Raw genomic sequence first — 72,089 nt, forward strand, 5'->3', positions numbered from 1 at the left:
ATAAAATAAACTTAAACAGCCGCTCTAATGGGGCAAAAACCAAAAGTGGTCTGGTGAATAAAAAATAAACAAACTCCTTTAGTATTATAAAATTATGCAAATAGTCATTGTTGATTCCCCTTTCTGTTGGCAGATCTGCTGCTGCTGTTTATAGCGGAACAGAACACGTCAGGCTTTAGGGCCCCGCGCGGTGATGCTCGAGTGAAGTCACTGGAGAGGAATGGATGCGCAGACACAATGCGGCTGGAGGAAGTGATGGTCCGCTGCTGAGAGCGAGAGTACAGCCTTGGCATTCATACAATTAATAGCTACTTAATATGTTAGCAACTGCATTTATAAAGAATATCCCCTTTTTTATATTGGCGACCGCATTTATGCTTATTTAACATGGCAAAAAAGGATACATAGGCTACACCCTGCTAAGGGTTGGTGTGTTAGTGAGATGTGTCCGCATGGCGTCATAGGCCTAGCATTGTTATGAACCCATCATTTTTGTAGCACCTCAGTCCAGACCTCGCTGCGAATGATGTATGAGAGCGCGAGTTGTGGATGCTTATTATTAAGTAGGCCTCTGGAAACACGGAATTGGCAGGTAAAAACAAGTGTACCTCATGCTTACTCAGATGTCCTATCACCATTATGCCCTTGAACAAGTTTCTGAAGCCAGGTCGCCTGAGGGAGGAGTCTTTACAATAAGGTCCCATCTGTTTACATGAAAAACACTCCTAAAGCATCTTAGTTAATGCTCAAATCAACATGAACTAATGTTATTTACATCTAAAGTTGTGTTAAAGTAACATAATATATAATAATAAAATCTGTCAAAGTAATAATTTCACTGAAAATATACTCACTCTCAGGCCATCCAAGGTGTAAATGAGTTTGTTTGTCCATGTGACCAGATTTGGAGAAATGTAGCTTTACATCACTTGCTCATCAATGGAAGCTCAGCAGTGAATGGGTGCCGTCAATATGATAATCATTTAAAACATCACGATAATACACAACTGGACTCCGGTCCATCAACGATGGATTTGTTTATTACAAAGACACTTTTCACAGCACTGGAGTCCTGTTGTGATGTTTTCCTCAGCTGTTTGTACTCTTATGACGGCACCCATTCACTGTAGAGCATCCATTGGTGAGCAAGGGATGTAATGCTACATTTGTCCAAATCTGTTCTGATGTAGAAACAAACTCATCTACATCTCGGAAAGGTCACCTAAAATGTATCTTGTGTCATCATCTATTACCCTCAAAATAATTCAGACCTGTTTGCTTTTTTTCTATGAAACGCAATATATATATATTTCAGTATAATATATATATTTTACCCGTTTAGATTGAAACTATACTAAATGCTGGCCATTTTCATTATTGGGTGAACAGTCAATTTAACTGTTCAGGAGAGAAAATGAAAAGGTAAGCCTTGAGTAGTTTATTAGAAATATGTAGACAAAACCAAAAGCATTTTTTTCTTTCTTTTGAAAGCATTGATAGGAGCCTAGCAATATGCACAAACAGCCCTGTCCAGCACCTAATTTTGATAGTGCAAACTTATTTGGTCTTTTTGTTTTAGATTTGATTGGAAACATACAATACCTTTCGGTTTCCCCATCTTTTACATTTGAAGACATCAAATATCATACTGCAGTCACAATATGCAAGACATTAATGGTCCAATACCAAATACAGAGCTAATATAGACTTGTAGAGTCAGAAAACATCAACATCCAACAAATCTGGTACCACCTCAAGAGACATATGAAAAGAAATACTGTATATTAGGGCAGTGTGAACTTACAATTTCCAAAATCCATAATCATTTTTATGCTTTAACCACAAGATTTGCGAGACACAAACTCTCTCCACCTCTGCAAAGTTTCACTTTAATTTCAATGCCTTACAATGAAAAAAAGTTACTTTCCATCACATCTATTGCTTTTTGGTTGAAAAAAATACGAATACAGTGCAGTTTTTCCAAACAGTTTAAGTATACATGTTTTTAGTACTGATTTAAAAAACAAAACAAAAAAAGCCAGGACTGGTCATAAGGAGAGGGACAACGAAGCTCTGTACAACAATATGCATATTATCTCCCAACAGAGGTTTATGACGAACTTCTGGAGTGCAGCCACTGAGACAGAGGTGATGCTCATGAACTCAATCATTGAATTCAGCTTTGCTCTCGTTCAGATCATGTATTATTTAGGTGACGGCGTTCCTCATTTTATTATGTCATCCCCCTCTCCTCTCCTCCTCTGTCTGTCCACAGCGTGCCAGTCGCTTATTCAAGATCTGGCATTTCTGGAGAAAAACACAGACATGTTAATCTATAAAAACTTCTGTTGTTCCAGCTTATATAAAAGTTTCTTCAGTAAAACACAAATGGTGAAAATCTATTATGCACTGGTTGCTTTTCTTGCAGTTCCAATGAATGAGGACTAGAGGTTAAGCTTTCAATAGGGCTTTTGTTTCTTTTTGGAGTTTAGGACATTATAAATAATTAATAAATTCACCTCTGTATTCAAATGGAAACAGTCATACAACTTCGGAAAATCAAGAAGGACAGTAAATCATTTTCAAAAAAATTTTTTTAGAGATATTACAAAAACACTTAAAGGGACAGTGCACTCAAAAATGGAAATTCTCTCAATTTATTCAACCTCACAGCCTTTCAAAACCATGAGGCTTTCAGAACACAAGAAAGAACAAATACATACATTTGTGTGTCCATCCGTTGGATGTCTAGGTAAACAATATTTACACTTCAAAAAAAAATACATAATGACATCGTAAAATTAATCTACAGCTCAAACATGCTTATTTGACATGCATGAACAAGTGAGGTCTGTTCTCAAGCATCAAGCACAAATAAATTTCAGTTTTACCATATTTAAAGTGCTCTTTGCATACGTGTTGATCAGTGTTTAGAAGTGAATGGATATATTCATATAAACTGGTTTCTTTAAAAGACTTCAAACCCTCCGATTCATATGGATTGTTTTTTGTCTGCAAGTACTTTTTGGCTTGAAAATGTTGATTTCATTGACAACTGATTAAATGATTTCAAAGGATGGCCAAAAAATATGAGAATATTAAAAGTAAAGAATTTAAAGAATTTTTTGGGTGGAACCATCCCTTTAAAACAGTAATGGTTTTAAGTGTACAAGCTAGAAAAAAAAGAGGGAAACTTACTTTCATCATCACTATCAGCTGATTCCTGAAAAAAAAAAATAAAAAAAATCAACCGAGTCATTAAATAGCAGGAAAATGACGGCACATGTATTAAGGCAGGAACAGGCCACTATAGTCAATTAGTGATCAGTTTTGATTATCGAGATACTTTTTGTTTTAGTTTTAATATTTACTGCACTTTGAAGAGGATCGTTTTAGAGATGCAAGTGTTTTAGCCTGATGTCAGCATTTTAGGCTGTTAGCGCAGTAAATTTGTTTTTTAAATTCATCTCCTTTAAGGCACTTTCCAGTTAAAACAATCTCCTGTCAAAAGCGTGCTGAGACCTCTGTGATCTGTTCCAGTCTGTTACGCTCTGTCTCTTATAAGAAATGCATCTGATTGGACGTGACCCACCCTAAATTAACCTAATTATACTGGGATCCCTCAAAGTGATGACTAATCATTCAGACAACCCAACTAGTAAAACAACTAGTTAACTAAAAATAAGTGGTTTTACACATCACTAGTTTCAGCTGAAACTTTTGTCATTTTAAACCTGTATTATTTATTTATTGATTTATTTATTTTTTCAGAAAAGATATTCTAAAGAATGTTTTTGTCCATACAATGTTGTTTTGGATAGTATGGACAAATTTATTAAAAAAAAAAAATACATATGAAAGTCAAAAGAAAAACATTGGACCACCTTAACTTTTATTGTATGAAAAAAAAAACACCAAAAAAAAAAAAAAAAACATGTTGGGTTGGAATGACAAGATTTGGATGAACTATCCTATTAACTTTATAATACACATGAAAATCTTACATCATCTGCTCCATCGAGGTCAGGTAAATCATCTTCTCCTCCCATGTTGCCCATCATCTAAAACCAACAAATCAAGTAAGTACATCACATTAACTACAGACATATTCTTCACAAAACTCCCATAATAACTGGGAGGGTGAATTATAGTCATTTTTTTCAACTAAAAAGTACTAACCTCTGAAAAGCGATCATAGTTGGACAAATCTTCATCTGAATCATCCTCCCAGTCTTTCCAGTTGTTGAAGTCAACACTAAGCCAGTTGAGCTGTAGACAACATTTAAGTGAGACAAACCAAATACACGTATATCAAGTTTGATCAGTCAACAATGAAAGTACAGATGCACTCACTGACTGATATGAGCTGATAGACACACTGCCAAACAACTAACAATTCCACAAACTACAAATAGCTTTACCATTTAATTTTAAAACCCAGAAAAATATATATATTTATACACAGGTGCTGGTCATATAATTAAAATATCATCAAAAAGTTGTTTTATTTGACTAATTCCATTCAAAAAGTGAAACTTGTATATTAGATTCATTCATTACAAACCAGACATGGGGACTTGTGACTTGGTGACTTGGACTCGAGTCAACTCGAGTCGCTATTTTTATGACTTGTGACTTGACTTGACAAAAAATAAAATACTTGAGACTTGACTCGGACTTGGAAGTTAAAGACTCGGGACTTGACTTGAGACACGATGACTTGAATGACTTGAGTGTTAATCACATTATGTTTTCAGTTTGAATATAAAATATATAAATTATTATTTTTTTAAATACAATTGATTACTCAGCTGGAGCGCAGGCTGAGAATCGCGTTGTCATGACTGGACCAGGACACTATCATCAGTCATGCCCTCTCTACCTTACGCAGACCACGCCCACTTAGATCAGATATCACATCACATCAACATCTCAGCTTGAGGGGTACCGAGGGTCATCGCTTTTGTCGTCAATAATTCGCGCCTAAAAACGCGTGGAAATCGCTAGTTGCGCCGTTTTCTCCTTGTTTGCAAAGCGCTCGGACAGTTGCGCCCCTGAGGCGTCGAGCGTGTCTCACCGCGTGCGCGTCGCGACCGCGTTGCTTCCATTATGAGCGCGCATACCGGTGGCGCATACATGGTGGGATAGGCCACATCGTGCTTGGCTTGCAGACAAGACTCTCGAATCTTATATTTTGCAAGTGCAATACCTTGTAATAGAGGTAATGACTTACGGATATACTCAGAGAGAGAGAGAGAGAGTGTGTGTGTGTGTGTGTGTGTGTGTGTGTGTGTGTGTGTGTGTGTGTGAGAGAGAGAGAGAGAGAGAGAGAGAGAGAGAGAGAGAAACACACTCGTGCTTCACCTGATGAAGGAAACCCAAACTGAGTCTGACTCCAATCACAACCCCAACATTCAGAAACTAATTGACAAAAATCTGAAGTATAATTATGATGAAAAATGAAAAAATGAATTTGAGCTCCAAACCAAACTCCAGTGTTATTCGGCCCTAAACAGAACCACAAAACTGGCAAATTACTTATCACTCAAGCAATTAAAAGAAAGACAAATCCTTTCAAAATATCGACTCCGTGATCATGATTTGGAAATAGAGATTGGTAGACATAAAAGATCCTGGCTACCGAGAGAAGAGAGACTGTGCAAACACTGTGAGCTGAATCAAACAGAGGATGAGAAACACTTCCTTCTTGTCTGTCCCAAATACAGCACTACAAGAGAAAACATTCTTCCCACAGTTTGAAGCTTTGAATCGTTCATTCTTGTCTCTAAATGACTCGGAGAAACTACCTTATATACTTGGAGAGAATGAGACGGCAGTCACAATAGCTGCTAAATATTTATACACCATACGAAAGGGATAATTTATTATATTCAACTGTTTTATTTGATATTCTTAATTGCATATAATTACTATTATTAATATTAGAAATATTATCTGCTGCTGCTATTTTTATTGTATTGTATTTTATTGTAATCATATTGTATTCTGTATCTAAATGCTAAATTTGGCAATACTGTAACTCAAATGTCATGCCAATAAAGCAACTTGAACTTGAGAGAGAGAGAGAGAGAGAGAGAGAGAGAGAGAGAGAGAGGAGAAATGTAAGAAAGTTTAATGTTGTATGTAAACTGTGTTTGAGGGGAAGTCGTGGCCTAATGGTTAGAGAGTCGGACTTGCAATCGAAGGGTTGTGAGTTCGAGTCTCGGGCCGGCAGGAATTGTGGGTTCGTGCATGTAAAGTTCTCTCTCCACCTTCAATACCATGACTTAGGTGCCCTTGAGCAAGGCATCGAACCCCCAACTGCTCCCCGGGCACCGCAGCATAAATGGTTGCCCACTGCTCTGGGTGTGTGTATATAGTGTGTGTGTGTGTGTGTTCACTGCTCTGTGTGTGTGCACTTCGGATGGGTTAAATGCAGAGCACGAATTCTGAGTATGGGTCACCATACTTGGACGAATGTCATGTCACGTCACGTCGTTTGAGAGAGAGAGAGAGAGAGGGGGGTGTTCAGAGAGGAGTCTGTTGGATGTTTAGCTGTTATTTGTTTTATGGACTCAATGTTGAAAATGTAAAACATTTCTGTTGGCAGAAGTGAAAAATAAATAATTTTATGAAGTTACAATTTTGTTTGATTCCATGATGTTTTTTACTGAACATGAGTATTTACAATGCAAATCCAAATTATTTTAATTTACTGTTACTTATATCTTGTCTTTTAACTTTATTAAGATCAGATTCTGCAGGTAAAATTACAATAATAAGGCGACTTGACTTGGACTTGACTTACTACAGGACTTGACTTGACATAACTTGTGACTTGACTTGCCCAAAAAAAAAGTACTTGGGACTTACTTGAGACTTGAAGGTTAAGACTTGAGACTTACTTGAGACTTGCACATGTGTGACTTGGTCCCATCTCTGTTACAAACGGATTAATATATTTCAAATGTTTATTTCTTTTAATTTTGATGTTTATAACAGACAACTAAGGAAAATCCCAAATTCAGTATCTCAGAAAATTTGAATATTGTGAAAAGGTTCAATATTGAAGACACCTGGTGCCAGACTCTAATCCGCTAAAAACAACTGCAAAGGCCTTTAAATGGTCTCTCAGTCTAGTTCTGTAGGCTACACAATCATGGGGAAGACTGCTGACTTGACAGTTGTCCAAAAACGACCACTGACACCTTGCACAAGGAGGGCAAGACACAAAAGAGGCTGGCTGTTCAGAGAGCTCTGTGTCCAAGCACATTAATAGAGAGGTGAAGGGAAGGAAAAGATGTGGTAGAAAAAAAAGTGTACAAGCAATAGGTATAACCGCACCCTGGAGAGGATTGTGAAACAAAACCCATTCAAAAATGTGGGGGAGATTCACAAAGAGTGGACTGCAGCTGGAGTCAGTGCTTCAAGAACCACTACACAAAGACGTATATAACAGACAGCGTCAGAAGCGTCTCGCTTCAAAAAGGACTGGACTGCTGCTGTGTGGTCCAAAGTTATGTTCTTTGATGAAAGTCAATTTTGCATTTCCTTTGGAAATCAGGGTCCCAGAGTCTGGAGGAAGAGAGGAGAGGCACACAATCCACGTTGCTTGAGGTCCAGTGTAAAGTTTCCACAGTCAGTGATGGTTTGGGGTGCCATGTCATTTGCTGGAGTTGGTCCACTGTGTTTTCTGAGGTCTAAGGTCAACACAACCGAATACCAGGAAGTTTTAGAGCACTTAATGCTTCCTGCTGCTGACCAACTTTATGGAGATACAAATTTCATTTTCTAACAGGACTTTGCACCTGCACACAGTACCAAAGCTTCCAGTACCTGGTTTAAGGACCATGGTATCCCCGTTCTTAGTTGGCCAGCAAACTCGCCTGACCTTAATCCCATAGAAAATCTATGGGGTATTGTGAAGAGGAAGATGCGATATGCCAGACCCAACAATGCAGAAGAGCTGAAGGCCACTATCAGAGCAACCTGGGGTGCCACAGACTGATCGACTCCATGCCACGCCGCACTGCTGCAGTAATTCTGGCAAAAGGAGCCCCAACTCAGAATTGAGTGATGTACATGTCCACACTTTTAATTTTTATACTTTTTAGTTGGCCAAGATTTCTAAAAATCCTTTCTTTGCATTGGTCTTCAGTTATATTCAAATTTTCTGAGATACTGAATTTGGGATTTTCCTTAGTTGTCAGTTATAAACATTAAAATTAAAAGAATTAAACATTTGAAATATATCAGTCTGTGTGTAATGAACGAATATAATATATAATAGTGCTGCAGCGATGTGTCGACGTCATCGATTACGTCGACTACAAAAATACGTCGACGTGTGAAATTCGTCGACGCATCACACTGTTTATATCTCGCTTAATGGCATACTGGGAATGGAGAAAGTTGCATTCTATCACAAAAACAGAGACCACTGTTATCAAAAGTATGGGAATACTTTAAACATAGGCCAAATAAAATGGCCCTTTGTTCCCTTTGTAAAACCGATATGGTGTACCACGGCAGCACAACTGCGATGCACGAGCACCTCAGAGGAAAACATCCTGGCGCTCTCCGGTGTTACGGTTTAACTGGTTACTGTGTGATCTGGCGACCAACTTCCTGGTTCAGGTCTCTGCTGCAGATGTGATGGAACAAACTGATGTGATATTATTAAGTGTCTAATAAACGCAGACTTGCTCATTGCATGATTCTGATATTCTTGTTAAGATTACAAGTTATTAGTATGATCACCCGTAGTGTCTGAAGTAAGGATAAAATAAAAAAAGTCTGTGTTGGCGCGAGTTTCGAACACGCGTTAGGGGCTGTTCACATACCGCGCCTAAAAACGCGTGGAAAACGCTAGTCGCGCCGCTTTCTCCTTTCCAAAGCGCGCGGGCAGTTGCGCCCCTGGGGCGTCTGCCGTTGCTAAGCAACCATGACGTGCTCTCTCCATGAAGACGCAGAAATTTCAGCAAAGGATAAATGGATTTGCACCGCGTGCCTACATTGGAAATAATGAACTTGAGCGTGCAAAAGTCGCGATATGTGAACGGCCCCTTAAAAGACAGCGCGCCGCGAGACAACAGTCACAAACCACCGAGTTACCCCGAATCAGCTCCAGATCTCTGGAAACCATGCTAAACCATAGCAGAACCCCGACTACATTTTATGGGTTGTGATGCTAAAGAACATTTCATGACGTCTCAGACAACTGTAAATTTGTGGCTACTGTGGTTTAATTATAAATGCTATCGTAAACTCATATTTACCATAGTAAAATAATTTTCTTTGCCTCTATTTTTGTATACTGTAAAAACTTCAACCACATTGGTTGAAAATGAATAAAGGTTGAAATATTATATTAGAAGTTGTACTTATATTGTTTTGTAAAGTTATCCAAAGGATTCATTAGCTAATCAAAAAAAGAACATTAGATTAATTATTTATTGGAATAAAAATAATCGTTAGAGTAGTCGACAGAAAAAATAATCGTTTGTTGCAGCTCTAATATATAAGTTTCTCTTTTTGAATAGAATTAGTGAAATAAATCAACTTTTTGATGATATTCTAATTATGACGAGCACCTGTATATACATATGTATATGTATGTGTATATATATATATATATATATATATATATATATATATATATATATATATATATATATATATATATATATATATATATACACATATACATATATATATATATATTAGGGGTGTAACGGTTCACAAAATTCACCGTTCGGTTCGATACAATACACTGGTGTCACGGTTCGGTTCGTTTTAGATACAGCAAAAAGAAAAAATTGGCAGATAAATTTCCTTGATTTTTAAAAAATGTTTTATTTATTAAAACTAACAAAGTATGTTTTTTTTTTTTTTTACATTGAACAATGATGGAGCTATTCTTTACCCATCTTCTATGGTGTTTTCTTAGCAGCATACTGTATAAAACAAAAACAGCTCCTTATAAAAAAAAAATGAAAATGTTATATTAGTTATGAACAAATACAAAGATGTAACTTTTTATATGGAACTCTATAACTCTTTGTATTGAGTGTGTTTTTACTCAATTGGTTCTCTATAGGTCTTATGTTTTTTGGAACAAAGCAGGAATTACGGTCTGTCTGAAATGGGCTCGTGAAGGAATATTGTAACGGGGCTCAATTACATTAAGCATGTTCTTAAAACCTACGTTTTCCACTACAGAGTAAGGCGCTCGCTTCTCAGTACGCGCTGAAGGCTCGTTGCAAAATGGCTAATGCGTTTAACAGACCAAAAATAGAAGATCTTCCAATAACCAACTGGTGTTTGGGTGCACTTTGGATTCCCTGTAAGCTATAATGGTGATGATAGAATCAATGGTAAATAGTAAGGTCTCATATCCGCGGCTATAATGTAAATGTAGCCTACCAATCGCCGTGGTGATGTCTTTTGCTCTGTTTGAATCCGTTGGAAATGTCTGTCTAAATGCTGCGGGGATAGTTTGTTGCGTGTATGTTTCTCCTTTTTTTCGTCTTTTCCCAGATACTGACAAACTAAGGTGATGTCGGCGTAAATGAGTTGACATGTTTCAAGTATTCCCGCTGGTGTTTGTTTTTTTTTGTATTCCCGCTGGTGTACCCTAGATGCGACATATCGTTGTTTTTTTATCCACCACTCTCTTGCCATCACCATTATAGCTTACAGGGAATCCAAAGTGCACCCAAACACCAGACCTGTTGGTTATTGGAGGATCTTCTATTTCTGGTCTGTTAAACACATTGGCCATTTTGCAACGAGCCTTCAGCGTGTATTACTGAGTGAGCGAGCGCCTGACTGAGTAGCCTAACACAAACATATTAGTTGGTGTTTTTTTCTTCTTCGGGGGTGTCAGGGGCGTTGCCTGTTACGTCGTTTGGGCTATTGGGCTACCTTGTTGAACGCACATCATTATATTTCAAATTTTTTTTTTATTTTCCAAATATAATTAATTAGTCCAACGAACCGTTCGGTCCATAATGCGTACCGCGTACCGAACCGAAAGCCTCGTACCGAACGGTTCAATAAGAAATACGCGTATCGTTACACCCCTAATATTATATATATATATATATATATATATATATATATATGTATATATATACACATATACATACATACATACATATATATATATATATATATTAGGGGTGTAACGGTACGTGTATTCGTACCGGACCGTTTCGGTACAGGACTTTCGGTACGGTACACCGAATGACCGAATGCAATATTTTGTGTGCAGAACATATACTTTTTCGTGTTTCCAAGCGAACATATTAAGTGGCGGAAGTCTCCGCGTTTAGCGCAAATCCTGCCCTGCAGCTGATTCTAAGGCCGGTGACACACTGGCTGCGTGGCGCGAGCATGGCGTTTCTGCTGCGTGACGGCTGCTTCGCGTTTTCTGTGTCTTTACACACCAGAATCGTGCGTGATGCGGCGCTGGCGCGCTGCTGCTGCTGTAGGTGACATAGAGGGAGGCCGCCGACAGACCAGGATCTTGTCTTCACTACAACAATATCTATACTTCATGTCGAGCATAAATATAAAGCCTACTGATAAAGGACACCGTCAACAGTATTGACGGCAAAATAGACTATGTTTGAAAGGTGCAATATGCCAGAGTGTCACCGGCCTAAGGGTTTTCAAAAGGCATCACGCGAGTGTGAACATCACTACAACTAGGAAAAAAACGACCGTAATTCAAACGCAGCTCCCGTCGGCATTTAAACAGACCTTTGTTCATAATTCCGATTGGGGCAACGTTATAACGAAATCTGAGCAGGTCACTTTGGAAAAGTTATATATATTTTTAAAATATGAGCAGGCCTACAAGCTGGGATTGGTAATGCTGCACTGTAATCATAGTTATTCATTATGATTTTATTATATGATATTGGTTTGAGACTGAAAGTATTTTATTTAGTGGAGAACTTTGCAGCAATATTTTATTTCCTATTCTTTTTTTATTTTATATATATTTTATTAAAAAGTATTTTTTTAAAAAGTGTAAACAAATTGTTTAAAAAAAAGTTTATAGTAATAAACAACCTGCAGTTTAATGTTTGCATTTCTTTCCCTTACTGTACCGAAAATGAACCAGACCGTGACTTTAAAACCGAGGAACTTACCGAACCGTGATTTTTGCGTACTGTTACACCCCTAATATATATATATATATATATATATATATATATATATATATACACACACACACACACACACACATACATATTTAGCAACAAGGCATAACATTCATTGCATTTGCATAGTTAGAAGCATTTGGATTAATATACTTATCTAGAGGCATATTTTTGGTGATAAAGAAAATACAAAGTAGAAGATAATTGTTAAAACCAACACTTAATACAGTTTGAGCTCAACCTGTCAAGATATCGGACATATTCCTTAATCAAATAATGACAGTGTTAATTATAATTACTGCAGTGACAATAAATAAGGAACCAAACCTGCCTTTGCTTTGTCCTTTGTTAACCTGGGCCAGGATTTCCCAGACTCCGCTTTCTGTAAACAGCACAAGATCGACCGGTCTGTACGCCTGTGTTTGGACCCCTGAGAATAGAAAGTAAAACATTACACAAAATGTGCTAATCCTGAGGTGTGCATCCCACTCAAGGGGTGGGGGGGGGGGGGTCATCTGTAACGGGATCTCTCAACTGTGTGCTGGACTCACATCTTGATCAATGGATTCAAAGAGGTCAATTTCATTTGAGTACTTCATGTTATCTGTCCCGCTGAGACAGCTGAAGGAGAGCAGAGGACAGCATTAGGTGAGCCACAAAACACTCAGAACAGCACAGAATCAAAGACAACGACTATAAAAAAGCCTTTCGTGTTTTACATGATGATTAAAGTTACAGAAACATACCTGAAACCAAATTTGGACTTTTCAAAATTGACATTCACATCCTTGCTGTCCTCCACCAAGAACTCAATGAAGACACAGTCCCGTCTGTCGTACCACTTCGCAGTTGCTGGATGCCTGATCAAGGACATTTGTATTTGAATTAAAGCTATAATGTGGATGATAGGATCACTTAAACACTGGTGAGAATATGATGATCAATCTATGTTGACCAATCAGCTGATGTTTGTTCGTTTAAGGTTATATCATGCTCTTTCCACATTTACTGTTTTTCCCATATATACAATATTGTGCTAATTTAAGTTGCCATTTGTGCATCTCTTATTTGCCGTCACTACACTGTATAATATATTCTAACATTTGGCGTAAGATTTTTTAGTATTATTATTACAGAAATTCATAATTTTATTCAGCAATAACACAATAAATTGATCAAAAGTGACAGCAAAGAGATTTATAATGTTAAAAAGAAGGATTTATTTCTCAAACTAATGCTGTGCTTGCTTTTGAACTTTCTATTTGAATCCTGAAGAAAAAAAAAATATGGTTTCCACTTTCCAAAAAAAAGTATATATATATATATATATATATATATATATATATATATATATATATATATATATATATATATACACACACACATATACATATATACATACACACACACACACACACACACATATGTATATATAATTAAAAAAAAATACATCCTTGGTGAAAGACTTACTGACTTGCAACATTTGATTGGCACTGTCATAGATTAAATATATATATATATATATATATATATATATATATATATTTTTTTTTTTTTTTAAGTGTGTTCTATAAAGATAGCCGAAAATAACTGGGTAGACATCTGTTGTGCAAAATATTGTTTTTAATTGTATTTTTGATCTAATAAATGTCTTAGAAATGGCTTTTTTGTGAGCATAACAAACTCCTTTAAAAACCATTACGGATTACAAATATTTTATTAATGGGCCTAATCTTTCCATTAATATGTTCCATGTGGTTACCATTATTATTCAAATCAAATACAAAAATATTAATCATTAAAAACTGCACTGTCCACCTAGCCCTCTAGTATCAGCACGGTCCGATAAAATGAAGTCAGCCACTAATCTGAATATTGGGTGTCAAACACACAAATAATAAAGTGTGTGGAGAGCATCTGTGTGCCTCCACTTCACCCTCCTTCACTGAGAGATGAGGATCCAGTCCATGCTGAACCCAGTAAACACTCAACAGTGGAGTTATAATGAATACATTGATTAAATTCCATCCTCATAATAAATTAAATCCTCATACTGACCATAGGACCAAATTAATTAACTGATGTGAAATACCTTCAAGGCACAACCCTTTTTTATCAAGATAATATGATCACATGACTTCTTGATATGATCTAAATCCTAGTTATCTCTGCCATTAAACAAAAATAGCACCTTTGTTTGAAATCCCTTATTTTTCTTCTTAAAGGGATGTGTGTGTTATAGTTGTAAGTTATTGACGGATTCATTCATTCTGGCCCTGAAGCACGTGCAAGAGGCGCGCTCATTCTCGCGATTCATTCAACCATAAAACAAACCAATAAACTCCGTCACATTAACAACGCTTTGAGCGAGTTTGTCGATATTTAATTTTTTTTTTTTTTTTTTTTTAAAGATTTGCGCGTTTATGAACCGATCTGGGTGGTAAAGAAGGTAAGCTAACATGCTAACACCGGTGAGCTAAGACAGGCTAACTGTAACGAGCTAGCTTACTTTTACATTACACACATTTCAACAAATAAAGTTAGCACGGATTTCTGAACGTAATGCTCTTAGATATAGTGTTTAATAAATCGAATAGTTTAACGACTAACGTTAGGATTGGAGTGCATGAGTCGTGTAGAAGTAACTTAGCTAATACTGGCTAGCGATAACAAGCTTCACAGTCTACACAGTTATTAAATACTGGTTTCAGTGGCGAGCTGCATTTCACAAACATCAGAAGAGATATGTTGCGCAGACTTACATGGCTCTGGCGGCTGTGTGTGTGTGAGTGTGATCGGGGGTTCTGGTATGTTCTCCCGGGGTTTGACTGTGTGCTGGTCTCTGACTGGAGCGCGATGGGCGGAGCCTCAAACCACGCCCCTCCCGTAGATGGACTGCTGGAGCGGGATGGGCGGAGCCTCAAACCACGCCCCTCCCACCGCTGGACATTTCTAGAGCTTCCATGAACCCTTGATGCAAAATAATCCAAAATTCTCAATGGGACGACTTCACTTTACCTACATTTTTTTTTTACATTTTGTATGTTTTGTTTGATACATTTTTATCACAAACAAAAGTTTTGGTTTAACTTGTCATAAGAAATGTGAAGAATTCTTAAAACATAAAAATATTAGATGTATGTATTTATTTATGATGACGTTGGTGATTCTATTGATGAGGTTTAGCCTGTTTTTATACAGTCTTTGGGTTTAGCTCGCTATCTTCTACTTATCAGTGATTTGTGTATTTATAAATGTATTGTTTTTCATTATCTTTCACATTCACAAAAAAATCACATTTTTGATTTAATTTATTTAATTTAAATTAGCTTATTAATTCGTTTGTTTATTTTTCTAATGTTTAGCTTTTTGCTTGTTTATGTTCTTGCACTTGTATGCACCATACAAACATGCATTATGTATGTATGAACTTGTATCATAAACTGAAAAAAAAAATGGTGTTCGATTTACTTTAAAATAACTTTCACTCAGAAAACCCTAAATAATTTCACAAATATTTACAAAGAAATGGGAAGTATGGTTTAAAATGGTATTTTCATGTAAAACGTGCTCCAACAATTAAGAAAAAAATAAATATATGTATATTTAGTGCGGGATTGAGTTCATCCGAAATAAAGGTTTTTGTTTGCAAAATACATGTGTGCGTACTGTGTATATTTATGATGTATACATTTAAGAAAAATATGTTGTTTATATATGTAATGTATTTATATATGATATAATTTATGTGAATATATATATATTAAAGCAAATATTTTCAAAGTATATGCTGTATGTGTGTCTTTATATATACATAATAGATATACACAGTAAACACACATATATCATTTAAAAAAAAATAATTTTGGATGGGATTAATTACGATTAATCATTTGACAACACTAGTATGTGTGTGTGTGTGTGTGTGTGTGTGTGTGTGTGTGTGTGTGTGTATATACTTACTGTATTTATTACATAGGCTATACTATACTCTCATCAGCATTTTAATAAATAGTTAAAGTAAGTAATTATAAGTATTTATATATAATAAAAATGTCGCAAATTGTAGCGATTTAAGGTTATTTAAGGTTATTTCAACAACAACAACAACAACAAAAAAACCTAACACAACCCGCACAGCTTTTATTTTGAAATGACCCGGTATTTCTAGCTCAGCGTCTGTTCTGTTGCTTCGTGTTGCTGGTAGAGTAGAGCAAATAACAGAATAATATAAACTCTGTTCTAATTTTCTTTCTTCGTTTATAAACGAATCGTGAGTTTTCCCCGCTTTTATTGATATAATTAATCTGTCATGTGTATGACAGGTCATATTTGATCGCCCACCGCTTTATACGAGCGCAGTGAATGAGCTAACATCCTAAATCTGAAGTCATTCCTGCACATCACCAGAGGTGGGTAGAGTACCCAAAAACTGTACTCAAGTAAAAGTAAAAGTACTTCTAGAAATATTTACTCAAGTAAAAGTAAAAGTACTAGTCTGAATAGTTACTTGAGTAAGAATAAAAAAGTATCAGATAAAAAATCTACTCAAGTAGTTAGTCACTAGTTACTTTGGGTCATATATACTGAGCCTATTTTTATTTAGATATATAGATAAAATGTATGTAATGTATGTATGTGTGTGTGTGTATAAATATATATATTTAATCAGACTTTACTCCAGTCTTCAGTGGCACATAATCCTTCAGATTTCATTCCAATATGTTGATTTACTATCAATGATCTTCTTTTTATCTTTCTATACATCAAATAATCCTAAACAAAATGTCACAGGTTCCAAAAAAATATTAAGCAGCAAAACTGTTTCCAGCACTGGTAATAAATCAATATATTGGATTTATATTTTGAAGGATCATAACTCTGAAAACTGGAGTAACAGTTGATGAAAATTCTGATTTGCATCACAAAGTAAATTATATTTTAAAGTATGTATTATATATGTATAAATAACCTCTGACACAGAGAAGAGAGAAAACTCCTCACATGACCGCTTAGTTACTGAACATAATAAACCAAATGCACATGACAAATCTTCTTCTGTCTGATTGCAGAAGTATATTTCTGCAAGCGTAAATATTGTGGAAATATCATAATTAATTGTGTCTAGGCATATGGGGGTCATCATGTGACACACAGCAGCCACAACAGCATATTGGCAAATTATTATTAAGCATTATTTTTTTAAATATTTTTATTAGAAACATTCCCAGATGCATGAACTATATAATTAAATATCTCGATTCTCACATTTCATAGATTGTTATTAATGATAATATGCGATGGCCAAAATAGCCTAATTATGTAATTTATTATAAAACCCTGTCTGTTTACTTAAGTAACAGATATAGGTGTCATGCCATAACATATTTTTAATACGGCTGAATTTAACATTGATGTTGAAAGTTAATGTGATATAAAAACTGCTACTAATCTTTCATTGTTCAGAAAGAGAGCAAATAACATTTACATTATCAAAGATAATTTTCACTGACAGTCTAGATTTCAATCACTCTCAGAAACTCCCATTAAAATCACTGAAACTGTTAACACTGTGAGATCAATATCTTATTTACAGATTCGTACACACACATCTGCACTTTGTTGTTTCTGACGAGAGAATTCGCCAGAAAGAGGTCTCCAATCAGTGAGCGAGTGAAGGAAGCACCGGCATTTTAGCGATGACTCATCTGAACGCCTCTGATTGGCCATTGCATTCAAGAGCTCAACAGAATCGTGTGTGATTGGTTATAATGTGCAGCGCTGTAAAAACGCGTCTGTCTCTGGCTCACCGTCAGCCAGCGATCACAGATCTGAATTTAGCAGCTGATGATATGACTTGCTGAACGTTCTCACGCCGGTGTGATTGTATTAAAATTAATAAAATATTAATCGGCTATTTTTTGTCTTTTGAAAGCTGCATTCAGCTTGGTTCCCTTATAAGTCACACGTACAACAAACTAATGTCACAGTGGTATCGTGTACTGTAATCGAATGTAGGTAAAGTCATTACCTGTTGAACATTGTACAGCACACACGGTGTTCATCTAATAAAGATCTTCATCGCTAGCAAATAATAGCCTTTGCAGATTTGCTTTCAATTCAGTGCAGTTCCATAGCCACGTTTTCAACGCTGCTGATGTTAAACATTACAACTCTGAGTGAACCGCTTCAGACACTCAGCGCGTGCGGCACATAGACAGTAAAAGAAATGGACACAGCGACCCCATTGGAACTCAATTGAGACAAGTGAAGCCCATTTTGAGCGATTTTTAGCACTTCCGTTTCTGACGCGCAGACTCAAACTAAGCTTGATGACGTCAGCAACCTGTCTGACAGATGTAACTCTTCTAGTAGCTGTGCATGAAAACTGCCATCGTTAATTTTGCAGAGACGGCGAGCTTGAGCGGTGAGTTCTTTGGCGTGAGTGAGCAGGAGTAAGTATTCTGATTAATTATTTTGTAAAGTATTTTAAAATGTAACGCCAGTACGCCATATTAAGTTTGCCTGGGAGCTTCTCCTCCTGTCTGTACGGTAATGCGACAGAGAGTCGAGTGGTTATGACGCAATCGTTAGCCTATTTTTACAAAAACTGTTTCTACGGGCCATAATGTAACATAGAAGGTAATGGAGCCCTTTATACATTGTCGTGTATCTTTAGAAATAAATAATGGACAAATGGTGTCTTTAAACGCCTCAGATGTAAAGTTACTCACTGTCAAAGTGACGCCAAAATGAATGGGAGTCAATGGGATGCTAACGCAAGTGAATTTCTGCTACAAGATGGCGGCACGCGGCCGACTTCAACTTCCGGTCGACTTCCCGCCTGGTGCGTCAGGGAACTAAACGAATCATTCAAACTGATTCATGAACCAATTCACTCGTTTGCCAACTGGTTTGATCAAGCCTTTGAACAAAATTGACTCAAAAGAATGAATCATTCGCGAATGAGCATCGCTCATTTCTCATTGTCCAGAGAAAAGTAGACGTCGCGTTTGGAATAAACTGAAGCATTTATAACATTTATTGCATTAAGATAAAGTAACGAGAGGAGCGTCGCCCACAGTAACGAAGTAAAAGTACAGATTTTTTCCCAAAAATTTACTCAAGTAAGAGTAAAAAGTACCCATCTTTAAATATACTCCAAAAGTATTAGTTACCCAAAAAAATTACTCAAGTAAATGTAACGAAGTAAATGTAACTCGTTACTACCCACCTCTGCACATCACACACACATCACACACACGCACTCTTATTCACTGTCTGATAGATGATTCTGATTCACCTTTCTATTTTAAAACGTCTGAGAAAGCAGGGTGTTTTTTTTTTTTTTTTACACTGTCTTAATTTTTTATAAAACATTCCTATATTTGTCTGTTACTAATTAAAGTATTATATACTGCTATATACAGTTTAGCCCTGGTCTGTGTAAATTAATGTCAAGTAACAAAGAGTGCTTTTCCAACCTACTGCACTAACAATTGTAATACTAATAGACAACATGGAGATTTAAAAGTTTGTGCATGTTTAAATTGCTTAATAATCTATTAATAATCACCACCTCCACCCTCATTTAATTTGAAATGTAGAAAAAACGTTTTTATTCAAAACATTAATACAAAATTTTTGCAATTTTAACCTTTTTTTTCAGACATAGAAAATGTTCACATTTTCATTATATGCATCCCACTGTTTTAGTATTTATTAAGATTTTTCAATTAGAATTTATGTTTTATATCTTCAGTTTTCTTCTTAATTAGCTTTCTAGTTTTCTTCTGTGGCTATATAATAGGCGAGAAACTTTTATGGTAAAACTATATCAGGTTTACAGTCTATTTTTGCCAAACTCTAATGGTATATATATATATATATATATATATATATATATATAAGTGTAGCTTTGACTTTATTTCAGATTGTGTTTGATTAATTTTATTACTACAAGACAGGCTTATTTTATTTCACTTAGTAGCTAAGGCAACAATTTTTTTTTAACCCCGACAAGAAAGGGAGCAATCTAAAAGAGATAGAGAGAGAGAGAGAGAGAGAGAGAGAGAGTTATTTATGATTTAAATATTTACATGTTATATTATTTCAGCTTTATTTAAATGAATGAAACAATTTTAATGGTAAAAGCTGCATTTTAGTTAACGATTGCAACACAAGTCTAAATAAAAAAAGGCAATGCATTACTATCTAGAATTTACAAAATCACACGTTTACAAATTGTTTCAAACATGTTCTGATAAGTAAAAAAAATGCCTTTAATGTCATTAAAGATGATGTTAGCTATCCAAGTCATTTTTCCATCACTTAAGGCACTCTTTTCATGGAGTAATCCAGGGGATGTTATATCATCTTTTCTGCTCAGGTTGGACATGTCCAAAGACGTGTTTCCCTGGTTCCTGACCGGACCCATAACACACACACCCTCAGCTTGAAGCCACTGCTGTTTGGTGAGATTCCAATTTCATCTGTAGAGATTCATTTTTATATAACTCTGTGTTTTGAGTTCAAATCATCAATTACGGCTGTAAAAGTGACCATGAAATGTATGACAGAAAATGGACACACAGACTCTCCTTTCAGAAAAAGCTTTAATATCTTAAGATTAAAAAATATAGTGCAAGGCTCTTCTATTATTTACATCATTATGAACACTCTGAGGTATGTTTTCTGAAACTCTACCCTCTGCACCGGTGGCTTTTCCACTTGCGTGCTGCTTGGTTGAGGTGCCGCTGGCGTTTCCCCCAGCTGAACGCCTTCGTGACCAGCAGTCTCTTGCCCGTCACGGTGCCTGTCAGCAGAAAGGTCCCCCCGTCGGGGTGGTTGCGGGTAAGGTTGCCCACGCAGGTGGCATCCCGCTCCAGCCACAGCGTCAGACGGCTCCTCATTTCTCCTCCCAGCAGCGGGCCGTGCTTTAGGACCTCCAGCCGAGAGCCCAGGGAGAACATCGTCAGGACAGTGCTACTGGAGTTCAGCTTGGATAGACGCACTTTCACCACTAGCAGAGAGAGAGAGAAAAAAAAAGGGGCAGGGAGATTCAGCAGTGAAGTGCCCCTATTATGTATTTCTGTAAATGACCTTTCATGCAGTGTGTAACACAGTGAAAACATCCTGTAAAGTTTTAAATCTGAAAGTGCACCCTGTATAAAGTTATTGTCTCTCAAAGAAAGAATTGACTCTGAATCACTGAAACAAGTCATTTTTAAAACGAATCCCAAGCTGTTTCGTATTAACATCAACATGAAACCATGAAGAAAACATGAAAGCCCGCCCACTTGTTGGTATTCGCTCACAAACACTGCTTTATAAGGCATTACAGGCAAGATGACATTAAACTGAGAATAATTGACCAATAACCACAGATTAGCATCACTCAAAGGAAGGGTTTGGGAAAATGAATCATTGAGTGAATCATTTGGGAGTCATTGAGCAAGTAAGGTAAAAATAAATGCATATTATAAGACAAAGAAAGTGTTTTTTGACCTTGCATGCATGTCAGCCTGTTGTTGGAGACTCCCAAGCCTTTCATTACTCATAATAGGGGTACATTACAATTTATGGTTGATCTGAATGAGCAAAAAGTAGAGTTTCTTACCAAAGTCACTTTTGCAGAAGAGGTCGAGCAGGTCTTTGGAGGACGTGGCCTCCTCCAGCTCACAGTCTGTGCAGCTTGCACGCGGCACCACTGAAACCAACAACAAAAATCAGTTTGATGGAGAAAACCCTTATTGTTTCTGTCTGCATTCCTTTGAAAAAATATGCATGTGCAAAAAAAGAAAGATCTCCGTTTACCTCGGCCGTCATTGCTGGTGCCGTTTTGCATATGCACAACTGAGGAAATGCACATCAGGTGATCTTTGGGAAACTGGTCACACTGTAGTATTCTAGGCCAGGGGTAACCGTAGCAGTTCATGATGGGGGCGCAGCTGTCCCGTACCGACACACACAGACTCCTGCATGGAGAAATGATCCTGAAAAACCAGAGGCAAAGCAACGAGAGAAACTTTACAATAGCTCTGTTATGATTTGATGCAGAAAAGTATCATAAAGATGAGAGGTTGCTTAGCCCACAGCCTGACAAATATATTCACTGCTGGCCAATTTCAAATTAACGATGATAATTATTTTATAGCACATGAAGACAGCAGAGAAGTGCTTGCTCAGCACAGTGGAGTGCATTGTTTTGTTAACTCTATTATTTATTATTAGGTTTATTATTTTGAGTCGTATGGGATGTGGTAACACACGGCCCTCTCACAGTACATTGCTGTAGGCAACACATCTATTGCTTTTGTTGCTCAGAAATATTCACGCAATCATGCAGCACATATCAGATGATCTATATATATATCTGAACCGTGCTCTTGCCCACCTCTTCCAGCCGAGCCAGGGACTGCTAAGCGAACGATCACACTAGTCAAATGAACCACGCTTTGGGGTTTAAGATTGCCTAGTGTGAGCACATCCTAATTATTCTAACGCATCCCGCACACACAAGTCTCTGCCCGCCCATCAAGTGTTGTCCCACGCCACACTCTGCTGCGATGGGTCCCGTGATCGTGCAGGTCTCTATTAGGAAGATGCCTGTTATAATGTTATGATCGAGGCTCTGGACTCTGAGCATAACTTGTTTTTCTATAATATAAAATAATTAATGTCCTGGCAGTGACAAATGAATTGTTTTATATTTCATTTAATTACATTAATGTTATAAGTTAAGATTTACAATTAATATATTTAACTGCTACTATGTAAAAGAAATACTGCTATAAAAAAGCACCTTATTTGTTTAAGGTGTTTGCAAACCAAATGTGATCCTGGACCACAAAACTCTTAAGTGTCTTAAGTGTCAATTTTTTGGAAATTGAGATTTATACATAATCTGAAAGCTGAATAAATAAGCTTTCCTTTGATGTATGGTTTATAAGGATCTGAAAATATTTGACAGAGATACAAAACAAAGATATTCAAGGTTTGTTGATAAAGCATAATCGAGAGATTTATAAGCAATTTTTTTAGGACAGTCATTTCTGACCAGAAACTCAAGTGTGATAAGACAGGTAAAAATCCCAAAAAAAAAAAAAAACTATATTTATTATATTTAATTATAAATTATAATTTTCATTGGAAATTATTTTCATTTTCATTTCTTTTTTTGAAGTTATTATACCATGTGTGAACCAAGTCAGTAAGAGTTAGTCCAATACAATAACATTAACTACCAACTAAAAAAATTTATGTATCCATGGGCCACAATAACCACAACAAGATGATTAATCATTTTAAAACACATCCTTGCTTAAGCAAGGGTATTGTCTTTCTTTATATTGTCATTTCATTGCAGACGATTTTCACTTCCACTTAACATACACATTAGTACATTTACATGATAATGGCATCATTTAACTGATTTAAATGCTATGTGATGCTAAACACAAGCCACAATGGAAACAATATTCTAAATGTGTGTGTGTTTGTGTGAGTGTGTGTGTGTGTGTGTATATATATATATATATATATATATATATATATATATATGTGTTTGTATCATTTAGTGTTCAGCGTCATGGTTCCTGCCAATCACTGAGAGACGGTCTGTTATAGGTGAGTCTTACCTCTCAAGGCACACAGGGGCGAAGAGCGAGCACAGGAAGATTCGGGCGTGTGGGTGGCACTCTCGGGCGAGGAGCGGCAGCCAGCTGCTGCTCTGTTGCACCGCTTCAGCTGGAGACTCATGTCCCAGCAAGTTGGGCATCCGCATGCTGTTGTAGCCCAGACCCTGGCACAGGGCCATGTTGCTTGGGATGGGCACACAACGAGAGGATCCCTGGTGTTCCCAGAGTCCAGTGGGCACGGCACTGATGCCAGGAACAAGCAGGAGCAGCAGTAGAGCAGACGCTGTCAGCATCATAGTCCAGAGAGCGTCAGAGAGCTGGAGACTCAGTGTAAGGTAGTGTCAGAGTCAATCAGTAATAGGTGTATTTATACACCACTGCCTGAGGCCCATCTGGGAGAGGGCGGGACTTTGCAGGACGTGAGAGTGGATTGGTTAGGGAGGGTGTGTATGTGAGACTGTGTGTGAGGTGCTGATTCTTCCGTTTCTCTGCTGGAGATGAGAAACATTGAGCTCCACTCTATCACACACTTCCTTTTCCTCTATTCTTTCCTGAGGAGTGATAATATAATACAACAGATTACCCATGAGTCAGAGAGGTTGAACACACACACACACACACACACTAGGGATGGATGGATGGATGGATGGATGTTAGTCAAATAGATGGATGATTAGAGAACCGGCTTTACTGATAAGATGCGCATAAAGATCGGCCGATCGTAATTGGAGCAGCCCTGATAGATGGATGTTAGTTAAATAGATTTATGAATGGATGGATGCTAGTTAAATAGATTTATGGATGGATGGATATTAGTTAAATAGATGGATGGATGGATGGATGGATGTTAGTTAAATATATAGATGGATGGATTTATCTTGTTAAATAGATATATGGAGGGATGGATGTTAGTTAAATGGATGGATGGATGGATGGATAGGTGGATGTTAGTTAAATATATGGATTGATTGATTGATTGATTGATTGATTGATTGATTGATTGATTGAAGGATGTTAGTTGGATGGATGGATAGGTGGATGTTAGTTAAATGGATGGATGGATAGGTGGATGGATGGGTGGATGGATGTTAAGATAGATGGATGGATGAATGGATGGATGTTAGTTAAATAAATAGATGGATGTTAGTTAAATGGATGGTTGGATCACTGGATGTTAGTCAAATAATTAGATGGATGGCTGGATGACAGATGGATGCTAGTTAAATAAATAGATGGATCCATTTCTAGATAAATGGATGGTCAGATAGACATACATTTCAAGATAGATATAGATTGATAGAAAGATATATATAAAAATGTATCAATTTCAATATAGATGTTTGACAGATAGTTTGATATGTAAGTTGATAGATACTTTTCAATATAGATGATAAATGGATAGATACATTGCAAGATAGATTGGTTGTGAGAGAGAAAATGGTTAGATAAATTGCAAGAAGGTGGTTAGACAAATAGATGATATATAAATGGATAGATACATTTCTAGATAGAGATAGATGTTTGATATATAAATTGATAGATAAATGTCAAATATAGATAGATAAATGGGTAGGTACAATGCAAATGCGAAAATAATAGATAAATTGCTAGATAGATGGTTAGACAAATAGATGGTAGGTATATAAATTGATAGATACATTTCTAGATAGTTGGATTCATAGATGTCAGGTAAATAAATGAATGGATAAACTAACAGAGATAGATAGATAGATAGATGTGTGTGTGTGTGTGTGTGTGTGTGTGTGTGTGTGTGATGCTCTGGAGTTATTCTTCCCCTGCTGGGAGCACTACACAATGTCTACCCCAAAAATGGCCCTCACTTCCTGTCCACTTAATTCCCAGGACCGTTTCTTTCCCCTCGTCCCATCTAATGAATTAGAGACCGCATCTCTCGCAGACAAACCATGCGGAAGAGCTTTATGAAGAGCGCACTACTCTGTCCGTGTATATGTTTATGCATGGTCTGCATTTGAACAATAACAGTGATAGATAACGCTGAAACCTACATGTAGCAGTCTAAATAACTAAGCACTCTCACCCATCCCAGAGAAACAATGGCCCCCGTCGGAACACATTAATGGCACGGTCTCATTAACACTCTCAATGGGTCAGGCAATACCATGAGCCTCAAAGAGGGGGATGGGCGCAATTTATTATATTTGCCTACTTAATGGCCTCTGCTCTAATCTTAGCCATTTAAAAATGTGTTCATTACCCAGATTAAACCAGTCTTAATATATATACAGTACTAGTCAAACATTTGGATACACCTACTCATTCTTTATTATTATTATTATTATTATTATTATTAATAATAATAAAGATTGTTAGTATTCTTATTGTATAGTAGACCAAAAACAAAGAAAATTTATGTTTGTTTGATTGCAAATAATATCTATGGAAACATTTATTTAATTGTGTATTAATATTTAGAAAAATATTTATTAATTTGTAAATAATATTTATAAAATCAGTTTATTTGCAAATTATATATATATATATATATATATATATATATATATATATATATATATATATATATATATATATATATTTGTTTTTAGATTTATTTATTTATTCATTTAATTGCAGATACATTTTTATCAAAGATTTTATTATTTATTTGCAAACAATATTAAAAATATTAATTGCAAACAATATTTATATATACCCTTTTAATTGCATATTAATATTTATTTAAAAAAATATTTGTGTTTATGTTTTATAAAATAAGATTTATAAAAACACTTATTTGCAAATGATATTCATGGGGGAAATCATTTATTTACAAAGAATACATTAAATTAACATATACAGAATAAATACATTATTTTTTATTTATTTGCTTATTATTATTTTCATATCCTTACATTTACATTTGTCTACAAAACAAATTTTATTTTAAGCCTTTCATTTTATTGCAAACTTTCAAGTCTTTAAGATGGTGACACCCTAACAACTTGAGTAAATTTAGCCCAAACGCCTGTGGCTTGTTCCATAAACTGATTAGACTAGTCATAGAAGTTAGTCATCTAATTGTATTTCTGTAAGGGTGGTCATTATTCAAGACAGTTACATAAAACAGAAAATTAGTCTAATTTGAATCCAAAAAGTAAGACAGATTGCCCTTGGCTAACCACTAGCTGGTCAAACTAGTTCTTAAGGTAAACCGTCTTGAGATAGTAGCTGTGTTTATGCAACTGCACTCAGACCGACTAGTACTTTTTTTACTACTAACTTCTGTATCTTTATATTCACCTGGAAATGGTGGTTCTCATCAAATGAGAATTGATTACATTAACACCAATTTGCAGTGTCTGTTGATTAGCCTGCATAGTGTTAGTGTGATCCTTTAATCCTGGAGTCTAATCTCATAATGTCTGCCTCTCACAGACACTTACAATAGATCAAACACAGATACTCTGAAATCAGGTCAGCCCTTAAGGCTCTCTTAACACATTGTTAGGAGGTGTGCTGGGATCTTCAGCTGATACCCACAACAGAGAAGACTGTAAGCTACTCCCTAGCAATCAGCAATGCTCTGGAATGGAGGAACATTTGCTATTTTAATTTGCAGTAAAAGTAGTGCTGCCAAACGATTAATCGTGATTAATCACATCCAAAATAAAGGGTTTTGTCTACAAAATATATGTGTGTGTACTGTGTATATTTATTATGCATAAATAAATACACACACATAGGACTGCACAATTAATCGAATTTCTAATTGCGATTACAATTAATCGTTCAAAACGGCAATTAATCATTCAGATTCCACTTATGTTATTCTGTGTGCTTAATATGCATTTTGTTTTCTTTCTGCATGTTATCCTAAGGGTTTTTCCCATTATTTAATTTTTTGTTTTAGTATAACATTGCAATATCATTCATATTTTTACTATTTTATAATTTAAAGAAGAAACCAATCCGATGTATAGTTGACATTTGAGGTTTAATACTATAGAAACTAAATGTTTTTCAGTTAGATTGTTTTTAGCTTGTTTATTTTCATATTTTCATTGCATCAAACAATGGTATAAAAATCATTCAATATAGATTGTGATAATCGTAATTAATAATCGCAATTACAATTTCAAGGGAATAATCGACGATTATGATTTGTCATAATCGTGCAGCCCTACACACACATGCAGTATATATTTAGAAAATATGTACATGCATTTACATGCATATATTTATAATCATATAACTTATATATAAATATATTTAATATATAAACATAACATACTTTTTCTTGTATTTATATATACGTAATAAAATGCACAGTACTGTGTATATATTATGCAGTATAGGATACATAGGTGCTTAAAATGCAGCATGCAGACTGAGATTGGCATGTTGATGTGTGTTTCAGAGATCCCGGGGGTCCTGAGTGTGGAGGAGAGCAGTGGACAGGACAGCCAGGAGGAGCAGCTCACTCAAGACCAGCTCTTCAGCCTGCTCGACCTCAACCAGGATGGCCTTCTGCAGAGACACAAGGTCAGATGCTGCCACTTCAGTTCAGTGACTTCAATAGAAAGAAAGAAAATTTAGTCCGCTTTAGTAGGGGTGGGCAATATGACAAAAATATAATTTCATGATTTTTTCCAGAAATGTAATTCATAATGTTATCACAATTCTTTGCCATGGTTGGTTTTACTATTTTGCAATTTTTCTGAGCGGTAAAGCCAAACTAATTTCCCCATTTTAAAAACAAAACCTTACCAGGTAACAAAATATAGAATAAAAAGAGTGGCAGATATTTAGGTTAAAGTGGGCGAAGAAACAAATGTTTAGTTTTTGTGTTTTGTTGTTTAATTAACATTAAAGGGATAGTTCACCCAAAAAGCAATGCATTTACTCCCTCTCAAGTTGTTTTTTAAACCTGAATGAGATTCTTTTTCTGTTGATCTTAAATGTTATTTTGAAGAATGTGGGTAACCACATTGGCTTATGTGTTCAATGTGGACCAGCTCATTTTTGGTTACCCCTCAAACTTTAAAATATCGTCCTTTGTGTTCAGCAAAAGAAATAATTTAATTCAGGATTGGGACAACACTCTATTATTAAGAGTGACTAAATAATAACAGACATTTAGTTCAATTAATTTCATTTTCTCACGCTGACAAATGGAACACACAGGCTTTCCCGGGCTTTAATGATGTGTGAGCTGAGATTATTAATTATGTCTCTCCCTTTGCAAAAAAAAATGATTAGAAACAAAAATTGAATTTAAATACCAACTGGATGATGACGCAGTTCAGAAGTCAGTCACTTGCTTCATTTCTAAATGAATCATCTTTGAGCAAATCATTTGAGTGAAAGATTCAATGAATCATTCATCAAGATGGACTTGCGGCCACCTACTGGTGGTTTTTGTGCCTCATTTATTGACCAGTGACAGGCCTAAACCTGCCAAATTCCCAGCACATAAACACACTCAGCAAAATGTTAACTATACTTAACGATGAAATTTCTAAAAATACAGAGATATTATTTTTTTTCAATATCGCACACCCCTACATTCGGTGTATCAAATTTATAATTTGTGTATATTTTCTTAAAAACATAGTGCTTCTTTGAAAGCTAAATAACACTTTTTTTTTCCACTAAATAAAATAATACAGTTAGAATACGGAACAAAAAGAAAGTGAGGAAACAATGACAGAGTTCTGTTCTTGGGAATACTGAGTGAGCTGAGAGATAGAAACAGTAATAAAATGAAAATTCACAGAATTAAAAGCATCTGTTCTGCTGCAGATTTTGAGTCTTTCCCATTCGACTGATGGCTCTTGGCTCAGATCATACAATTTACGGAAAATCCACACCGGGCTTGAGACCAACCCTTCTGGTAAGTGAAGTGTGTGTGTGTGTGTGTGAGAGAGAGAGAGTGGTGGGTCTGACACAATGACACAACATGCAGTATTTTCTAGCAGCTTCCGGATGGATCCTATCGTCACTCATTAAAGTCTCATTAATATGAGGGCTACACACACACACATCCGGTCGCATACGGTCTCCCCGAGGTAGCGTCCCCTCTTCCGGTCCCCCTGCTCTATTGTCTGGAGAGCGTCCCGCTGTGGTTCGGTTCCGGAGGGGAAAGAGTGAACACTCACTGACCCGCGAATAAAGGAGAAAAATAGAGAAATCCTAATCTTGTTTTTCTCGCCTTGCTCATTGTAACGCTGCCATCAACAGTTATGTTTTACTTGTGGTGTTTTTTGAGGTGAGCATCTCTATTACTGTTTCACATACTCAAAGGTAGAGGATATAAATAGTAAACCTTTGGATGTAACTTCTCCTGCATCATTTGTGATTTGAGCTACAAGCACGAATGATACCTCAAATCATAAGGCTTGTTGACGAATCCCAAAGACTTACAATGAAGGAGGAGTCCAAGCATATATAGAGACCAGAATATCATATAGACTTGTTAATGGGCTCAGCTGACCTGGACCTGAAAGAAACCACTTCAAACATGCTAGTAACCACATAGAAATGCATTAAAAATATTCAGAAAATCTTAGCAACCATATAGCAACACATCTCCCACAATATACTGGCACTTCTTTATCATTTCTTCTTTAAATGGGTTTCAGCTTTAAATGGGCAAATAGATGCATTAACTCTCTGAGAGTTATCTTTAAGAAGAGATAAAGCAATAGTGTTCACGAAATGAAATCAGATAATCACACTCGTGTGTTGTAATATCGAATCCAATATAGTTGGCACAGCATCATCTTTTAGTTTCGATCTTTCTGAAAATCCTTCGTTGAATTGTGCCTTGTTTGTAAATGAATCTTACTGACACAGTCTGGATCTTCTTCTTGTTTTCCCACAGCTTGGCACTGCACAGTGTCTTGTTGTACTCAGAGCCATTTTTTATAGTTTGGTTTCTGCGTAGACCTGTGCGTTCATCTCTTTCGTAAACACTACATGCATGAATCGGTGGGCGGGGCTAAACAGGCAGTGCTGTAGAAGCAGGCATTGATCTTCTTCTGCAGAGGTGGTGCTTAGCCACACTATTACGTCGTATCATAGAGTCGTACAGTCCAAAAGTCTTCCTTCAGTATCAGCTGTTTTTAGACTAACGAGAACATTTTGAGTTCTGAAACTTACAGGACCTCTTATTTGTAAAAAGACCAAGGGAATTTTTGTTTCTCAGTTCATGACCCCTTGAAATGTCGAACAGTTGAAATATTTAGTGATTTAGTGGTGGTGGTGGGGGGGGGGGCTATTTTATTTTGTTCTTTTTTCTCTTTTTTTTTGGATTTCTCGTGGACTTTCACTGTATGGACAATCTTTGTGTTCATTTGTTTTCTGTTTGTTTCGTTTAGTTTTGGTATGCACAGACAAAAAAAATTAAACATTTGTTGTTTCGTTTTTTCCTTCCATATTGACTTTCGAAACCGTTTGAAACGAAACAAAACAGAAAAAAAAATGACCAGAAAAGACGGAAAATAAAGAATTCTAAAAGGAGTTTGGTGTTCTGTAGCAGAAAGGCACCCATACAGGATTGGAGTGATACGAGGTTGAGTAATTGAAATGATTCGGGAATCCCGCAGGAAGATTTTTCTTGAATAACACTGCTTTGGGGTAAATATCTGCTACATACTTGTGTACTAGATGTTGTACAAAGTAGAGCTAGATTAAGACATGCAAATAAATCTACTGTCTACTAAATCTACTAGGCAGTATCTGACCTAATACACAGGTATCTGACAGTTGTGCTGCATCTGAGCTTCCCTGTAGCTGACAGCAGGACATACAAGGGGAAGGTGAGCCATTTCCTGTTTCTGTGGCAACAGGGGGAGGTGAGCTCTGTTGCTATGGCAACCAGGCAGCAACAGGAAGAAGGTCTTGAATTATGATAAGTATCTTAGGCACTTGACGTTATTGCAGCTTCAATCTGTGTGAGTGATGCAGGTCTTAGGTGATCTCTCTCAGCAGTAATGTGATAAAGGTCATCTGAAGGTCAAACCTGTAGCTGGAACCGCTCTGCTGTGGTGTATAACATGAAGTGAGATAAACATTACATTACGTCAAGGTTTCCCAAACAGGGGTTTGTGAAGAAACTGCAGTTTATGAGTTTAATGAAAAGTCAATAATTAAAAAAAATATTAAAATTTAAAATCATGAAAATGTGAAATTAAAATAAATCATTTTAAAATCAAAATAAAACACTTGTAAAAAAAAATATTTGTTTTTCCTGCATGTCATGTGACCATAATCGATGTCAGAGAAACATGATCATGCAAATGTGATAACTTCATTATTAAAAATAATATTTTTACTTTTATTTTTAAAGATCAGATATCAAAAGTTGTTGAATTTTTGTGCATTTTAATGTGTTTGAAAGACAAACACCTTCTAAAGTAATACCTGGGTTAAATAGCCGATTGTGTGATAATTCAAATAAAAATTAATGTATTCATCAGAAGTTAATGTACTTCTTAAGCTTGAAATTATTTTTGTAACTACTGTGGTCAACTGCTGTGTAGCCACCTGACTAATGACTGATCTCTGTGTGAATGTCCACAACACTGGAAGACTTTCTGAGTGTATATAAACAGTAGGCTTTTAGAAAGGAACATTTAAAAGATGTAAATGTATTGCTCTTGCAAAAATACAATTTGCAACCATGTAATCCATAAAAAGGAATCTGTAGTCTGATTATGAGTGTTTTAAAACTATAATATAATTTAATAACAAGTACTTATTTTTTGTAATCTGATTACGTAATCCAGATCACATGTAATCAGTTACTTCCCAGCTCTGATTGTAGTGTATACATATTGAATATTAATGAACTCACCATTGTTGTTGTTCACATATTTCCATCAGGTTGGGTTTGAGAGCTGGATGAACTCTCTCTGCACTGTGACTGTTTAGTCACTCGGGGCTTCAAATGGACAGGAAGTGTGTGTGTGAACATCGACCCTGACCAGCAGCGTCAGGATCGCTACCAGCGTCTGGTCTCATGGCATCCAGACGAGCAAGAAAAAAAAGCCTGAGCATGGAGACCTTCACCAAGACCTCTGAACCAGACGCTCAGACAGCTGATCCAGATTCAGTTCCTGTTAATGTGAATGAAGCCTTGTTTAGGAAAGTAAAAGCTGGTGCTGTAAGAGATACCCTTGCTGTGAGCTTTACCTTTATATAGCTTTCAGCCCCTGCTCCGGTGACATATCATTTAATATTCATGAGTTCAACAGGAAAATTGCTTTCAATAATAGCTAAACGTTCACCGACGCACAGTTTGCTCGTGTCGCACAATTTATTTATTCCCTATTTATGAAAGAGTTTTAGACAATGTGGTTCAGCATTATTATTTATTTGTCAATTTGCTATTTATTATTTATTCATATATATCAAATGTGAGGTGTGTACACACACACACACACACACACACACACACACACACACATATATATATATATATATATATATATATATATATATAGTCACATAATGTGTGTCTATCTCAGGTATTGTTGTGCACAGGTTGTCTTTTTCCATTTTAATGCTCTATTTCAAGAGAATAAATTGTCACCAGATATGTAAGTTAAATTAACTATGAAATAAATTAATACTTATATTAGAGTGAATGGGTTCAGGAATTAAACCTCAGCAATCACACATTGCAGATTTCACCGATATAAAAGTGCAGGTGTTCCTCACACGAGGGCATTGTTTTCACTTTAAGTCTTTGTGCTACAGACACATTGTAGACTACTCTCACAGGAAACAGTCCTCTGTAAAATGTGCTGCACACATCTGAATATTTGGGTTGAATTGTTCTGGAACAATGTTGTAAATACAACTTAACCACTGATTTCTAATCGTGTCCTCTTTTAAAAGCCCAAACAAAGTAGCTTCGCCTTCACAACGAAACACACAGAGACTCCACAACATGGTGGCAGCGGCAACAATACTACAGCGAGAATCAAAGTTACGCCTTCTTTCTTTGTGTACACATCTGGGCGGCGTAATGCAAATCTTCCCACATTGTGATGTAGACATGTGGGGCGTGTTTGAAGGAGCCGTTTCAGGAGGCTGTGGACGAGTCTTAACTTTGATGAAGAATATCTCTTTGGATTTGAGACTTAAGTCTTTGCAACTTAAGGGATCTTATCACGAACAGCTTGTTACACTTCAAAGAGAAAGGAAAACTTGAAATTGCATCATATGACCCCTTTAATTTTTGACAGGTATGATAGCCAGGCTGTGAGGGATTCGAAATACAATGTGTTCAATGGACCTTACTGTTGTTGAACAACATACTGATTGTTCTGCTCACAAAACATCTGTGCAAAAACAGAACTGGCAGTGATAATTTAGAGGATTTCAATCTCATGAGACTCATAAAACTACTTATCCATGACAGATTCTAACCATTTCTGTTCATTTTAGTAACCTTCCATTTGTTTTTATTACAGAGAGCTATATTCTCAGAATGTTGCCACTTTAGATGACACATGCCTTATTCAAAAGAAAAAAACTTTCAAATGTGCTACCTGAATGCACACACACACACGCACACACACACACACACACACACACACACACACACACACACACACACACACACACACACACACACACAGTTCTCCTGTGCTGTAGCTGCTGAGGGAACTCAATAGAACTGCATGTAAGCCATTATTGCAAAAGATCCTTTAATACCCTTTGGATCTTGAGGCTTAATACAGAGTCTATGGGATTTGTGGGCTTTTGGTGACTGACTAAACACGTTCTCACAGCTGTTTGGCTATGCTTGTATTTATTATGTTATGTATGAATTCGATACTCCTTTGCGAGTACCCTTGGGCTTTGCAAAGGCAAAAGATCTTTCGTATGCCCTGAAGTACAATGCAAACTATTTTAATAGTATAGTAGGGTACAATAAGTCTAAAGGGGGTTATTTAGGCCCATTGTAACTACTAGAGAAGATCTTAAAATGTGTTTTGGCATCAAACTGGACACTGAGTGTATTATGAGAGATAAAAAAAAGAAGACGAAGAAATGAATTCATATTTTATGAAATAAGATCTAAACTTTTAATGTTTAGCACAGCTAATTAAAGACTTTTTATTTTTACTACACAAGTGTCTTGGGGTATTTCATCTCAGATTAATAAATGAATATTGATTGAGTAACAATGAAAAAAAAAAGTTAAAACTTTAAAATAATTCACTTAATTACAAGAACGTACTTTTAAATGACTTAAACGATTTGAAATACATTTTAAAATAATTTTAAATATTACACAATTTCCACAAACTTCAAATAAACTTCAGATTGTGTGGATCCACTCGTATGCACCCACTTATAATATAGTCAGATTTTACAAACAGATCTAAGTAGCCTAAATCAGTTCATTAATTTGCATAACATGTTGAAAGTCTAAAGGTAATCGGCCATGATAAGTTCAACAGAAAGGAACATCAGTGACGTTCCTTTTGCCAAACAACATTTATTCTTCATTTTTCACCAGGTCAAGCTAATACGCAGCACTCGACGCATTTCTGTTTAGATTTTAGTCTGACGACGAGCACTTAACTCTGCAACTCTCCAACACATCTTCTAACTCTACGTGTTAACAGATCAATATAATCGTGCAGAATAAGAGTCAGTACGCTGCTTTGGCCAGGTACGCGTCTGTGTGTGATAACGTCGGACATCAGCCAATCACAGACGACCGCACATTCCTCAGCCAATCACAGCGCAGCGCCGAGCGTCAGGACCGGGACGCTGCAGCTGAGCGCCGCTGATGTTCAGAATCAGATCAGTGTAAGATCCAGCGACACAGACGCAACCTCACTCCTGCTTTCCCCTTATATCACTTCATCGCACCGGGAGATCCTTTAACACGTACTATCATTCGCGTTTAACCAACATCCATGCGATTCTTCAGGCTTACCTTCAAGTGCTTTGTCGACTGCTTTTGAGACCCTTTTATTACCAGCGACGCACGTCAGTTATTATCATTTGGAGATCAATCTCGTCAACGTTCTGCAGAAGATCAGTTTCACACAAACAATCAGACAGCAGTCCCACGGTGAAGTGCTCCACAGCGGGAATTAAAAAACAATAAAAGGTGAAGAACCGTTATTTGTAGATTCTCGGGCGCGCGGCATGTCTCCAGAAGAGCACTTCTCCAGTAAGAATGACTAAATATGCTTGTTTGTTTACATACATATTGATAATAACAGGAATAGCACCTTAATAACTGTGTGTTTACATAGACCTGATATAAAATTAATCTGTAAATCGATTGAATCAGACTGGTGTTTGCGTAATGTATCTTTCCATTAAAAACACAAGACAGGATCCAGAGTCTCTCCATGTGTTGTTTACTAGTGCTGTCAAACCATTAATCGCATCCAAAATAAAAGTTTTTGTTTACATTATATATGTGTGTGTAGTGTGTAAATATATTATGTATATAAGTACACATTCATACATTATATATTTTGAAAATATTTACTTGTCTATATTTATATTCATATAATTGTATTATAAACAAATACATTTAATATATAAACCACATATTATTCTGAAATATATACATGCATGTGTGTGTATTTATATATACATAAAAAATATACACAGGACACACACATACATTATGTAAACAAAAACTTTAATTTTGGCTGCAATTAATTAATTTATATATATATATATATATATATATATATATATATATATATATATATATATATATATATATATATATATATATGACCCTGAATTACAAAACCATAAGGGTCAGTTTTTTCATAAAGATGAGATTTATACATCAACTGAAAGCCGAATAAGTAAGCTTTCCATTGATGTATGGTTTGTTAGGAGGACAATATTTGGAAATCTGGAATCTGAGGATTTAAAAAAAAAAAAAATCTAAATATTGAGAAAATCACCTTTAAAGTTCTTAGCAATGCATATTACTATTAAAAAATTAAGTTTTGATACATTTACGGTAGGATATTTACAAACATGATCTTTACTTAATATCCTTATGATTTTTGGCATAAAAGAAAAATTTATCATTTTGACCCATACAAAATATACCCGTGCAACTTATGACTGGTTCACACACACACACACACACACACACACACACACACACACACACACACACACACACGCACACACACACACACACACACACACACACACACACACACACACACACACACATATATATATTAACTATTTAAATAAAATATGCAAATTTGTGATATCAGATTTTTACATTTTATTACAAACTACTGGAGTTATATCAGTTAAAGATTTGCTGTTATTAAAGCAAAAGAAGTGTCAAGTGTTCACAAAGTGGTGTTTGTCTCTCTCTCAGATGATGGTGGCACGTGTGAGGATGAGTCTCAGGAGGAAGTAGAAGTCGCCCGTCCTTTGGTGTCAGAGACTGAAGGGTCCAGTGTAGAGGTTGCTGAGCCCAGAGTTTGTGTGGGTTTGATGGAGACCGGTGACCCCAACACAGAGCTGGGGCATTCAGAACGACAAACCTGGAGCAGGCAGATGGACTTTATCATGTCCTGTGTTGGATTTGCTGTTGGCCTTGGAAATGTCTGGAGATTTCCTTACCTCTGTTATAAGAATGGAGGAGGTGAGATAAATACAGTCAGGCACAGATACATTATATTAAACCGAACTGATACATGGAGTGGGGTCTAAATGTCTTCAGACCAAATTTAAAATGTGAGATTTTCCTTTCTATACTCAATTATTGATCTATTGACCCTGATTTAAAAAAATTAAATGTTGCTGACCCTCAAACTATCTAAGATGTAAATGAGTTTTTTTCTTCATCAGAACAGATTTGGAGAAATATAGCATTACATCACTTTTTCATCAACGGATCCTCTGTAGTGAATGGGTGCCGTCAGAATGAGAGTCCAAACAACAATATTACAATAATCCACAAGCAATCCAGTCCATCAATTAATGTATTGTTAAGTGTTAAGTGTCTTATTTGTTATCCATCAAGACGTTTTAACTTCAAACCATTGCTTCTGTCCAAAATAATCCATAATCCAAAATAACTTCATAATAGCTTCCTCCAGCGAAAAAGTCATCCCTGGTCCTCTCACATCAAAATCCACCAATGTGTTTGTTTAGATCTGAACCAGATCTGAACAGTTTTTTTGCTTTATCTATATAGTTCTCTCCATGTATATTTCTGACTAAGACAAAAACATTTTCACTGGAGAAAGCAATATTATGGACAGAATGTTACAAACATCTTAATAATGCATTTGAAGTGTTCCACTTCACCAGCTGTAAACTGATGGACGGGAGTGGTGTGGATTACTTTTGGTTTGTTGTGATGTTTTTATCAGCTGTTTTTTACTCTCATTCTGACGGCACCCATTCACTGCAGAGCATCCGTTGATGAGCAAGTGATGTAATGCTGCAATTATCCAATTCTGTGCTGATGAAGAAACAAAATCATCTACATCTTGAATGGCCTGAGGGTGAGTCAATTTTCAGCAAATTTCCATTTTTGGGTGAACTGTTCCTTTAACACTAATAAACTAAGTCATCTGACGTAATGAGGAATCTGCCAGTAGAGATAAATTAGAAGGTCAAAGCGCTGAGAAAAATAAACGTGGGCCTGACAGACAGGAAGAAAGAGGAAGGACAATGGCTGTCTACTGTTCATGGCCTAAGTTTATCAAAGGTTGAAGAAGTGATACTCTGTTCTTTGTTCTCCTCTCCTTCTCTCGTAACATTAACCACCTGCGCAGCTCTTCTGACGCATGTAGGTGGTGATGAATGTCACTCAGAGTTATAAGCTTTTTTATTTCCCCTTTACTGCCAGCTGAAGCGTGTCAATAAGTCTGCATTAGTTTCATAAAATGCCTGATCTCAAGAACAGAGTCTGTTGTTTCTATAGAGCTGATACTAAACATTGGGTATGTTATCTGTCTGTAAACAACATGATTTGCAATGCAGACCTAATTTATTTTGGTCTTTCTCTTACAGACTACATTTTAAGAGTTTTCTTAAATGGACAGTATGCCCCCCCCTCCCCCCAAAAAAATAATTACCCTATGATTTACTCACCCTCAAGTCGTCTTACGTGTATATGACTTTCTTCTTTCAGACAAATACAATCAGAGTTATATTATAATATGTCCTGGCTCTTCCAAGTTTTATAATGGCAGTGAATGGGTGTCGAGATTTTGAAGGCCAATAAAGTGCATCTATCCAACATAAAAAGTGCTCCACATGGCTCCGGAGGGTTGATAAAGGCCTTCTGAAGTGAAACGATGCATTTGTGTAAATAAAAATATCCATATTAAAAACATCTCTCATGAACGTGTGTACAACTGTTGGTGGAAGCTAGATATTATGGTTTATGAAGAACACTTTTCATGATGGATGGATGCACTTTTTTGGGCTTCAAAACCTCCACCACCATTCACTGCCATTACAAAGCTTGGAAGAGCCAGGACATTTTTAATATAACTCCGATTGAAATGGTCTGAAAGAAGAAAGTCATATACACCTAGGATGATTGGAGGGTGAGTAAATCAAAGGGTAATTAATAAAATTTTATTTTATTAAAATTAGTGTCCGAAATCATTACATTCAGTTCAAGCTTAAGTACGTATACTATTTCTGTAATAAGCATTTTAAAAGTCTGCTTAAAGGTCCTTGCATACTGAGTCCGAAATTTTGCATACTTTTTTTCACATTCGTCATCCTTTCCTATTAAAATGCATGCTATAGATGCAGAAATGCAGAAAATCGCACCTCATAAGAATTTATTTTTTATTTGATTTTTTATGACGGATGAAAGTATCGGAGGCAGTGTGTAAACATGATTGACACAACGTGAAATTCTATTCATTTTTTAATGAATGGATGAAAATTTCGGACTCTGTTTGCAACATCTTGTGATTTCCTGTGTGTTGCAGGCGTGTTTCTGATCCCCTATGTCCTGATGGTGTTTGTTGGAGGTGTTCCAGTGTTCTTCCTGGAGATTGCATTGGGTCAGTTCATGAAACAGGGTGGAGTCGCCACATGGAACATTGCACCTCTTTTTAAAGGTGGAGTATTATTAACAGACAAAAATGTTTGTATTTCAAATCACAACACTTGCCAACCTCCATACTTCATCCTACCATCAGTTATCTTTCATTTTTAATGGCAAATTTTTATTGAATATTGATGTCGATTTATAATGGAATATTGATCTGTCTGGCTTTAATATCATCCAGCGTGATGCATACAAAGTAGAAGGGTGAAGAAGGGCAGTATCTTTCTTTCCTCCAGGGCTTGGATTGGCATCAATGGTGATCGTGTTCTTCTGCAACACCTACTACATCATGGTTCTGGTGTGGGGCTTGTATTTTCTGGCTCACTCCTTCACCTCTCCTCTGCCGTGGGCCACATGTGGACACGAGTGGAACACGGTCAACTGTACCACTAACTTCAGCCGCGTGTGTCTCAATCAGTCACTGTCCTCTTCCCCTCCCAACGTCTCCTCGCTCAACACCAGCTGTCTGGAGCACACGGGTCTGAGATCATCTGTTATGGAGTTCTGGGAGTAAGTGTCTTTGAAATGTTTTCCAATCTGATTAGGCCCTGGCACAGATTCGTATTTATTTTGATGAGCAAATGTTAGCTATTGAAGCTCTTAGACGGACACTTCACCCAAAAATGGAAATTCTGTCATTTACTCACCCTCAAGTTGCTCCAAACCCAAAATAGCTTTTTCTGTTGAGCACAAAAGAAGATATTTCGTCACTCCGTTATCTGTAAGCTTTGACTTCAGTAATATAGAAAAAAAATACTATAAATACTATGTTTGTTTGTGTATTAACCATTTGTATGTATTATCTTTTCATGTATTAACTGTTTGTAGAAAGCAGGAAGGCCTTGCTGTTTTGTGTCTGTCAGTGTTATTTAGCTGTGATAACAATTGTATTATTGCATGGTCATTGCATTTATTTTGGGAATGGCTAAGTTAGTGTTATCTTTAGTTTGACTCAGTATTTCTTTCTTGATCAGGCGTAAAGTCCTCCATCTGTCTGGCGGTTTGGATGAAGTGGGTGACATCAGCGGCTACTTGGTCTTGTGTCTGCTTGCAACATGGGTCATCGTCTACTTCTGCATCTGGAAGGGTGTTAAGTCCGCTGGAAAGGTACAAATATATGTTTTGCGAAAGATGGTGGCTGAACAATATTATTTTAAGAAGTAAATTAATACTTTTATTCATCAAGGATGCATTAAAGTGATCAAACATTACAGTAAAGATGTTCATAATGTTACAACAAATGTGCATTTTATAGGCAGCGTTTCCTTTGTTGATTGTCTTGAATGTTGTAATGGTCATAACTCTGTAATGGGCTGTAGTTATTGGAAGTTTTAAGCTAATCAACAAGTACTCAAATCAATATTTGATTTATTTATTTGATAAGTAGCTGGGTAATAAGTGGGATAATGTACAGTCAGATGCTCATTATCTGCTTCACGTCAGGGTACTGATCACACTGCTAGGGTTTATTTTGCAGTAATGATGGCTGGCTCTACATTATCCCTTACTGTACACACATCAGCCGAACAATTATGAATGTTTGTTGGGAACATGAGAAAATAGATCAAAAGCCAGAGCACTGGCCACGTAAGCTGATTATTAGCTCTCCCCACAGATCTGTGCGTACGTGTGTGTGTGTGTGTGTGTGTGTGTGTGCGTGCATGCACACTGGGTTTAGTTCTAGTGCTTGACTGTCAGAGAAAAGATTTCGAGCAGTTATAATAATTATAAATCTGTGATGATTCAGACCGTAATACTAATTCGAGGAGCTACGGTGGTTTAGCTGAATAAATCTGAGCAGTACAGTAATGTGTGTGCAGGTTGTATATTTCACCGCGGTGTTCCCGTACCTGGTCCTGGTGGTCTTGTTTGTTCATGGGGTCTCACTGCCAGGAGCTCTTAACGGCATTACTTACTACCTGAAACCAAACTGGAGCAAACTCTCAGAGGCACAGGTGAGAGCATGTGGGTACGGGATTCTGTGTTGCAAACCACGTCTCAGTAATTAAACATTTCAGAAATAGAAATATAATGTAAGTATTATCAGAACGGGTTTTTAAAAAAAAATTGTGAATCAAATCTGCCGAAAACAGTGTGACAACAAATTCTTCACTTATTTTATAATTTATTTATTTAATAATTTATCTCAAAGCATGCTACAAACTTTATATTTCTGGCCGGTCAAGTAAAAGATGCAAGTGTTTTCAAGAGTAAACAGCACTAAGATCCAACAGTAAGCTAAGATTCACTGTCTAAGATTCACTGTGTACTGTATTTTTAAAGCAAAACCTAGAGGCAAGTGGCATGGTTTTATAATTCGTGTTGTCTTGATGTTTATGATGGCAGGTTTGGATTGATGCTGCCACACAGATCTTCTTTTCTTATGCTATTGGTCTGGGGGCCCTGACGGCTCTTGGGAGCTACAACCGATTCAACAACAACTGTTACCAGTGAGCAAAATATCACACACACAGGGATCATTTCATGATGTTATATTTCAAATTTGGGATCATTATACTGTATAAGAGCAGATAAGTGTGAATTGCAATTGATTTGCATAACGTATAGATGGACACAAGGACTGTAAATTAATCTTTACATTTTTAACAATGTATTTTAAAATGTAATGTATTCCTGTGATCAAAGCTGAATTTTCAGCATCATCAATCCAGTCTTCAGTTTCACACGATTCTTCAGAAATCATTCTATTATGCTGATTTGCTGAAACATTTGCTGTATTATTATTATGATCAGTGTTGAAAACAGTAATAAATTAATACTTTTATTCAGCAGGAATACATAACTGGTCAAAAGTGATGTTGCAAGTAAATGCTTTTCATTGAACCTTCTGTTCATCAAAGAAAACTCTTTTATAAAGTAATGTAGTATTTAACAGTAATTTTCACTATAAATGATGTGAATCTTTCCCTGCAAATGATATGATCAGTCTAACAATGTTTCAGACTTTTGGACCTCACTGCATGTGTAGTATTGTGTTGTTGTTTTGCCTGTAAACAAACAGTAACGAAACAAAGGCCTCCAGGCTAAAATGTTTTTTTCTGTATGGCTTCATAATCCCGCAGCATCCCAGTGGGCCAGTAGTGCGTGTGTGTGTGTTTGCATGCATGTGATCGGATCAGAGATCAGGGGTTGCATGAGTTCATCATCCACCCAGTTTAACCCTGTGAACTGCGTGTTCTCCTACATGCTAATCCCACGATGATTTCTCTCTCTCTCTCTCACTGTAGGGATGCATTTATTCTGGCTCTCATAAACAGCGGCACAAGCTTTTTTGCAGGATTTGTGGTTTTCTCAGTTTTGGGATTCATGGCGGCCGAACAAGGCGTTGACATCAGTAATGTTGCAGAAAGTGGTGAGATATGCATCTGTCCTCATCACACTCTCCGTTGCTTCATTCTCCTTGACTGCATGAACAAAAAGTACCATACTACTGCAGTAGATCTTTGGACATGGTACTAGAATAGTGGCATCCTATTCTTAAACACCTTGGAATACCATACCATGCCATGGTACATAAACATGTGGAACTGTTTTTTTTTCTCAGGTCCTGGTTTAGCATTTATTGCCTATCCAAAAGCTGTGTCGCTGATGCCTTTAGCGCCGCTGTGGGCGGTGCTGTTCTTTCTCATGCTTCTGGTGTTGGGATTGGACAGTCAGGTGAGGCTCCACCCACTCATTTATGACAAATATCTGAAACAGAGTATAAGTGTATAAGTGAGTGAGGAACTTCAGCAAAGCAGTGTAAAAGAAGTACACTTTAGCATGCATTTAAATAGAGTACTTAGGTAAATAATATACTTTTAAAAGAATATAAAAAAAAAATCTAAATAAAAATAATTTTCAGACACCTATTTGCATGTTAACTGCAATTAAATTAAAATTTATTATAGTGTAAATTTATATTAAATGCAATTACATTGCTTTTTTGACCCACTTAAGTAGGACTGGAGTACATCTTTATATCTAATTTCATAATTCTATTGTCTTTGAAATATGGTTTTGCTGAATGTACTGACTATTATTTATAATAAACTAAAATATGCTTATAAATAAAATGTATAATATATAAAATACACTATAACATTTACTGTCTAAATTACTATATAAATGTGTAAGTCTTTGTATTTTGAATATTTTATTTAAAGGAGTAATTATGCATTTATAATGATTAAGTTGCAATTTAGTACATTTTAAAATATATTAAATTAATACTTAATGTAATATTAAGTTACACACTACAGTTCAATTAAAATTATAATCAAGTACTTTTTACATGTGCTTTAGTATGTTAGTCAACACCTCAAAATAAGTGTACATTAAAGCACAGCAAAAGATTAAGTGCACTTCTAAAAGTGTACTTAAGTGTGTTAAAGGGTCATGAAACCCCAGACAGATTTTAGCAGAGTTCACAGGTCAGATATCTGACTTCACGCAGTGTTCCAGATGATATTTTAACGGATGAGGTGGGAAAAAATACTAATTTAGAGTATTCTGGAACACAGCAATATTACTTCGATGAAGCATCGGATTAATTAAGTACTCACAATAGCAAGTGTGACACACTTCAGACTGTGAGTGTCACAGTGTCTGGGTTGTGTTCCCTGGGTTTCCACTTGGTGTTCTCCTTTCTCACGGTGTCTGTCACCTTATCACTTCCTGTTTCCCTTATTTGGTCACCTTCCTCCTGTTGAGTAATTGATTGTTCCCCACCTGTCTCCTGTTCCCTCATTATCCTTCTGTGTATTTATACCCGGTCTGTCTGATGGTGTACTCACACTAGGCACGGTTGCCATGAACCGGGCCCGAGTATGATTGTCCCCCCTCCCCACTCCCCCTCTGGCCTGCACTCACATAGGGTTTCAGCATTCGTGCCGGAGCACGCTTACATCATTATGGTGCGACGGTTTCGGGATAAACAGGAAGAGCGGCGCTCTCTGAACACAATGGAGTCCATCGCTCTGTTTTCTTTGTGAAAAATTTTGTGTCGTTTGGTCCACGGTGGTCCACAGCCCTCTCACAGCCTGTTGTTAAACAGATGTGTCGCCTTAGTGGCGCGAAAATTTTCACGTAATCGTGCTGCTCGTATGAGGAGGTTTGCAAGGTACCAGCTGAGCTTTTGGAGCGTCGCAAAACCGTGACGCCACGCGTCCTGTTCCGTGCTCCAGCACGGTTAGCGCTCACACTGCATGCGAACCGCGCCCGAGTCCAACTGAACCATGCTCTGGCCCACCTCTTCCAAGCGGGCCAGGGCCGGCCAATCGAGCCGCGCCCAGGCACGGTACGGAGCACTCACACTAGTCAAACGAACCGCTCTTTGTTTTGTCAAACGCACTCGGGCACGGTTCAAACTGGCTAGTGTGAGTACACCCTGAGTCTGTGTTACGGAGTCCTTGTTTAATGTTTATAGTTATTCACGTCCGTCGCTTCTTGCCTTGCCTTGCCTTGCCTTACCTTGTCTTCGTGTCTTGTTTATGTTCTGTTTGGATATTCTGGTTTTGACCCTGCCTGGACTGTTTACCCCTTTGGATTACCCCTTAAATAAAGGACTTACCTGCAATTGGTTCCCTCTCCTGTGTTTCCTGTAACACCGTACGTGACAGAAGGACTCCGTCACACTAGGAACCAGCGATATGTCATTTTTCCGTTCCCCAGCCAAGATGGCGGAGCGGCGAACCAAGTACCTTCGGTTGACCGCCCTCCGCCAAGAGGGCAATGAAGTGGGTGCCCTGGCTCAGGTGTTCTGGTCCCTGGCCGAGGGCATGGGCTACAACTATGTGGCCCTCAAGGACTATTTCAATGGCGGGCTGGATGATCCAGTGTCTCATGAGGAGATGGCGCAGTTAGAGACACTGGAATTCTGGGAATTTGTGCGCTACCTGCAGCATCGGCTTCGGTGGGATGCCCCAGCCACTTCTGTCTCTTCCGGCGGGGTGGTCGTCAGCCCAGCACCACTGCCCAGGATGGCAACCAGCCAAGCGCCACAACCCAAGATGGCCACCAGTCCAGCACCACTGCCCAGGATGGCTAACAGCCAAGCGCCACAGCACAAGATGGCCGCTAACCCAGCGCCAATGCCCAAATTGGCCACGTTCCAGCGCCACAGCCCAAGATGGCCGCCAGCCCAGCGCCAACGCCCAAATTGGCCACCGGTTCAGCGCCACAGCCCAAATTGGCCACCGGTCCAGCACCACAGTACAAGATGGCCGCCAGTCCAGCGCCACAACCCCAAGAGGGCCGCCAGCCCAGCACCACAGTACAAGATGGCCGCCTGTCCAGAGTCATGGCCCAAGATGGCTGCTTGCCCAGCGCCGCTGCACAGGATGAGAGTCACAGCTGACCCTCTGGAGTTGAGTCAGGTTCCAGTTGACCCTCCAGAGCCGAGTCAGGTGCCAGTGAACTCTCCAGAGCCGAGTCAGGTGCCAGTGAACTCTCCAGAGCCGAGTCAGGTGCCAGTGAACTCTCCAGAGCCGAGTCAGGTGCCAGTGAACTCTCCAGAGCCGAGTCAGGTGCCAGTGGACTCTCCAGAGCCGAGTCAGGTGCCAGTGAACCCTCCAGAGCCGAGTCAGGTGACAGTGGACCCTCCAGAGTCGAGTCAGGTCCCAGTGGACCCTCCAGAGTCGAGTCAGGTCCCAGTGGACCCTCCAGAGTCGAGTCAGGTCCCAGTGAACTCTCCAGAGCCGAGTCAGGTGCCAGTGAACTCTCCAGAGCCGAGTCAGGTGCCAGTAAACTCTCCAGAGCCGAGTCAGGTGCCAGTGGACTCTCCAGAGCCGAGTCAGGTGCCAGTGGACCCTCCAGAGCCGAGTCAGGTGCCAGTGGACTCTCCAGAGTCGAGTCAGGTCCCAGTGGACTCTCCAGAGTCGAGTCAGGTCCCAGTGGACTCTCCAGAGTCGAGTCAGGTCCCATTGGACTCTCCAGAGTCAAGTCAGGTCCCAGTGGACTCTCCAGAGTCGAGTCAGATCCCAGTGGACTCTCCAGAGTCGAGTCAGGTCCCAGTGGACTCTTCGGAGTCAGGGCTAGTCACCGATGACCCTCCGGAGTCAGGGCTAGTCACCGATGACCCTCCAGAGTCAGGGCTAGTCACCGATGACCCTCCAGAGTCAGGGCTAGTCACCGATGACCCTCCAGAGTCAGGGCTAGTCACCGATGACCTTCCAGAGTCAGGGCTAGTCACCGCTGATCTTCCAGAGTCAGGGCTAGTCTCCGCTGATCTTCCAGAGTCAGGGCTAGTCACCGCTGATCTTCCAGAGTCAGGGCTAGTCACCGCTGATCTTCCAGAGTCAGGGCTAGTCACCGCTGATCTTCCAGAGTCAGGGCTAGTCACCATGGACTTTCCAGAGACTAGGCTGGACACCGTTGACCTTTCAGAGTCAAGTCAAGTCACTGGTGATTTTCAAGGACTGAGTCAAGTCACTGGTGATTTTCAAGGACTGAGTCAAGTCTCTGGTGATTTTCAAGGACTGAGTCAAGTCTCTGGTGATTTTCAAGGATTGAGTCAAGTCACCGGTGATCTTCATGAACAAGGGCAAGTCACCTCTGATCTTCATGAAAAAAGGCAAGTCACCATTGATCTTCATGTACAAATACAAGTCACCAATGATCTTCATGAGCAGTGTCAGGCCAGCACCAATCTTCTGGAGTCCAGTAAGGACACCAGGGGATTACCAGAGTTTCGTAGTCCCGTTGGTCCAGCCGCATGGAGGTCTGCTCCGCCTTGGGGGGCTCTGGTCCTGACCACATGGCTGTGGTGCTCTTCCGCTCCGCCCTGGGGGCCTTCCGCCCTGACCACACGGTTGTGGTGGCCTTTCGCTCCGCCCTGGAGGACTCTGGCTTCGTCCACAAGGACGTGGTGGTCTTCTGCTCCGCCCTGGGGGACTTCCGTCCTGACCTCACGGTTGTGGTGGTCTTCTGCTCCGCCCTGGGGGGCTTCCGCCCTGACCTCACGGTTGTGGTGGTCTTCTGCCCCGCCCTGGAGGACTCTGGCCTCGACCCCAAGGATGTGGTGGTCTTCTGCTCCGCCCTGGGGGGCTTCATGTTGTTTTTTTTGCCTTTTTGTTTTTGTGTTCACCCCTGTCCCTGTTCCTCTCTGTTAGTCTGGCCCTCCGTCCCTCCCCCTGAACCTCCTCCGGTCCTCCTTCCTCCTGGTCTCCCTGTTTTGTGTTTACATTCTGGTGCCTGTTCCCCTTGTTTTTCGTTTCTGGCCCTCCGTCCCTCCCCCTGAGCCTCCACCTGTCCGCCTCCCTCCTGGTCTCTGTTTTGTGTCTGTCGTGGAGCGTCTGGGAGCCGCTCCGTAAAGGGGGGGTACTGTCACAGTGTCTGGGTTGTGTTCCCTGGGTTTCCACTAGGTGTCCTCCTTTCTCACGGTGTCTGTCACCTTATCACTTCCTGTTTCCCTTATTTGGTCACCTCTCCTGTAACACTGTACGTGACAGTGAGACTGCATACTGAGAGAAACGTTCATGGATCAAAGGACATAAGCTATGTTTCCATCCAAAGATTCAAATTTAACTTCTGCACAAAACTGGAAAATCGCTTAAAATATTTGTGAACAAACAACGAGTCAAAGAGAACAAAATTGTCACTTCCTGATAAACTGGTACTAAATATCACTAAGAAAAATAGGAGAAGCCACTTAATATAATAATTTTTTGAAACGTATGGTGGAATTTATTCAGTAAATTTCTTTCCATCATAGTTTATGCGTTTTTTTTCTTATCGGATTAAAAGTTTATCCTACAAAATTGTGCACATACGTTTTTTTATTTTATTTTTTTATACGTGTATTTTTTTAATTTATATTACATCTTGGCCTTTCCATCCAGCGTTTGTTTATATATATATATATATATATATATATATATATATATATATATACGCTATTTCACAATGCTTAAGGACACTTAAGCCTCTTATTTCATTTATCTTATATTATCTTCAAGTCATTTTTTTAAATGTACCTTTAAGATTTGAAGTACACTACAAGAGCACATTCAATACAAGTAAACACACTTCTTTTTCTCAAGTGTAACCTTACATGCAGTGATGAAATGCTAGATATATTAGAAAGATATATTAGCCAGCAACAGTACAGCAGCCCACAAACCTCCAGCTATGCAATCTCTGTCAGTGTGACGCATGTGTATGTAAAGTAACTATTAAAAAATAGCACAGGAATGCAAGAACCCATCCTGTGAACAGCTCCTTAATGCTCACACAGTGCCTTGGATTAGCTGTAGTGCTCTTAGATTAGCAACAATGTTTGACAAGGTCAGACACATTCAGATGTCCTTGTTGCCCACATATTTCTCAGTTAGATCATCAACTAGATTCATTTTTCTCTCTGTCTCTCTCAGTTTGTTGGTGTTGAGGGCTTTATTACTGGAATAATGGACATGCTCCCCCCAAAATCATTCCTCGGCTCTCAGCGTCGTGAAGTTGTTGTCGCAATATGCTGCTTTACCTGTTTTACGATTGATCTTTCCATGGTAACAGAGGTACGTCTGAGGCTGAAGGTGAGGTATATCATACAATAGAGTTCATATCAGTGTCCTGTGTTTTTTTGGTTACGTTCTCTCTCTTTACAGGGAGGGATGTATGTGTTTCAGCTGTTTGATTATTACTCTGCGAGTGGGATAACTCTGCTCTGGCAGGCCTTCTGGGAGTGTGTGGTGGTGGCCTGGGTGTATGGTAAAAATCTGAAGCCATGCAAACACTCTTTTTTGCTTTTTTTGCCAAGTTCCTGAATCAACATATTTTGTTGGCCCTGCAACAACATTCCTAACAAACATATTCCTAACAAAAATTCAACCCTGCTTAAAAGACCAGTTGGAATTTCCATGATAGTCCAGACTGGTTTATGATGGATTAGCTTTAGGAACAGTGAAGCTGATAATGCTGGTTAACAGAAGCTTGGTTAAACTAGCCAGGAAACCCCAATCCAGACCCTAAAAAGAACAGTGTTTCCACGTTAGAATTTTTATATAGTTTATAATTTGTATATAGTTGTTTCTTGTGAAGACTGAAACCAAGTGTTAACACCCTTGAAAGTAATTATTTCCATTAGCTGTCAAGTCTTTGTTCTTTGTGTCTGGATGTTTCAGCAGTAGCAATAGGAGATATTTTCATATTAAATTAATTGTCATATCACAGTTCAAATTGCAATTACAATAAATGACATTTATATGTAAATTTTTTTACAAAAAGTTTTTTTTTTTTTTTTTTACTTGGTTTTCAGTTTTTGTACTTTGTTTCACTGTTCTTATAAATTTAGGTAAAGTTTTTGTAATTTTCTTGTTATTTTACATAAAAAAATGTATTTTAAATTTTTACATAATTTTTATTACATTTCATTACATTTATTTCTATGAAATGAAACAAAAAAAAGAAAATGAAAATGAGAAATGCTCTGGCAACATTAAATTTATATATATATATATATATATATATATATATATATAGTATATATCTTATTTTATTTAAATTAACATTATTTTATTTAATTAACAGTTTTTAATTCAAGTAACATTTTTTTAACTGAAATACATAACTTTAAATCTCATACATAAAGTAAATATTTGCGTTGAAGTGAGCATGCAGATACACATATAGTCTTTGTGATAACCCATAAAATCAGCTCACTCTCGCTCTCTGACTCTCTCTGAAGGCGCTGATCGCTTCATGGACAATGTGGCCTGTATGATCGGCTATCGTCCTCTGCCGTATATGAAGTGGTGCTGGTCTTATGTCACTCCGGTAGTATGCATGGTGAGTGCAATATGGATCAACATGGGGTTTCGTATTCTTGAGAGGATCTTTAAGGGGTGATTGTGTGTTTGGCAGGGTGTTTTCTTGTTTCATGTGGTCAACTACAAGCGATTAGTGTATAATGCGGTGTATGTGTACCCGTGGTGGGGTGAGGTGCTGGGCTGGTTTCTCGCGCTCTCATCCATGCTTTGCATTCCTCTCACCGTCCTCTACAAACTGCTGCACTGCAAAGGCTCTCTCATCGAGGTACGACTGTCGTGTGTGTGCTGCTACTTTGCTTACCATGCAATAAACTACTCTGTTGCATATCAAGCTAAAAGCTACATGATCTCTATGAGTAGTTTTAGTGGTAGATAAATTAGTATACTTTTATTTCAGTAAATATTTATTTTTATATGTATATTTTTTGTTTTGTTTACTGATAACTCCTTTGATGCCAAATGACTTCTAGTTACTCACCAGTAGTTGAATCTGAGTGAATGAATCTGTGGTCTCTTGTAGGATGCAGTGATGTTCAGTTTGTGTGACTGTGTTTCTCTGTTCAGCGTTGGCAGCATCTGACGACACCTGTCTGGGGTCGACATCACCTTGAGTTCCTTCCACCTGAGAATGAAGCCAGACTTCTACCAAAGGCAGAAGAGAATAAAAACACACTGTTATATGAAAGTGTCATTTAATATCCTGGCCAGCACTAGCAAATGATCAGATACAGAAAAACACTGCCCTGCAAACACACACACACACACACACACACACAGTGGTGTTTGCTCTGTTATGAGTAAGAGAATCATTCAAGTCAAGTCCATACTACACAGCAGAGCACATATGCCATTAAACGGGTTACACTAAGTAGACATTCAAAAGGCCCTTTTTACCGCCGCGGCGGCGGTATAAAGTGCATTTGCAGCCTTTGACTGCTGAGTGGCGCTTTAACCACAAGTTATCAAACAAGCGCATCAAAGCACATTTTCGCTAATAGACGTCAGTTTTGCCTCACTGTTGTGTTAGATTTGATGGCTTCAGTCAGGGAAAATGAAAGAAAAACAATGTAGTTAAAATATTTAATATATTTAATATTTAATATCCACAGACGAAAGTTTGGTATTTATGAAGTTATGTGCATTTCTTAGAACGAATTCAAGCAGGATAAATGTCAAGCCTGTGCCTGAGCCTGTGCTTATATTTTCTCTAATCTACATGGTATTAAACCATATTTTAGATCTGACACATTTAAAAGGTGTGCAGTATTATTTATATTATATTATGCGTTATAATATTCAAAAGAAATTGTGGTTTACTTTGCATCAGAGCATTAAAAGTGGTAGCCTATTTTAGGGGGGTAGGCTACATGGATAAATATGCTAAATGTCAATATTTTCATATATTATGCCTATGTTTTAATTTATATTTTCAATATAAATATATTTTTTCCTTTAATAAAACAACATGCATTTTTGTTATTCGTTACCTGTCCTTTAACTTATTGGGGAAAAAACATTTGTCTGTAAACTGATTAAGAAATTGTTGCATGTTTAAACATGAAGCACTGTATAATTTCGTTCCCATTATTTATGCCTAATTAGCCTAAAACAAGAAACGAATAAAATTAAACTTGCACGATTAAATCTTTGAAACTCTAATAAATGGACGGATTAATAAACTGTCCTCACGATTAAACTCAAGTTCTCTCATTATAATCAACAAAATACACAAGATGTAAAAAAGAGCTTTAGTAATTGACAACTTAAGTGATTTTAAAGGGAACCTTCTTTACTTGCTTTTAAAGTTGGGCAACAGCATATGGCCTTAAAAAAACTGATTTATGATTTAAACCGATTTTTAAATCAATATTCAAATGACGAGAAAATTTTACAAAACAAGTTTTAACATAGTTCCTTATTCATTTAGCAGTCAAATTTATAACTGCAACAATATGATTAAAAAAAACAGTAATGTTATTACCTTAATGCTGGAAAGACCTTTATTTTTATTTATTTATTTATTTAATACTAGCCCATCATGCATCTAACCATCCACTCGGCGTTAAGAGCTGTTAAGATTAAAACTGGCAGCTCAGCATTGAGTCAGTGTCATGGACAGAGGACCTGTTAATATATTTTCTAGTCTATATTTCCATCTCGTTATGCCGCTGTTTTTTTTTTTTTTTTTCTTATAGAACTTATTTGTAAATAGAGCAGACACTTTCTGTGTGTCTACACCGGACACGAGAGTTGTCATCCGTGGCCCACAGTGAAAAGTGTGTCTAAACTTGATGACATCACATTATAGTGTCAAATCATTTCATCATAAACAGAACGAGCATCAGTTCACTGATGGGGATCGAGTCCAGTGTGTCCATCACTGTGTTCTGTTGTCTTTTGTTGGATCGCTCCACTTGTGTCCGGTGTAGAACTGGCATGCGTTTTTATTGTTTTATTTTACTGCTTGGTTTAATGTTTTTATTAAATATCTGTATTGACTGCATGGTCATATTATCGAATTATTTACTGCCATGTGACCTACAAAAGTAAAGCTTGGTGAGTCGATCAAAGAGATTGCTGCAGGTTGATTTTTGCGGATGTGCCATGCTTGTGTTCCCGCGGTCGTCTTCATTTCGTCGGGTGAAACATCTCTCTCACTCCGCAGCAGAGTCTGTGAGAAGCAACAACTTCCCCTCCGCATGCACTGATACCAGAAACACGCTCCGCCTTCACTCCATGGATAAAGTATTTCAGTATGTTTGAAATGTTATGTTCATAACGTAGCATATAAAATAATAATAATAAAAAAAATAACAAGCTATTTTGTGTAAACTTTTTTCCCTATATCACATGCCAAACTAATAACGTTGTAAGCATTAAATCTTTAATTGCTGCTTTCTGCTATGAACATTTTGTTTGTGATGTTTGTGATGAAATTAACGGTACATTTTTGTCAGTTATTTTATCTAAACAGATCGATTAACTTCTTCAAGAACCAAAATCCTTCAAAATCAGATAGCATGCTGATGATGTAGTTTGAATGCATTATTGCAAAAGCGATTGCGTGTGAATCTGTTTAAATCATGCTTTAACCCGAAAATAATCAGTAAAAGAAACAGACAAACTCTTAACATCCCGCTCGACTCTTGCAGTCATTGTAACCATCTGATCAAGCTATAGCTAAATATGTTTAACATGAATTCTTGCTGAATATGCAGTTATATTATGGGCTGTTGGCATGAATTGTACTCGTGATGGAGCGCTTTTGAAGCAAGTGAAAACCAGACGCTCATATTCAAGTGTTTGTGCAAAAATTATTAATGTGCATTAATGACGGGGAGGCGCCGTCTCATCACTTTAATTTTTTTCCTGATAATGAATTTATAATTTTTTTAATTAACATAATCGTGGTGTATCACATACATTAAAACATCTACAGAAAGCTTGAAATGTTTTTTAAACGAAAACGAATTGGGCAATTTGTGAATGTTGCATTTCTCTCATCGGAGAGAGCCAGCACAGTGAATTTCATCTTGCAGCAGACACGAAAACATTTGTTTATTAATAAATAATTAAAATGTCCCATTTTTCACAATTATTAGGCTACTTCTGCTTTGTTGCAAACTTAATGCATGTGCTTGAGCGCGGAATATATTAAGATTTGATTATTTAAATTTTATATAAACCTCTGATTAGTTGAATATAACAAACGAACGACTAGAACTAGAAAAATCTTACGTGGGGGCAGACTATTTTTTTGTCTATAAACAAAACAACAGTCTTTTATAAACCGGTTCAGCAAGTGAAAGCCTCATAAGACACTGTCCATATGAAAGAGCAATTCACACCTTTATCTCGACCCCCACAAGCCACACATAACTACCCAAAACCCATCCCCCTCCAGCTGAACTGAATTTGGTCTCTTTTTTGGCTCTGAGGAACGATGTGTTACTCGGCTGAAACATGCCTGCACTCAGCAGCACTACTCTTTGTATTCATTATATTCTCGCAGCTCATATTATTATTTTCACAAGACCATAATGATAATAACAAATCATCACTTAATAATAATTATTTTACGAAAATCATTGTTATTTGTGATCGTGGATGTTTGCGGAAGGCTTTAAGACCAAGCGGAATCCTCTGTTCCCGCCTCACAGCGCACGGGTCTCTGCTCAGTGATGCAGCTTCACTGTCTGCGGTTTGACTTTACTGAATCAGATTGAGGCGAATACAACTTATTGATCACGAGCCCAACATTTAGCAAGCAGAAAAAAATCCTTCTAACAGAAGGAAGACGTATTTCATAGAGCTAATGCTGTTAGAGAGAGAGAGAGAGAGAGAGAGAGAGAGAGAGAGAGAAACTAGTCTAGGGCTATTCTTAAACTTGGAGCTCATTATATTGAGGTACAAATCCAAACACCAGAAACGTCATGCATTTTATGAATAATGAAATGGTATGAAAAGTATGCATTTTATTTATTCACATGCTGTATGGTTGAAATAATATTTTTGTTCACAATTTTAAGTTCTGTTGTTTAAAAAAATGCTTTATTGGCTAATGTTTCATAAACCTTCAGTCGTTATGCTCTAAAATCCATGCCATTAGTAATTTCACAGTATTTTCACCTCCTAAATCACTAATCTTTAAAGTCACAATTCTATAATGGTCAAAATTACTCGGGCCAATGGTATTTTTTAATGACATTATTTTATTACTATTATTATTATTATTTTATTAATTGTAGCCTACATAAATAGGTGAAGCAAAACAAATATTCGGATCGTCCCTTATTTTTTCCCTTATTTTCTTAAAGAATAAACACGTATTTTCTACAAGAATAAACATGATAACATATTATTAATTAATAAAAATAATTTAAGCAATTAAAACCTTTTTTTAAAACTTGAATTTAAATTAAACTAACTTTAAATTCTCAAGGAGTTTATAAGTAAAAAAGGATAAAATGTCACAGTGCATGTTAAATAGTCTAAATGAGCTTGTGTTAACAATATAATTAGAACTAACAATATAATTCAATTTTTTTAAATGAACAATTCCTGTATAAAATGGGACAGCAACCTTTATATCAAACATTTTTAAATCATTCACAGCTGAGCATCATGAGAGGCTTGATCTGCGCCAGAGCACGTGAAGTGAATGTGATGAACGAAGTCATTTTCAGATGCAATGAGAAAAAAAAAAAACCTGGATAGCCTAAAGTCGTGGCCAAAAGTTTTGAGAATTACATAAATATTAGTTTTCAAAAAGTTTGCTGCTAAACTGCTTTTAGATCTTTGTTTCAGTTGTTTCTGTGAAGTACTGAAATATAATTACAAGCACTTCATACGTTTCAAAGGCTTTTATCGACAATTACATGACATTTATGCAAAGAGTCAGTATTTGCAGTGTTGGCCCTTCTTTTTCAGTACCTCTGCAATTCGACTGGGCATGCTCTCAATCAACTTCTGGGCCAAATCCTGACTGATAGCAACCCATTCTTTCATAATCACTTCTTGGAGTTTGTCAGAATTAGTGGGTTTTTGTTTGTCCACCCGCCTCTTGAGGATTGACCACAAGTTCTCAATGGGATTAAGATCTGGGGAGTTTCCAGGCCATGGACCCAAAATTTCAACATTCTGGTCCCCGAGCCACTTAGTTATCACTTTTGCCTTATGGCACGGTGCTCCATCGTTCTGGAAAATGCATTGTTCTTCACCAAACTGTTGTTGGATTGTTGGAAGAAGTTGCTGTTGGAGGGTGTTTTGGTACCATTCTTTATTCATGGCTGTGTTTTTGGGCAGAATTGTGAGTGAGCCCACTCCCTTGGATGAGAAGCAACCCCACACATGTATGGTGTCAGGATGCTTTACTGTTGGCATGACACAGGACTGATGGTAGCACTCACCTTTTCTTCTCCGGACAAGCCTTTTTCCAGATGCCCCAAACTATCGGAAAGGGGATTCATCCGAGAATATGACTTTGCCCCAGTCCTCAGCAGTCCATTCACTATACTTTCTGCAGAAGATCAATCTGTCCCTGATGTTTTTTTTTGGAGAGAAGTGGCTTCTTTGCTGCCCTTCTTGACACCAGGCCATCTTCCAAAAGTCTTGGACTCACTGTGTGTGCAGATGTGCTCACACCTGCCTGCTGCCATTCCTGAGCAAGCTCTGCACTGGTGGCACTCCGATCCCGCAGCTGAATCCTCTTTAGGAGACGATCCTGGCGCTTGCTGGACTTTCTGAGACACCCTGAAGCCTTCTTTACAAGAATTTAACATCTTTCCTTGAAGTTCTTGATGATCCTATAAATTGTTGATTTAGGTGCAATCTTAGTAGCCACAATATCCTTGCCTGTGAAGCCATTTTTATGCAACGCAATGATGGCTGCACGCGTTTCTTTGCAGGTCACCATGGTTAACAATGGAAGAACAATGATTTCAAGCATCACCCTCCTTTTAACATGTCAAGTCTGCCATTCTAACCTAATCAGCCTGACATAATGATCTCCAGCCTTGTGCTCGTCAACATTCTCACCTGAGTGAACAAGATGATTACTGAAATGATCTCAGCAGGTCCTTTAATGACAGCAATGAAATGCAGTGGAAAGGTTTTTTTGGGATTAAGTTAATTCTCATGGCAAAGAAGGACTATGCAATTCATCTGATCACTCTTCATAACATTCTGAAGTATATGCAAATTGCTATTATAAAAACTTAAGCAGCAACTTTTCCAATTTCCAATATTTATGTTATGTATGAGATTGAACCTCGGGCACTGTCCAACGTTTTCTGGTTTGATGCCACAAGAGATTGCTCTTTAGTCAGTCAGTGTTTTCTAATAATATTTATAGGTTATAATGTTTCGGTAGTAACTTTAACATGACAGCTTACCACTGTCAGCAAGAGTTGGTTTTTAGTTAAGGCGCTGTCACATTGGTTTGGCTCAGTGGTTACTTCTGACTTCCCAATGAATTGCTGTCTCATGGCAACCGGGAAACTGGTGACCGGAGATTGAAGATTGAGATTGACATGAGTACACAATGTGAACAGTAGGGGGCTCAAGATACACCCCTGTGGTGAACCGGTGCTAACATACAGCTCATCCGAAATACAGCCATTAATTTTGACCCTTTGTGGTCGACAAGTGAGAAAGTTTAAAATCCATTTACAAATGGCATCATCGAGTCCAAGACATTTCAATTTGTGAAAGAGCTTTGTTGGGACCATTGAATTAAAAGCTGAACAATAGTCTATAAATAGCATTCTAGCATATGATTTATGTGCTTTAAGATGCTTGTAGACAGAGTTCAAAGCAAAGGAAATGGCATCCTCAACACTTCTGTTTTTCCTATATGCAAATTGTAGTGGGTCCACATTATAATTATTGAATATATAATATAATATATATATAAATATTGGAATTATAATTGATCTTTTAAAGCTAACCGGAACAGTGCACTTCCCATGTTAAAGAGATCAGTCAGAACAGGAGCAAATTGCTCGGAAGTCAGTTTAAGGACACGAGGAGGAATACAATCTGTACCAGGTGCCTTCCTAACCTTCGTCCTGGACAAGATCCTCCTGAATGATGGTAAAACTCTGCTCATTACAAGCCGGAAAAACAACAGGTTCAGCATATCCAATTTCAAAATGACAATAAAACTCATTTAAGTGAAGTGACATTCGGCCAAGTATGGTGACCCATACTCAGAATTTGTGCTCTGCATTTAACCCATCCAAAGTGCACACACACAGAGCAGTGAACACACACTGTGGACACACACCCAGAGCAGTGGGCAGCCATTTATGCTGCAGCGCCCAGGGTTCAGTGCCTTGCTCAAGGGCACCTAAGTCATGGTATTGAGGGTGGAGAGAGAACTGTACATGCACTCCCCCCACCCACAATTCCTGCCGGCCCGGGACTCGAACTCACAACCTTTCAATTGGGAGTCCGATTCTCTAACCACCAGGCCACGACTTCCCCACAGTTTTAGTTTGTTTGGCAAGGATGGATCAAAATTAGTGATGGATCCTCCTTTAGGTTTCCAAGCGGTGATAGAATTTAACCCTTGCCACATACGTCGAGGGTCCGCCCCCATGAAATGTCCTTCTATCTTAGCTCCATAGGCTCGTTTAGCAGCTTTAATAGACCGCTCCAAAGAGTATCTGGACAACTTATAAGCAGCAGCATTAACAGATTTAAAAGCCACAGCCCGCTGTTTTATTTTCCTATTTACATCTGCATTGTACCACGGGTTCTGACTAGCATGCCATTTTATTACCTTTTTTGGAACACAGCAATCAATGCAGAAGTTGATGTAACCAGTCACTGCATCACAATACTCATCCAAGTTTTCTGAGTGGAACACAGACCAATCAGTAGCATCAAAGCATCCCTGTAGTTTCACTTCACTCTCCTTCGTCCAGCACTGAACAATACATGACGAAGGTTTTGACTGTTTACTCCTCTGTATATATGTAGGAAGAAGTAACACAGAAGAGTGATCTGATTTTCCAAAAGTCGGTTTTTAGTTAATATGCTGTCGCGTTGGTTTGGCTCAGTGGTTATTTCTGATTAACCAACATATCCCTGTTTCATGGCCACTGGTAAACAGATGACTGGAGATCGAACCTTGGGTACGGTCCAGCTTTTTCTTGTTTGATGCCATGATAGTTTGCTCTTTAATCAATGTTTTCTAATCATTATTATAGGCTATAAGTTTTCGGTGTGCAACTTTAACATGACGGCTTTCCACTGTCAGCTAAAGTCGGTTTTTAGTCAACAGACTCTTGCGCTGGTTTGGCTCTATGGTTACTTCCGACTTACCAATTAATTGCTGTCTCATGGCCACCAGGAAACTGGTGATTGGAGATTGAACCTCGGGCACTGTCCAGCGTTTTCTGGTTTAATGCCACAAGAGATTGCTCTTTAGTCAGTCAGTGTTTTCTAATAATTTTTATAGGCAAGAAGATTTCAGTATGCAACTTTAACATGACGGCTTACCACTGTCAGCTAGAGTTGGTTTTTAGTTAATGCACTCTCATGTTGGTTTGGCTCAGTGGTTACTTCCGTCTTACGAATTAATTGCTGTTCCATGGTCACCGGAAAACTGGTGACCGGAGATTGAACCTCGGGTACTGTCCAGCTTTTTCTTGTTTGATGCCATGATAGTTTGCTCTTTAGTCAGTGTTTTCTAATCATTATTATAGGCTATAAGTTTTCGGTGTGCAACTTTAACATGACGGCTTTCCACTGTCAGCTAAAGTCGGTTTTTGTCAACACACTCTTTCATTGGTTTGGCTCTGTGGTTACTTCCAACTTACCAATGTCAATGTCAATGTCACCTTTATTTATATAGCGCTTTAAACAAAATACATTGCGTCAAAGCAACTGAACAACATTCATTAGGAAAACAGTGTCAATAATGCAAAAATGATAGTTAAAGGCAGTTCATCATTGGATTCAGTTATGTCATCTCTGTTCAGTTAAATAGCGTCTGTGCATTTATTTGCAATCAAGTCAACGATATCGCTGTAGATGAAGTGTCCCCAACTAAGCAAGCCAGAGGCGACAGCGGCAAGGAACCGAAACTCCATCGGTGACAGAATGGAGAAAAAAACCTTGGGAGAAACCAGGCTCAGTTGGGGGGCCAGTTCTCCTCTGACCAGACGAAACCAGTAGTTCAATTCCAGGCTGCAGCAAAGTCAGATTGTGCAGATGAATCATCTGTTTCCTGTGGTCTTGTCCTGGTGCTCCTCTGAGACAAGGTCTTTACAGGGGATCTGTATCTGTGGCTCTAGTTGTCCGGGTCTCCGCTGTCTTTCAGGGATGTAGAGGTCCTTTCTAGGTGCTGATCCAGCATCTGGTCTGGATACGTACTGGATCCGGGTGACTGCAGTGACCCTCTGATCTGGACACAGACTGGATCTGGTGGCCACGGTGACCTCGGAACAAGAGAGAAACAGACAAATATTAGCGTAGATGCCATTCTTCTAATGATGTAGCAAGTACATAGGTTGTTATGGGAAGTGTTTCCGGTTCCGGTTTACCTAATTAATGCAGCCTAAAAATCCTTTAACGGATTTGGATAATAAAAGCATATTAGTATGTTATGTGTATGCCAGGTTAAAGAGATGGGTCTTTAATCTAGATTTAAACTGCAAGAGTGTGTCTGCCTCCCGAACAATGTTAGGTAGGTTATTCCAGAGTTTGGGCGCCAAATAGGAAAAGGATCTGCCGCCTGCAGTTGATTTTGATATTCTAGGTATTATCAAATTGCCTGAGTTTTGAGAACGTAGCGGACGTAGAGGATTATAATGTAAAAGGAGCTCATTCAAATACTGAGGTGCTAAACCATTCAGGGCTTTATAAGTAATAAGCAATATTTTAAAATCTATGCGATGCTTGATAGGGAGCCAGTGCAGTGTTGACAGGACCGGGCTAATATGGTCATACTTCCTGGTTCTAGTAAGAACTCTTGCTGCTGCATTTTGGACTAGCTGTAGTTTGTTTACTAAGCGTGCAGAACAACCACCCAATAAAGCATTACAATAATCTAACCTTGAGGTCATAAAGGCATGGATTATCATTTCTGCATTTGACATTGAGAGCATAGGCCGTAATTTAGATATATTTTTGAGATGGAAAAATGCAGTTTTACAAATGCTAGAAACGTGGCTTTCTAAGGAAAGATTGCGATCAAGTAGCACACCTAGGTTCCTAACTGATGACGAAGAATTGACAGAGCATCCATCAAGTCTTAGACAGTGTTCTAGGTTATTACAAGCAGAGTTTTTAGGTCCTATAATTAACACCTCTGTTTTTTCAGAATTTAGCAGTAAGAAATTACTCGTCATCCAGTTTTTTATATCGACTATGCAATCCATTAGTTTTTCAAATTGGTGTGTTTCACCGGGCTGCGAAGAAATATAGAGCTGAGTATCATCAATTAATTTATAATTATTTATCATCAATTAATATCATCAATTATCATCAATTAATAAACTTACCAATTAATTGCTGTCTCATGGCCACCAGGAAACTGGTGATTGGAGATTGAGCCTCGGGCACTGTCCAACGTTTCTGGTTTGATGCCACAAGAGATTGCTCTTTAGTCAGTCAGTGTTTTCTAATAATTATTATAGGCTATACGTTTTCAGTGTGCAACTTTAACATTATGGCTTTCCACTGTCAGCTAAAGTCGGTTTTTAGTCAAGACGCTCTTGCATTGGTTTGGCTCAGTGGTTACTTCTGACTTATCACTGAATTGCTGTCTCATGGCCACCGGGAAACTGGTGACTGGAGATTGAACTTTTGGCACTGTCCAACGTTTTCTGGTTTGATGCCACAAGAGATTGCTCTTTAGTCAGTCAGTGTTTTCTAATAATATTTATAGGTTATAATGTTTCTGTATGCAACTTTAACATGACGGCTTACCACTGTCAGCTAGAGTTGGTTTTTAGTTAAGGCGCTGTCGCGTTGGTTTTTGGCTCAGTGGTTACTTCTGATTAACCAATAATCCCTTTTTCATGGCCAACGGTTAACAGGTGACGGGAGATCGAACCTCGGGTACTGTCCAGCTTTTTCTTGTTTGATGCCATGATAGTTTGCTCTTTAGTCAGTTTTTTCTAATCATTATTATAGGCTATAAGGTTTCGGGATGCAACTTTAACATGAAGGCTTCCCACTGTCACCTACAGTCGGTTTTTAGCTAATTTGCTCTTGCGTTGGTTTGGCTCAGTGGTTACTTCCATTTGACCAATAAATCCCTGTCTGTTGGCCACCAGGTGACTTGAGATCGAACCTTGGGTACTGTCCAGCATTTTCTTGTTTGAGGCCACGAAAGTTTCCTCTTTAGTTTGTCGCTTGATTTTAATCATTTTTTAGGCTATACGTTTTTGGTGTGCAACTTTAACATGACGGCTTTCCACTGTCAGCTAAAGTCGGTTTTTAATCAAGGAACTTTCGCGTTGGTTTGGCTCAGTGGTTACTTCTGATTTACCAATCAATTGCTGTCTCATGGCCACCGGAAAACTGGTGACTGGAGATTGAACCTCGGGCACTGTCCAACATTTTCTGGTTTGATGTCACAAGAGATTGCTCTTTAGTCAGTCAGTGTTTTCTAATAATTTTTATAGGCAATAAGATTTCAGTATGCAACTTTAACATGACGGCTTACCACTGTCAGCTAGAGTTGGTTTTTAGTTAATGCACTCTCATGTTGGTTTGGCTCAGTGGTTACTTCCATCTTACGAATTAATTGCTGTTCCATGGCCACCGGGAAACTGGTGACCGGAGATTGAACCTCGGGTACTGTCCAGCTTTTTCTTGTTTGATGCCATGATAGTTTGCTCTTTAGTCAGTGTTTTCTAATCATTATTATAGGCTATAAGTTTTCGGTGTGCAACTTTAACATGACGGCTTTCCACTGTCAGCTAAAGTCGGTTTTTAGTCAACACACTCTTGCATTGGTTTGGCTCTGTGGTTACTTCCGACTTACCAATTAATTGCTGTCTCATGGCCACCAGGAAACTGGTGATTGGAGATTGGGCACTGTCCAACGTTTCTGGTTTGATGCCACAAGAGATTGCTCTTTAGTCAGTCAGTGTTTTCTAATAATTATTATAGGCTATACGTTTTCAGTGTGCAACTTTAACATTATGGCTTTCCACTGTCAGCTAAAGTCGGTTTTTAGTCAAGACGCTCTTGCGTTGGTTTGGCTCAGTGGTTACTTCTGACTTATCACTGAATTGCTGTCTCATGGCCACCGGGAAACTGGTGACTGGAGATTGAACTTCTGGCACTGTCCAACGTTTTCTGGTTTGATGCCACAAGAGATTGCTCTTTAGTCAGTCAGTGTTTTCTAATAATATTTATAGGTTATATGTTTCTGTATGCAACTTTAACATGACGGCTTACCACTGTCAGCTAGAGTTGGTTTTTAGTTAAGGTGCTGTCGCGTTGGTTTTTGGCTCAGTGGTTACTTCTGATTAACCAATAATCCCTTTTTCATGGCCACCGGTAAACAGGTGACGGGAGATCGAACCGCGGGTACTGTCCAGCTTTTTCTTGTTTGATGCCATGATAGTTTGCTCTTTAGTCAGTTTTTTCTAATCATTATTATAGGCTATAAGGTTTCGGGATGCAACTTTAACATGAAGGCTTCCCACTGTCAGCTACAGTCGGTTTTTAGCTAATTTGCTCTTGCGTTGGTTTGGCTCAGTGGTTACTTCCATTTGACCAATAAATCCCTGTCTGTTGGCCACCAGGTGACTTGAGATCGAACTACTGTCCAGCATTTTCTTGTTTGAGGCCACGAAAGTTTCCTCTTTAGTTTGTCGCTTGATTTTAATCATTTTTTAGGCTATAAGTTTTTGGTGTGCAACTTTAACATGACGGCTTTCCACTGTCAGCTAAAGTCGGTTTTTAATCAAGGAACTTTCGTGTTGGTTTGGCTCAGTGGTTACTTCTGATTTACCAATCAATTGCTGTCTCATGGCCACCGGAAAACTGGTGACTGGAGATTGAACCTCGGGCACTGTCCAACATTTTCTGGTTTGATGTCACAAGAGATTGCTCTTTAGTCAGTCAGTGTTTTCTAATAATTTTTATAGGCTATAAGGTTTCGGTATGCAACTTTAACATGAAGGCTTCCCACTGTCAGCTAGAGTTGGTTTTTAGTTAAGCCGCTCTTGCTTTGGTTTGGTTCAGTGGTTGCTTCTGGTTTACCAATAAATTGCTGTTTCATGGCCACCGGGCGAGTGAAGATTGAACCTCGGGCACTGTCCAATGTTTTCTGGTTTGATGTCACAAGAGATTCCTCTTTAGTCAGTCATTGTTTTCTAATAATTTTTATAGGCTATAAGGTTTCGGTTTGTAACTTTAACATGATGACTTCCCACTATAAACTAAAGTCAGTTTTTAGTTGAGCTGCTCTCGTGTTGGTTTGGCTCAGTGGTAACTTCTGATTGACCAATAAATCCCTGTCTGTTGGCCACCGGGTGACTGGAGGTAGAACCTTGGGTACTGTTCAGCATTTTCTTGTTTGATGCCACAAAAGCTTGCGCTTTAGTCAAGTCAGTGTTTTTTTAAATAATTTTTATAGGCTACAAGGTTTTGGTATGTAACTTTAACATGAAGTCTTCCCACTGTAAGCTAGGGTCGGTTTTTAGTCAAGATGCTTTTGCGTTGGTTTGGCTCAGTGGTTACTTCCAATTAACCAATACATCCCTGTCTCATGGCCACTGGGAAACAGGTACTGTACTGAAATCTGACTCCCTGGACAAATCACGCTCCCCTTTGCGTGCACATGTATCATCACACAGTTGAATGCAGTGCTTGCAGTTGAACTTTCAGTGGTTTATTAAAAGCCTTTTATTGATAGTTTTTTTTCCACAGTTGGCACCAAGAACGACCATAGAAGTGTTGTCTGATTAACAAGCAGCTAACAGATACAAAAAACGCCAACTGGAGAAGGTCGTCAACAGAATTGAACCACAATTTCCAAAGTAAAAGTGCAAGTTTTACACTGAAATTATTAACTGCATCACCTTATCATCTTCCAATGCTCTTCTCATAAAACCTTCTTTTCATTGTCATTCAAATTTATATTTAATCACATTTAGTTTGTTAAATTAGGATGAATTTAGTTCTCTTAAAATAATATTTATTATTAATAATAATATCTAGGGTATTATTATTAATATCACACAATTTTTATTGTACGATCAGTATTTATTATTTGACAGTGGCTTTGCATTTGTGTAGGGGAGAGCTAGGTCGAAAATACCATTTTTCAGAAAAACAAAATTTTAAAATGATAATGTTGTAGACAGAGATATATTTCTACTGTGGCCAGTGACTCAGAAGTGTGGTCTATCAATACCAGGTGGCATTTTGTAGAAATGTAGAAAGACTTCAGTATAATTTCACTTTGAAAATAAGTTGCACATTGTTACTTTCAACCCTATCGGTTGGGATGAAAGTAACACAAAGGTGGGTCAAAAGTAACACAAAAATTTTTTAAGCTAGATTTTTTTGTGTTACTCTTATTTTTATTACGTATATCTGACTATGACCTCATTAATATGTAACTGCAAACATATTTTGTCTTTTATTTGTGCAAAAAAATATTAAATTACATTTTCATATTTTCATTTTAAATGTAAGTTTCATCAAATGTCTCAAAACCCGATTCTACAAACTTGAATTATTTAAAATATTTTTTTATTGGCAATTTAAAAAAAAATAAACAGAATGAAGAATATAAAAATGTAATTACATTAGCATAAAGCATAAGCATTAGCATAATGAGCATAAAGCATAAGCATTAGCATAATAAGTTTATAAATTCTAAAGATAATGTAACAGTAGGCCTATTCCTGTTTCCATCCAGTTGTTTTTATGCATAAATTCAAAATGTGCATTAAAACATCTGGAAACATTGCAAATTCATAGGTGGAAGTGTAAAAGCTAAAGTATGGCTAAAACCTAAATATAACTAAGGTAAATTCGACATAGCAGCTGCCCAGAGAGTGTCCAGAAACGTCTTCTCATAAACATCTGGATAAAACCAGACCTCTGTCTGTCTTTCTGACCCTCACTCTACACATATTCTTTTGGTATAATATGACATAAACATTTTTAATAATTGATGCAAGACACAGAAATTCACAGTATAGCATGCACCGGAAAAAAAAAAATACTTCTGGTCACTGTAGCGGGACAAATGTAACAATTGTTACTTTTGTCCCGACAGAAACTCCTGACAATTAAACCCGATTTACTTTTATACTGAAAACTCTGAAAATGCAAACTTTAGGATGTGTTAAAGCAATAAATAACATGTAGATTGATCATTACTGTGACACATGAAACAAGAAAAACAACACAACTAATTTGAAAAAAATTAATAATTTACTTTTTGTACTCGAAAACAGCTTTACGGACCTAACAGCGGGAAACGATGATGAAATCACGTGATATTTCTCAGCTCCGTCAAGGGTTGCGTGTTGAACATGCTGTCATAGCTTGGAATAAAAATGCAGTAAGAGGCTCTGAAAAAAATCGCTTTGTTACTTTCGCCCCACGTTACTTTCGACCCCGCTCTCCCCTACTGGTCTGTGACTCATTTTACTGTGTTTTTTGTTGTGTTTCTGCATTGATGTTGTTGTATCATATAGTCCTTTTACATTCTAGTAGCCTACATTTTGTATAATCTCCTATTACTTTATGTTTAATTTGGTTAGTTTTGTTGCCTCTTTGTCCTGGAAGAATGTTGTTTGAGTTCACTGTGAACTGAACAAACTGTTTATGGTTGAAATGATTATTAAAACAACTTCGACAAAATTACCATGCATTGCTTTAGTATGACCCAAACAAAACCTTTATTTTTCTATTTGAATAATTTGATGACCCTACTGCTGATTTAAAAAGTACAATCCCGTTGCTGTTCTTCTTGAATAGTGAAAAAACAGTAATAAAAAGTATTATTTTTATTTTAAATTATCTCTTGTGTTTGGGTCAAAAGGATTTTCTTTTTCCTGAAAATAGGCTACTAGTTAATGTTATTATAACAAGTGATTTACAAATAATTTTTATTTATTTTTTTGCAGACTGTCCATTTTTCAAAACTATGTGAGTCTCTTTTCACAGAACTAATATTGCACCTGTGGAAATGATACTCCCTCCACTAATACAGGTTAAAAAGGTCACAGAGAAACCAAAGTTATACTGCCATCACATCTTGCCCTACAGACTGTGTGTGCAAAAACATTTGACCGTAGCTTCAACAGGAAAGGTTTGGCGGGGGGAGTGTGATTTTCAAAGCACTAATATTGCACTTGTGGAAATTCTCTGTTTGTCGGTTTAACTATAAATATTCAGACATGAATTCTTTACAAAAATATTTTAAAAATACTCATCTTGAGACTAGATGAAACAACAAGCAAGGCTGATAAACCTGTGTTTATTTAGTAGTTCCTGTAAATAGCTGGGGTGGCAGCCAGCTGCATGTGCAAAAGAGAACTCATTCAGGTGTATGCGCACTTACTGAGAGGCTTTTTGTCCAATTTTTGTCCAATTGAGACTTTCTGTTTGTGTGAAACACAACAGACTCTTTTCAGGGATACTGGTCAACGCAGGAATTTTGACATTATTTTCTGTTCATGTCAAAGTCAAAGTCAAAGTCACCTTTATTTATATAGCGCTTTAAACAAAATACATTGCGTCAAAGCAACTGAACAACATTCATTAGGAAAACAGTGTCAATAATGCAAAATGATAGTTAAAGGCAGTTCATCATTGGATTCAGTTATGTCATCTCTGTTCAGTTAAATAGTGTCTGTGCATTTATTTGCAATCAAGTCAACGATATCGCTGTAGATGAAGTGTGTTCATGTGTCTGTTTAAGCTCCATAAGATGCTAAATTGACTCTATCTTGTGTTCACACTGTCTGAGGTGCAGCAGAGTGCTTGTAGTGAGCACACAAAACCACGCAAGAGTTAACTTAGTTCCTCCTTCTTTTGCTTATTTTTTTTATGTAGCTTTGCTATTACATTTGGCGAGGTATTTTTCCCTTCAAGCTGGAGAAGGCACGAAAGAGAAATCAATTAGGTGTTGGCGGGCTGTCTTTGACGTGTTTCTCTGCTTGTCCATGTGAGGCTCTCTGTGAATGTGACATGTTCCTATTTGTGTATTATTTGTTTAGTGTTTGTTGTGAATATTTAGCTGGGATATGTTCCTTTAGGATATTTTATTATTTTATTTTATTTTATTTTATTTTAAGCCATGCCTGAAAATTAAACTTGGTCAAAAGAACAAATGCTTCAATTCGAAGTCAGGGTTATTCCACCAAATATTGTTTTATGAAGTTAAAACATTGGTACTGTGTAGTCTCAAAATTAATATACACATGTCTGAAAACATGACATCTATTTTGTTATTCTGATAAATTGTAATGAAGCAAAGGAGTGTTATGCACTCTGTTTCTCGCCATTTTACAGTCAGTACTTTGAGTTGATTTTGTGAATTAACACCATTTAGAAAATTAGTATAAACATGTATACTGCACATCCATAAATAAATAACTTAACATAATTTTACATACTTTGTAGGGTGAATTGCCCTAAAGTGGGCACTGCCTAATGTGGGACACTTAAGGTTTCAGTGATAAATGAGGTTAGAGGAATCATCAAACTGGAAGCATATTGTGTGAAGACCACCCAAAGCTCAGTGACATAGAGTTTTGACAAACTTGATAATGAGTATAAATTCATTTTAAACAAAACAATCCTGCTACTATTTGGCCTAATGTGCTTATTAAATGTGTGTTCATCAAAAAAAAAATATATATATATATATATAACTTTGTATGTATAAACTATGTATTTTATATTTTAATCAAATTTTCTACTGTCCCACTTTAGGAAATATGGTTTCGTAAAGTGGGACAGTATGATTAGCCTAATGTGGGACAGTACTTCAGTCAGTCAAAAATGTGTGGAGGGGCATGGTTTCTGGGGCAAAAATGATTATTATTATTATGTTTAAATGATTTTAGTGTTATGCAATATTAGAATGATTTTACTGTTGAAGTTACACACACACAGACACACAGTCTGTAGAGCAAGATGTGATAGCAGTATAAATTTGGTTTCTCTGTGACCTTTTTAACCTGTATTTATGGGGGTGTACTCTGAAATGTATGTACTAATAGTAGTAGCTTTGAAAAATTAACAGTCTACAAAAAAAACCATTTTTGTAAATCGCTTGGTATTTATACCAATATTACTAAAACATTTTTTATACATTTGCACCGTTTATCATAATAGTGTACTTTAATGTTTTACCAGGACATTTTTTTCTGTTCGAGTGAGGCGACAGCTGAGATCGAACAGCAAAGACATAAAGAAAAAAATAAAAAATAAATAAATAAAAACACAGATTTGTAAAATTAAAAAACAAACAGAATGCACGTTGTCATCCTTTCCTTTCTGTGAACTTGAATGTACTTTTAAAGGTTAAATCACTTTAAAAGCCTAATTTGTACATTATGAATGAATGATGATGCATTTATACACTCACCTAAAGGATTATAAGGAACACCATACTAATACTGTGTTTGACCTCCTTTCGACTTCAGAACTGCTTTAATTCTACGTGGCATTGATTCAACAAGGTGCTGAAAGCATTCTTTAGAAATGTTGGCCCATATTGATAGGATAGCATCTTGCAGTTGATGGAGATTTGTGGGATGCACATCCAGGGCACGAAGCTCCCGTTCCACCACATCCCAAAGATGCTCTATTGGGTTGAGATCTGGTGACTGTGGGGGCCATTTTAGTACAGTGAACTCATTGTCATGTTCAAGAAACCAATTTGAAATGATTCGAGTTTTGTTACATGGTGCAGTATCCTGCTGGAACTAGCCATCAGAGGATGAGTACATGGTGGTTATAAAGGCATGGACATGGTCAGAACAATGCTCAGGTAGGCCGTGGCATTTAAACGATGCCCAATTGGCACTAAGGGGCCTAAAGTGTGCCAAGAAAACATCCCCCACACCATTACACCACCACCACCAGCCTGCACAGTGGTAACAAGCCATGATGGATCCATGTTCTCATTCTGTTTACGCCAAATTCTGACTCTACCATCTGAATGTCTCAACAGAAATCGAGACTCATCAGACCAGGCAACATTTTCCCAGTCTTCAACTGTCCAATTTTGGTGAGCTCGTGCAAATTGTAGCCTCTTTCTCCTATTTGTAGTGGAGATGAGTGGTACCCGGTGGGGTCTTCTGCTGTTGTAGCCCATCCGCCTCAAGGTTGTGTGTGTTGTGGCTTCACAAATACTTTGCTGCATACCTCGGTTGTAACGAGTGGTTATTTCAGTCAAAGTTGCTCGTCTATCAGCTTGAATCAGTCGGCCCATTCTCCTCTGACTTCTAGCATCAACAAGGCATTTTCGTCCACAGGACTGCCGCATACTGGATGTTTTTCTCTTTTCACACCATTCTTTGTAAACCCTAGAAATGGTTGTGCATGAATATCCCAGTAACTGAGCAGATTGTGAAATACTCAGACCGGCCCGTCTGGCACCAACAACCATGCCATGCTCAAAATTGCTTAAATCACCTTTCTTTCCCAATCTGACATTCAATTTGGAGTTCAGGAGATTGTCTTGACCAGAACCACACCCCTAAATGCATTAAAGCTACTGCCATGTGATTGGTTGATTAGATAATTGCATTAATGAGAAATTGAACAGGTGTTCCTAATAATCCTTTACTAGGTGAGTGTATATGGTCACCATCACACACAGCCGCTCGCATTAAATCGGTTAACCGACCATCGATAGCTTTAATGGCAAGGATAAAACCTCCTATCTTGCTCGATTTGGACTTGTTCCGTACATAAAAAGGCAACGTCTGTCAAGTGTGAATCAAGGCAGCTTCGTTCTCATGTTTGACAAAAGCATGAATAGGACCACCAAAAGCAAACAACTGAATTTGCATGTCAGGTACTGAACTGAGATGCTTAACGGATCAACAGTAAAAATTGTGCAAGAATATTGGGGTTCTTTGCTGTTGTTTGCACACCATTCCCTTTTTTTTACTCCGTCCATTTTTTGGACTGTGTTTAACTTGTCATTTGCAATTTGATTTGTTTACGCACTGTTTACAGCAGTATTGTTGTAGTATTAAGAAGGCAGTTGCCTGACATGCACTTTATGTTGCTAAATATGCACTGACTATTTGCACTGTTGCTCAAATACAAATGTGCTTTGTTAACCTGAACAGCCTAGAGTTTCGTTTATATATATATATTTATTTATTTAGCTGGGATAATGGTCTTAATTTTTATTCTTGAAGGTCTTAAAAAGGTCTTAAAAGTCATTAAATTTGTTGATCAAAAATGTGCAGATACCCTGATCTTACAGAATGGTGTTTTCTGTGATGGTGAAATTAGCATTGTCCTCCAGACTCTTTCTAATAAGTGAGTTGAAGTGTTGTAACTGTATAGTGTTGCGTTTTTCTTGTGCATAAGCAAAAAGCATTTTTGTGCATTGTTTTTAGAGATTGATTTGTCAATAAATGTAGAGGGTTTACCATTTTGTGTTTTTGCTTTGATTGTTACTAGGTTATTAAGAGGTTATTATTTAATATACTAAATTTCACTTTCATTGCCAGAGATATGACATTGAAGTATATTTTAGTTCACATTAATTGCTTGTTTTCAGAAGTATATATTTACCATATTTCAAATCACATATAAAATGTACTTAAGTCCCACTTAAGTGGTTCAAATATATCACTCAAAAGTTAAACTAATTGCAATGAATGTAATTTTAAATTGTAATAAATTTGAAATTAATTCATTTCATGGTAAAAAACATTACATTTAATTCACACTTAAGTGTATT

At 37.6% G+C, this 72,089-nt stretch overlaps 3 protein-coding genes across 7 annotated transcripts; 1 reads left to right on the forward strand and 2 right to left on the reverse strand.

Moving 5' to 3' along the window:
• Positions 1-1,423: 1,423 nt before the first annotated feature.
• ptges3b (prostaglandin E synthase 3b (cytosolic)) lies at positions 1,424-15,068 on the reverse strand. 3 transcript variants are annotated; one of them, XM_059527323.1, is made up of 8 exons: positions 14,936-15,068; positions 12,920-13,033; positions 12,725-12,794; positions 12,505-12,603; positions 4,180-4,269; positions 4,005-4,061; positions 3,199-3,223; positions 1,424-2,307 (listed from the first exon to the last, which is right to left on the reverse strand). In XM_059527323.1, coding segments are annotated over exons 1-8 (477 nt in total). In that variant the 5' UTR covers positions 14,938-15,068; the 3' UTR covers positions 1,424-2,287. The 3 variants fall into 3 exon arrangements, with proteins under 3 accessions (XP_059383306.1, XP_059383307.1, XP_059383305.1); XM_059527324.1 differs by lacking the exon at positions 3,199-3,223 and having other exon boundaries at positions 3,980-4,061; XM_059527322.1 differs by lacking the exon at positions 14,936-15,068 and having other exon boundaries at positions 12,920-13,047.
• A 5,706-nt stretch (positions 15,069-20,774) lies between these two features.
• LOC132117680 (secreted frizzled-related protein 5) lies at positions 20,775-24,392 on the reverse strand. Its single transcript, XM_059526995.1, has 4 exons — positions 23,813-24,392; positions 21,990-22,168; positions 21,793-21,882; positions 20,775-21,195 (listed from the first exon to the last, which is right to left on the reverse strand). The coding sequence occupies exons 1-4, from the start codon at positions 24,106-24,108 to the stop codon at positions 20,876-20,878; spliced, it is 885 nt and encodes a 294-aa protein (XP_059382978.1). The 5' UTR covers positions 24,109-24,392; the 3' UTR covers positions 20,775-20,875.
• An 11,120-nt stretch (positions 24,393-35,512) lies between these two features.
• On the forward strand, positions 35,513-51,518 carry LOC132117941 (sodium- and chloride-dependent creatine transporter 1-like). 3 transcript variants are annotated; one of them, XM_059527325.1, is made up of 14 exons: positions 35,519-35,993; positions 37,191-37,460; positions 39,778-39,909; positions 40,136-40,409; positions 40,874-41,006; positions 41,720-41,854; positions 42,246-42,349; positions 43,148-43,272; positions 43,465-43,577; positions 49,271-49,411; positions 49,502-49,604; positions 50,581-50,681; positions 50,757-50,927; positions 51,227-51,518. In XM_059527325.1, exons 1-14 carry the CDS (start codon positions 35,969-35,971, stop codon positions 51,356-51,358), a joined length of 1,959 nt encoding a protein of 652 aa, XP_059383308.1. In that variant the 5' UTR covers positions 35,519-35,968; the 3' UTR covers positions 51,359-51,518. The 3 variants fall into 3 exon arrangements, with proteins under 3 accessions (XP_059383309.1, XP_059383308.1, XP_059383310.1); XM_059527326.1 differs by lacking the exon at positions 50,757-50,927 and having other exon boundaries at positions 35,513-35,993; XM_059527327.1 differs by lacking the exons at positions 35,519-35,993; positions 37,191-37,460 and adding an exon at positions 38,212-38,328.
• Positions 51,519-72,089: the final 20,571 nt, after the last annotated feature.

The sequence above is a fragment of the Carassius carassius genome, chromosome 37 (assembly GCF_963082965.1).
Source record: "Carassius carassius chromosome 37, fCarCar2.1, whole genome shotgun sequence".
Lineage (NCBI taxonomy): Eukaryota > Metazoa > Chordata > Actinopteri > Cypriniformes > Cyprinidae > Carassius > Carassius carassius.

What these genes read in the sequence shown, in the direction of transcription:
- ptges3b (XM_059527322.1), bottom strand. Translation starts at nt 13,047, where the DNA reads ATGTCCTTGATCAGGCATCCAGCAACTGCGAAGTGGTACGACAGACGG. An exon ending in TAACAAAGGACAAAGCAAAG is followed by an intron (nt 4,270 to 12,504) that starts GCAGGTTTGGTT and finishes TGTTGTCTACAG; the next exon opens with CTCAACTGGCTTAGTGTTGA. An exon ending in ACCTCGATGGAGCAGATGAT is followed by an intron (nt 3,224 to 4,004) that starts GTAAGATTTTCA and finishes TTTTTTTTTCAG; the next exon opens with GAATCAGCTGATAGTGATGA.
- LOC132117680 (XM_059526995.1), bottom strand. Translation starts at nt 24,108, where the DNA reads ATGATGCTGACAGCGTCTGCTCTACTGCTGCTCCTGCTTGTTCCTGGC. An exon ending in CACCAGCAATGACGGCCGAG is followed by an intron (nt 21,883 to 21,989) that starts GTAAACGGAGAT and finishes TGTTGGTTTCAG; the next exon opens with TGGTGCCGCGTGCAAGCTGC. An exon ending in CTTCTGCAAAAGTGACTTTG is followed by an intron (nt 21,196 to 21,792) that starts GTAAGAAACTCT and finishes TCTCTCTGCTAG; the next exon opens with TGGTGAAAGTGCGTCTATCC.
- LOC132117941 (XM_059527325.1), top strand. Translation starts at nt 35,969, where the DNA reads ATGTCTCCAGAAGAGCACTTCTCCA. An exon ending in TCCAGAAGAGCACTTCTCCA is followed by an intron (nt 35,994 to 37,190) that starts GTAAGAATGACT and finishes TCTCTCTCTCAG; the next exon opens with ATGATGGTGGCACGTGTGAG. An exon ending in GTGTTAAGTCCGCTGGAAAG is followed by an intron (nt 41,007 to 41,719) that starts GTACAAATATAT and finishes ATGTGTGTGCAG; the next exon opens with GTTGTATATTTCACCGCGGT.